This window comes from Phyllobates terribilis, unplaced genomic scaffold (assembly GCF_046119375.1).
Source record: "Phyllobates terribilis strain yellow unplaced genomic scaffold, ASM4611937v1 Scaffold_11__3_contigs__length_659146591, whole genome shotgun sequence".
NCBI lineage: Eukaryota > Metazoa > Chordata > Amphibia > Anura > Dendrobatidae > Phyllobates > Phyllobates terribilis.
The window spans coordinates 212,073,585-212,145,673 of NW_027362771.1; the positions used below are offsets into that span (position 1 = coordinate 212,073,585).

Below are 72,089 nucleotides of genomic sequence, written 5' to 3' on the forward strand. Positions count from 1 at the left end.
TGATAGATAGGTGTATGTAAAAATGTAGTGTACCTGTAATGATGTCAAGAGAGTTGGCTGGATGTGAATATGATGACTGGACAGACCAGCTGATGTTATATAGAGACTGTTAGTAGGTCCTAGATGAATGAAGGGGTTAATGGTATTATAGATGGTCAGGACAGGTCAATTAAGAAGAGATAAATAGAAAGTACCTGAGTCCGGGAGTGGTAACTATAGGTCCCAAGGTGTAGTCATAACAGTTTACCAAGGGGTGATAGAAGAGATCTGTGCATCTGCAGGTGTGAATAGGTCTGTACTGGTCAATGGGTAGAGACTAATCCATTAACCTACTGGAGGGAAAAGGACACAAAAATTAGGTAGTGTAGCAGAGGGTTAATAGCGGTGAGCTCCCTCCGGGTACTGCTCTGCGCAGCGTGACCTGAAGGTGCGTGGAGCTGTAACAGATACTCTCTGATAGCTTGTTACTGTTGGTACATGCGGAGGTGTAGAGCTTACCTCCGTTCTGAAGTCCGATGATCAGTGTGGTAAAGAGGGCTCTCTTACTTCTTTGTATATCCTCCGTCTGTGTGGGAGATGTCCTTAGGCTGGAGAGTGCAGGGGCGCGCTAAAGGCGGGGGAGTAGAGTCCCGGCCGGTGACTCTGACTCCACAATACCTGTAGTGGCGGTGCAGGGTCTTGCAGGACCTGACGTGACGTCACGTGTGAGGCACGTGATTAGGCTTGTACGGTGTGGCAGAAGGACCAATTCCTACGCGTTTCGAAAGCTGCGGCTTTCTTCATCAGGGAACCTGTGGATCTACTCCAGATCATTCTACCAACAGGTAACTATTATCAGCCCTAGTTCACACTAATAGTATCCAACATAGATACTCATCCACCTCCTTCTCTACTCTAACAGAAGAACCTCTACCCGGTGTACCCCGAAAAATCCAAACAGTGGATCCCACCAGGATTCTATTTTTACCTCAGCCTTTCCATTGTCAAATTTTAACTGTGCTCAAAGACCCCATTTGGTTTTACTCCTTCACCCCTAGTTTTTTTAAACTATACCAAATAAAATAATTTTATTGTGACTTTAAATCTGTCCATTTACTCTCTCAGGGGTTTTTATATTAATTTAATGACAGCTGTATTACTTTATATATTTATCCATCTATTTATGTATTTATTTATCTATTAATCCATTTATTTATACCGACATACCATTCTATCTACCTAATTAGCATTGAGCTAGCACATTATCTAACCATATTTTGGTCTAAAGGGAAGCGTGAATTTACTTAATTTTAATCACTTTTCGGTACCAGTCACTGATACTTTTGGACAAGTAGTGGCTCTTGTTCCAAATTTGCTGCAAGCCCAACTGACCACCTACCAGCGCCACTGCCTTTTTGTTAATTAATAAATTTAGCAAGTTTTTTGGACTGTCCGTGTGCCAGTAAATGAAATTATGAGCTAGAGTAGATTTATTTCTATACAATGTATGCCAGCTTTCTTAGAATCTACTGTACCAACTAAATTGTTGGACATGTGGTATTATAATTTATACCAAAAACAGTGATTAATCTGGTTAGTCATATTGGAATGCTATTTTGAACACTACTGTACATGCAGATTTACCCTTGATGAACATGGTTCTTGCTGCAGATGGTGTTACAAACTGTTATTACACAAAAAGTCCCGCTAGGATATGGGTGTTTTCATACTGGAGGCTGTGAAGACTGCAGCTTCTTATAAGCAGGTGCCTGAATTCAGTAGCAGGAGCAGCGACGATGGAGAAAGGAGCCTGTTAATCAAGCTAGGTGGGTGGAGATAGAGTTTCCAGCATGAATACACTTGGACTCATAAAATCTTGCATTATATAGTGTGGCTCATAAAATGCTGAGTGTTCAACATGCTTAGGTAATCTATTCCATGATGTATACAGGTTAAATTGTTTGATCTGATGACAGCTCCTCTCTAAAGAGAAGCTGCCATCAGATTTCTCCCTTCTACAGCGCTGCCACGTTTTTAAGCATTTAAATAGCTTTTTAGCAAAATGCTCACTACACTCCTAGACAAAACTGCTGCAAGTCTCCTAAGCAAGCCCCTCCGGCCTTTGATGTGGATTACTTCCCCCATAATCCACATAACACTGGATATCTTCTGCTCAAGTACAAGATTTTTAACATAATGTGCATGATATAAGGGGATGTTGTCTACATCAATGGCAACATTGACGTTTCCCTTTTTGCACTGGAGGTAAGTTTTATTTAATTCTATAGCATGATTAAAGATGAGGAATAAAATCCAGTCGACACATGACCACTAGAAAATAAATCACATTTGTGGTCACGTGTCTGCCCACTCATGCTGGAAATAGAAAGGAATCCTGACAGTATACACATTACACACTGTCACGATTAGTCATACTGCAGAAATTTAAAGGGGTTTTCCCACGAACAAAAGTTCATTTTAATCAATAGATCTTGGAATAATAACTTCCACAATTAGATGTTTAAATAAAATGTTCCTGTGCTGAGATAATCTTAGAAATGTGCCCCTGTGTATTGGCTGTGTCTGTCCGTGCAGGAACATAGTCTGATCATACTACAGCTCCTGGGCCGGGGGAGGTTGGGGAGAGAAAGTGTTCAGACATTACAGCACAGGATCGCAAACGATTCTTTGAAGTAAAACATTGTTTGAAAACAGGCAGGAAAATGTTTTAAGTCACAAAAATAATCAGCTATGATCCCCTGCTGTGCTATATGTATACTCTTTTGTGTCCTCCCCTGCTTAGGAGATGTGGTATGATCAGACCATGTTCCATACATGGTCACACACCACCATTACACAGTACACAGCAGGGACACATTTATAAGATCTCAGCACAGGAACATTTTATTTAAACACATCCAATTGTGGAAGTTATTATTCCAAGATCTACTGATTAAAATCAACTTTTGTTCGTGGGAAAACCTCTTTAACCCCTTAATAACATCTGACGTACTAATACGCGTCTGTGCCCTGGGTCTTAAGAGCCAGACCCGTATTAGTACGTCATGGCGATCGCGCGCGCACACAGGCTGTGCGGGCGCGATCGCCGCCGGGTGTCAGCTGATTGTCACAGCTGTCACCCGATACTATGTGCAGGGAGTGGTCCTGCACCGCTCCCAGCACATTAACCCCCGCGATGCTGCGATCGAAGTCGATCGAAGTCGATCGCAGCATTGCGGGGGCAAGGGGAGGTGATCGCAGATACTCACCTCCTCTTCCGGCTTCCAGCGCTGTCTGCAAAGGCTTCCCGGGTGTTGCTATGACGACCCAATGTCGTCATGACAACATCCGGGTCACCAGACAGCAGGAAGATTGTTTGGACATGCACAGTGCATCTCCAAACAATCTTCTCCCTGTCCGGCGCTGACAGCCTGCATGGCACAGGGATGGTGCTGCATTCCTGTGCCATGCAGGCGATCAGAGAAAAAAAAGTGAAAGTCCCAGAGTGGGACAAAGTAATAAACTATATAAGCTTCCAGAAAGTGAAAAAAAAAATAAAAAAAAAAATTGCAAAAATATAAAAAAAAAAAATAATAATAATCCACCAAAAATAAAAATATAATGTACCCATCAATAAATATTATTATAAAAAAAAAAAAAAAAAAAAACAATAAAAGTACACATATTTGGTATCGCCGCGTCCGGAACAACCTGACCTATAAAACTGTCCCACTAGTTAACCCCTTCAGTGAATACGGTAAAAAAAAAAAAAACGAAGCAAAAAACAATGCTTTATCACCATAACGCCAAACAAAAAATGGAATAACACGCGATCAAAAAGACAAATATAAATAAAAATGGTACCGCTGAAAACGTCATCTCGTCCCGCAAAAAACAAGCCACCATACAGCTCCATCATCCGAAAAATAAAAAAGATATAGCTCTCAGAATAAAGCTATGCTAAAAAATATTTTTTTCAATAAAATTGCTTTTATTATGTAAAAGTGCAAAACATAGAAAAACGATATAAATGTGGTACCGCTGTAAACGTACTGACCCGAAGAATAAAGCTACCTTATCAATTTTACCACACACAGAACAGAATAAAAAAAAACAATTCCTGAATTGTTGGTTTTTGTTTATTCTGCCTCCCAAAAATCGGAATAGAAAGCGATCAAAAAATGTCACGTGCCTGAAAATGGCACCAATAACAACGTCAAGTCATCCCGCAAAAAACGAGCCGTCACATGACTGTCTGCCAAAATCTGGAAAAATTATAGCTCTCAAAATATGGCGATGCAAAAACTAGATTTTACAAAAAATGCGTCTTTTAGTGTGTGACAGCTGTCAGTCATAAAAACCCCATATGATTCTGGTATTGCTGTAATCACACCGACCCGAAGAATAAAGTCGTCTAATCACTTATACCGCACAAGGAACGGCGTCAAAAATAAACTCTTGGGTTAGGATTGGGCTAGGGTTAGGGCTGGGTTTGGGGCTAGGGTTAGGGTTGTGCTAGGGTTAGGGTTGCGCTACGGTTAGGGCTGGGGTTGTGATGCGGTTGGGATTTTTTTCAAAAGTAAGAAAAAAAGATGACGATATGGCGACTAGTGTTGAGCGCAAGTGCTCGCTACTTGAGTTTGCATCGGGTGCTCTGGTATGCATTGAGTATCGTGGGTATTTGAGTGACATGCTCGAGTCTCTGCCCCATATGCTTCGCGGCCAAAAAAACTTTACGGGGATTGCCTGCCATGCACGAGCGATCCCCGCATGTTTTTTTTGGGGTGTCTAATAACCGTGAAACATGCGGGGCTGGGACTCGAGCATGTCACTAGAGCACACGCTGTACATGGTGCATACCTGAGTACCCGATGCAAACTCAAGTAGCGAGCACCTGCGCTCAAGACTAATGACAACTTATTCAATATGATGACCTAATGTAAACAAATTCTGTGTCATACCTCTGGGTTCAAAATGTTTACTATACATCTTAATAAAATCCTTGGGGGGTATAGTTTCCAAAATGGGGTCACTTGTGGGGGAGCTCCACTGTTTAGGCACATCACGGGCTCTCCAAACGCGACATGGTGTCCGCTAACAAACTGAATGGAAAATCGTCTCAAATTGTTAGCGGACGCCATGTTGGGTTTGGAGAGCCCCTGTGTGCCCAAACATTGGAGCTCCCCCACAAGTGACCCCATTTTGGAAACTAGACCCCCCAGGGCACCTATCTAGATGCATAGTGAGCACTTGGAACCTCCAGGTGCTTCACAAATTGATTCATAAAAATGAAAAAGTGTTTTTTTTTTCACTTTTTCATTTTTATGAATCAATTTGTGAAGCACCTGGGGGTTCCAAGTGCTCACTATGCATCTAGATAGGTGCCTTGGGGGGTCTAGTTTCCAAAATGGGGTCACTTGTGGGGGAGCTCCAATGTTTAGGCACACAGGGGCTCTCCAAACGCAACATGGCGTCCGCTAACAATTTGAGCCGATTTTCCATTCAATTTGTTAGCGGATACCATGATGCATTTGGAGAGTCCCTGTGTGCCCAAACATTGGAGCTCCCCCACAAGTGACCCCATTTTGGAAACTAGACCCCCCAAGGCACCTATCTAGATGCATAGTGAGCACTTGGAACCCCAGGTGCTTCACAAATTGATTCGTAAAAATGAAAAAGTGAAAAAAAAACCACTTTCATTTTTATGAATCTATTTGTGAAGCACCTGGGGTTCCAAGTGCTCACTATGCATCTAGATAGGTGCCTTGGGGGGTCTAGTTTCCAAAATGGGGTCATTTGTGGGGGAGCTCCAATGTTTGGGCACACAGGGGCTCTCCAAACACAACATGGCGTCCGCTAATTATTCAAGCAAATTTTACCATCAAAAAGTAAAATGGCGCTCCTTCCCTTCCGAGCCCTGCCGTGCGCCCAAAGTGTTTTTTCCCCAAATATTGGGTATCTGCGTGCCCAGGGGAAATTGCACAACAAATTTTGGGGTCCATTTTTTCTTGTTACCCCTGTGAAAATAAAAAAAATTGGGTCTAAAGTAACATTTTTGTGAAAAAAGTTAAAATGTTCATTTTTTTCTTCCACATTCAAAAAATTCCTGTGAAGCACCTGAAGGGTTAATAAAGTTCTTTTATGTGGTTTTGAGCACCTTGAGGGGATCAGTTTTTAGAATGGTGTCACTTTTGGGTATTTTCTGTCATAAAGACCTCTCAAAGTGACTTCAAATGTGATGTGGTCCCTAAAAAAATGGTTTTGTAAATTTTGTTGGAAAAATGAGAAATCACTTGTCAACTTTTAACCCTTATAGCTCCCTAACAAATAAAAATTTTGGTTCCAAAATTGTGCTGATGTAAAGTAGACACGTGGGAAATGTTATTTATTAACTCTTTTGTGTGACATATCTCTCTAATTTAAGGGCATAAAAATTCAAATTTTGAAAATTGCAAAATTTTCAAAATTTTCGCCAAATTTCCGTTTTTTTCACAAATAAACGCAAGTGATATCGAAGAAATTTTACCACAATCATGAAGTACAATATGTCATGAAAAAACAGTCTCAGAATCAGGGGGATCCGTTGAAGCGTTCCAGAGTAATTACCTCATAAAGTGACAGTGGTCAGAATTGTAAAAATTGGCCTGGTCATTAACGTGCAAACCACCCTCAGGGCTTAAGGGGTTAAGTATAAGCTACTGCTACACTAAGCGATTCTGATATCTTTGAAATACCACCTTTAAGTGCTACTTTATAATTCAGCCTAACTAATTGGATGGAAAGAGAAATGTAATAACCGTATCAATGGCAGAATGGTAATGAATATGAAGGGGTTAAATATCATGCACATTAAACTCTATTACATTAGTCAGAATCCAAGAAGACAAGTGGTTTATTGTTTCTAGACTGAAAAACAACACAGAAAATAATTTTGAATAATTGACATACTAATCTTGACTGAAGTCAATCAGCAAGTCCATTGGATTACAAAGCTAATTACACCCCGAACAGCTGCATATACTTCTGCGGCATGATTATAGCTAGTCGTGATGTTTTATGGGTAACCACGGACATATAATTTACCAAGTGTACAAGTGATTATGAAGACTTCAGGTGGTTGATTTCACAGTGCGGTATGTAGTACGCCTGGAAAATCTCTCTAAGCTTCTTATTCTTGAAAAAGTTGCACATTGTAGATCAGGGTCTACAACTGGAACCAATTAACTAAGATCCTCAAAATAAAACTTGTTTAAATCTAACATTATAATTTAGGATTTTTTTACTTCACAGGACTATGTGACTCAATTAAATCCAGGCTCAAATGCATAAAGGTGAATGATTAGAAACATTCAGAAATTTTTAATTAACCACTTACCTTCGCAGCCATTTTTCGTTTTTTTACGCTTACATTTTTCCCTCCCCTTTTTCCAAGAGCCATAATTTAATTTTTTTTTAGCTTGTGAATAAGGAAGTTAAATTTCGAATCGCGCTGTCAGATGATTGATAATTTATGTATCATACTTTTGGTTTTTAAGCGCATAGATGAAACAAATAATATACTTCAAGAAAGATGGAGTAACATTTTTTACTACTTTGAATCCTGTTTTTTTTATCACATAGTTTCTGTGTGTGTGTGTGTGTGTGTGTGTGTGTGTGTGTGTGTGTGTGTGTGTGTGTGTGTGTTTGAGAATTTCATAGAATTCTGGGTACCATGTATCAGTAACGTGGAAACTTCCTATTCTTCAATTCTTCCACTGACAAATTATTGACTCGAGTGGAGGGACATGTTTTCATTGTTAGCATTTTATGGTGCATAACATTTTTTTTTTTTATTGCATTTAAGGCTAGGTTCACATTTATCCTGTGCTCTCCGCTGAGCTCTTTCAACTGGATTTCCATAAATCTGAGATAACCATAATTCAGACAGCACCACTAACCAAAATATTCACTAATTGGTTAAAACAGTGTTCGTCAATTGCAGTACTCAAGGCCAGACAACAGATCATGTTTTCAGTATTTACTCAGTATTACACAGGTGAATTATGCAATACTAAGGAAATGCGGAAAACATGGTCTGTTGGTGGGCCTTGAGGAAAGGAGTTGGGAAACACTGGATTAAACAGCCAGGATCAGGTTGGCACCATCCTTGGCTGTTACAAGAGCTTGGCTGTCAATTACGCCAAGAGATTGCACTGGCACTGTACCTATACATCAAGTTTTGTACATTAAATCTCGGTAGGAGGTTCACAACTCGGGAGGAGGGGAGGGTTATACAGCTTTTTCAAGTTCTGAAATTTTCACACCCCCCATTTATGATTCCAAAGAAATGTTTCTTATTTTCATATTTGTCTCCCTACAGAGAGATTTTAAATTTCTTAGAATAAGGATAACCAACAGAGGATTTATATATTTATTGAATATTTTCATAAACATGAGCAACATTTTTCATTCCAGAAAACCCAGGAAAAACAATTAAGTAAACCTGAGAGGCAGATACGGTGAAATTGCAATTCAGCTATGACAACACAACAAGCAAAGAACTAAACAAAGGAACATACAGTATGTATATGTTTGTCAGGCAAAAAAAAAAAAACACAGAAAATTGATTAATTTTAATTAGTAATGATTGTCAAGACTCACATACACACAAAATACAACAGCAAAATAAAGTAAGGCACAGAATTGCTAAAAGTATCAGAAAATAATGTAAACTGATCTTTTCACATTTAATAAAAGTAATAAAAAAGGGGGATGCATTATATCAACACGTAGAAGAAATTGTTGCAGAAATATTAGCAAATAGATTTATTCTTGGGGGGATATAAGCCCAGTCTGATGATCAGTTGAAGAATTTCAAGCAACAAAACATACGTGCACATACATTTACTCCCAACTTTGGTCGATCTTTTTTCTACTTTATATTTAGCACGACTGCTGACACCAGTATTCTGGTGTAAAAAGTTACAAGTTATGGTAAACACCATATTTATTCCACAATTTGGAACTTTTTGCTTTTCAGATTAAAACTTAGTGCAATTTTATTAACTAAAGGTAACCACTAACATGTAAAAACAATTTTTATCATGTCAAAGGTGTCCTTAATCTTTATTGTCTAAGGCTACGCTCACACGACCATACTTTCGGAAAAACGGAGAGCACTTGGACCAATGTTACTCAATTGGGCTCTTCAGATGACCATTTTTTTTATGCGTAAAGAAAATTACATCATGCACTAGCCTCTTCTGTATTTCGCCTATTCAGGTCTATAAGTGCACACACAAAAAAAAACGGAACCGTATAGATCAACCTAGCATCTGATTTTTACGGACACATTGCCATTATTAAAAGAAGAAATTGTTTTTGGACTTGTAAATTTTATGCATTGCTGATGTATGAAAATAAATGCCAATGCAGATGAAAAATTGTCTGTTTTTTCTGGATGAAAAATCAGACAATTTTTTATACAGTTGTGTAAACTTAGCCTAAAACGGAGATCAGCATTGACATCTTCTACCTAAAATAAACAGCCATTGGCTTCTGCTGCTCAAGACATCCAATGGATGAACGAGGCTACTTACTCTAAAAAAGCTTTTAGGCTCCCGTATTATACAGGAATACTTAAGATGTGTTCGTATCGTTCGAACACTGTTAGGAGATACGGTCACAGATTTTATTAAAAATCCTAGACAAAATGACACGATTGGCTGATCTGTGCTGCCTCCTAAATAATGACCACCATTACAGAAACCGGACAGACCCCATTATAATTAATAGGATCAGTGTTGAATGCGGTTTATGTTTTTCATTTGCAGGTACCATCACTGCTTATATTTTCTTAGTTCTGTTCTTGGAGCAGAAGTAAAAAATTCACAGCGCAGAAGTTAATGAAGCCTTATTTGTGAGTATACCCTAGTTTCCTAGCTTTTGATGCAGATTTACGATTTGCTGAGGAACTAAGGACAACTTGTGAGACCAAACAATTGCATCTATGGGAAGATCTAAAGGTTTAAAATTATTCCCAGTGGAATTTTACAAAACTGCAGCTTGACCATCTCAACCATAAGAGACAATGAAGAGTCCAAACACAAGTGCACTCCAGCAGAATTGAATATAATACTTTTAGCACATGAGTGCTTGGTTGCCGGATCTCAATTGCCTGGGGAGAGAAGGGCAAGTATATTTTGTCATTTTACCGCCGTTGCTGCAGTACTTTTTTTTTCTATAGCAGGATAAGCACTTTAACTTTAGATTTCATCAAAAGAAAAAAAGTATGTAGATATGAAAAGCAGGTTAAAGAATATGCCCAAAGTGACAAAACATGTGAAAGCAGAAATATACTTATACTAATATAAATTAGATGTACAGCCTTAGATGATCAAGTCATCTGTAAAATTGTAGCAATAAAAACACTACTTATTACTAGGCATATTCAGTCAATAACACAAGGAGGAATGGACATAGTTCAACAGGTTTAACACTGCTGGCCAGAAAGCTTGATTTATGCATCATCACGTCACAGCTACTGAAGGGGAACACTAAAGCTAATAAAATATCCATTCTGTAATCTTTACAAAGGGAAAGAATTCACAAACCTTCCTCAATTTATAAATGTCCCCGCAATTATACCCTTTATAGCTAGAAGTAGGGTAATAAGGATGAGTAGTGTTGGAAAAAAAGTTATCCAAAGAGTCCCTAGTGCAATAGAATACAGGCCTCACTAACCTATTAGTGGTGGGTAAGCAGAGGGACTGAAGGGATAACCCATCAGTGGTGGGTAAGCAGAGGGACTGAAGGGATAACCCGTTGGTGGTGGGTAAGCAGAGGGACTGAAGGGATAACCTGTTGGTGGTGGGTAAGCAGAGGGACTGAAGGGATAACCTGTTGGTGGTGGGTAAGCAGAGGGACTGAAGGGATAACCTGTTAGTGGTGGGTAAGCAGAGGGACTGAAGGGATAACCTGTTAGTGGTGGGTAAGCAAAGGGACTGAAGGGATAACCTGTTAGTGGTGGGTAAGCAGAGGGACTAAAGGAATAACCTGTTAGTGGTGGGTAAGCAGAGGGACTGAAGGGATAACCTGTTAGTGGTGGGTAAGCAAAGGGACTGAAGGGATAACCTGTTAGTGGTGGGTAAGCAGAGGGACTAAAGGGATAACCTGTTAGTGGTGGGTAAGCAGAGGGCCTGAAGGGATAACCTGTTAGTGGTGGGTAAGCAGAGGGATTGAAGGTATATGCCGATTGCCAACAAAGCAGCCTTTTCTTTAAATGTAAACCTGCTAGTGTTCCTCCCCGTTTAAAGTGGTTGTTCAGGACTAAACTACTGATGACCTATCCATAGTATAGGTTATAAATATGAGACTGGTTGAGATCAGCTGCTGCAGCTAATTTATCCTATGTATAGGTTATCAATAGTTCAGTCTTGGACAACTTCTTTAATACTGGTTTTTTTGTGCTTCTATAGTTATTTAGCTACCCCAGCATTCCTTTGCAAATCTTAAAATGACCACAAAATACAAACGATGATGAACATACATGCTGTGCTACTGTGTCCTGTAGCGTCTCCGGACTTGTCTTCTATCGAGCACATCTTGGACGTAATTGGTTGTGAAATATAAAGAGCTGCCAGCGGATCTTGATGATTTGCGTGCCAAAGTGTATTCAGAGCGGCAGAACATTCCTCAGACAATAGTTAATAACTCACTGATCGCATGCCAAGCGCATGAATTTCTGCACGTGACATTCATTCTCAATAATGAATAAATTGAAAGGTTTTGAAAATTATGCTTCAATTTTTTCATCATTTGCATATCATTAACATGTGTATCAATCCTTTGATTATCATAATACCACAAATTTTCCTTCTTGGTGTTGCAATTTCAATTTTGAAGTGTGTATATAGATATCCATATAGCTATATCTATATAGATAGATACACAGATATACATACACACTAGAGATATATGACCATCTATATACACATTGGATATAAATACATGGCTAGCTTTCCTTGCTCCTACACTACCCTCAGTTTAGCAGCAATTCTACCATTTGATGAAAACTTCATCTAAGATGGAGATGGGCTGTCTAAAAACAGATGGAAAAGAAGTCTCTCTGTGCTACTGTCACATCTGGAGTATTGCCCACAGTATCTGATTTATATTTACTTTAAGGATTACAAAAATAAGTGGCACTAAAGTCCCTGTCCTATTCCTCTGAGGAAAGGTTATTTGCATATTTAAATTGCCAAAAAAAACATTGACTGGCCTAGAAGCCTCCATACATTGGCATGGTACTCTAGAAGGAGAAATGTTACCCCTTAGATTCACTGTCAGAAGCCTCTCCCCAGGTAAATTAGGCTTCCTGCTTTGCACTAAAAAGTGGAAAACACACCTAAACACGTGTCTGCAAATGGAGTGCTTGGTTTGTCTACTTATCCAAAATCATGTGGCAAGGTTTGTTCAACGATCGATATTGACTTTAAAGGGATATTCTCAATTTCTTTAATTGCTTTAATTAGACAGCATGAAAATAAACAATTTGCAACAGACTTGCTTTTTCTATCTGCTGTCATTCTCCTGCAATGAGAGATTTTTTTTTTTATAGTGTACAGCTGGTTTCCATGGAACCCAGCCTCTAGTGCCTGGCAGAGAGTGCGCAGTAGTTACATTCCAGGACTGGGTTATCGCTTGGCATGCCAGCGAGTTCTCTCCAGTCCATTGATTTCTATACAGCAGTAGCTGTCTCACCTTCTGAAAAGATCCAGTTATAAAACACCAGGACAGCAGCTTTCACAGTAGGTCTCCTAATCATAATCTGCTCTGGGAGTTTGGAGCCATTTGCTTATTCAAATGCCCTGCTATTTCTATGTGGAAATACAGGGATAACAGTGTAGATTCAGAACACACCACTGATGAGCTGGATCCTGGGTAAGTGGGGGGCACGTGATTAATACACTCACACTACACACATTTAATGAAAAAAATATATATATTCATGGGAGTGCTTCTTTAAGGATTGGTACATCCAATAGGTGGCACTAAAGTCCAAGTCCTTTTCCTCTCTGAATTTGCATATTTATGCAAATTTACATATTAATTAGATAGTGTAGGCAACACTCTATAAAGATGACAATAGCATGGAGTGACTGCTTTTTCATCTGCTGTTAGCACATCACAGTCAGTCTTAGATTTTGATCAAGAGGTAGTACTGTAAATTGAGGTTAGCAAGGGATAGCAAATATTTGGGGGTCTGAGAACAGGTAGTGGTCTCACCAACCAATGGTACTGATGACACATATAAGATTAAGTTCAGTCAACTGATCGGCTAGGTCATACAGAATATGATACAGTATTCCAACTGTTACTCCTCAGTAACATAGCAAGCATATCCTTCATTTGACTTGAATACACGCTACGCAACATTGTCTAAAAAAAGCATTTAAATTGTATAAAACCTACAACAAACTCTGATCCTTGTGCGGTTTTATGTAAGCACAGCGGGAGATTTTGAAAGCATTTGCTCATTTCTGACAAATGGCCACAAAGGTTTCCAGTAAAAGTACACAGCATGTAGTGCTTCCTATGAACAGAAGCGTATGATCAACTGTGGTTCGGTTCTTTGTACGTTTCCATTTAGCTCACATGTAATGCGGCTCAGCCGACACCATCACCTTACGTTTAATTGCCTTGTCGAAAAGTCATCAATGCTTTTAGTAAGCTGTTTTGTGAACAGTTTATGTATCCTGCCACAGTAGGTGTGTTCGGTTTTCTGCAATTCCAGTTCTAAAGGATGCAACAAAGAATGAATGATGTCGTCTTCAAATGAGAACTGTGGGGATAAAAAAAAAAAAGGATTACTATTTTGAATCATGATAACATAGAAAATCTTGACTGCTTCCAGAAGAGACAGGTGAGAAGGACATAATGACAAATATCTACCGCCAGCGCCTGGAAATGACATTTCTACCAGGCTCCCGCTCTTCAAATGTAAAAGATAATCTCCAATTTGATCTGCCACATCTGCAGCTTATTATGGAGAGCAAATAACCGGTCAGATTCTAATGCGATCAAGCTTAATCCATATAGATAATGACACTGAATGATTAGCAGTAAAATGCTGGTAGATTGTGTGAATGATCGCTTATGTCAACGGAAACATTCACCGATTGTGACGAGATCGTGGACTGTCAACATGAATTGGTTGATAAAAACCAATACGTGATATTACCTAAATAGGCAAACAATTTCAAAAGACCATTCGATCACTATGTAAATGCTGGTCGAGGATTGTTAGTAGGTCACTCTTAGCTCTCATTTTGGCTGAGTACAATCATCTGCTTGTATAAATGCCGCTTTAAGCTGTTATCCTCAAACTAAATTTCGCATTAAGCACTTGAAAAACTAAATACATAATTCGGGTACGTTCACTAAGTGTTTTTTCATGCTCGTATATGGTGTATGAAAATCTATTATTTTTAATGAGAGATCTATGCTGTCATTAACAGGACAATGGATTTTTCCACCACAGATACAAAAACTGCTTTTAAGGGTTTTTCTTATTGTTGATATTCTGGAGCACATCGCTTCCCGGCTTTCTTTTTACCAGGTAATAGCGAGTTGTTGATGACTGACAGTGTAGACCAGTGGCAATGTCGGGCTGCTGCCACTGATGACGCTAGCAGATCCAGCTTTGCCTATCCGTTCACATGCTCAGTATTTTACTTCAGTATTTGTAAGCCAAAACCAGGAGTGGGTGATAAATACAGAAGTGGTGACTTGTTTCTATTATACTTTTCCTCTGATTGTTACACTCCTGGTTTTGGCTTACAAATACTGATGTAAATAATTCACCAAATACTGAATGTGGAATTAAGCATCGGATTACTGCAAGGGCGCTGAAGCCGGCCAGATACCACGATCCAGCCACTTTTAGTGCAGCATGGAAAAGCTCTAAAACAAAGACAGGCCATTTCTGACACACTACAGAGGTGGCCAGTAACCGAATCAACAAGCAGAAAATTATAGATGAAAAATTCCTCCGCTCTTGAGAAAAAGATTTGAAAGGGAATCTGTCAGTAGGATCATCCCTCCTAAGCCGTCTATATGGGCATAAAGGTCATAGGAAGCTGAATAAAATTATACCTTGATATCTGTGATCCAAGCTCTTATACCAGAGAAATCCACAATTTTCTCAATATGTAAATGATCTGTTAAGATCTCCCTAACAATCGGCCTCCAAGGTTTAGTTTAAACAAAAAGGGGCGTTACCAGTGTGGGCCTTGTAGAGCAGGAGATCAGACTGTCAGCCATTACATGTCTCACACTGGTATTTCATATAAAATAAGCTCTGGCGGTAGATTCTCATGCAGATCAGTGTCCGGTCTTAACAGCTCAATTACACATTAAGAAATAAGAGGATTTGACTGGAATAAGACATCAGATCACAGCTATCAGGGTATCATCATATTCAGTTTCATATGACCTGCATGCCCATACAGACTGCTTAGGAGGGTTGATCCTACTGACTGATTCCCTTTATATAAGAGGTAAATTGCAAAGTTGCTTATTTTTACGAGCAGTTTGCAATTTTATCCATTGTTGATGATGAGAAAACCCCTTAAATAAGTGACACTTAGTCACCATGGCAAACTTCAAAACAGTGGATTTTTCTGCTATGGGCAGCTGAAATATTGAGGTTGGCTGCTACAGGTTTTCAACCAAAACAGAATTTGTGTGAAGAAACACTTGTTTGTAACTGCTCATTACGCATACAGTTTATCACAAGATGCAGGTAAATTGTTATTGTATTGGCTGAAAAATCACTACGTATGCCAATACCAATCAGCATTAAAAATTAATTTTCTACAAGTCAACATCATGCTATATCAATTACGACGACCTTAACGCTTGCAAAATGTAAGTGAGTATTGACTACAATGCTACATTAACAAAAAGCCTTAATGACCGTATGGAAAAGCTTTAGCTGAAATAGAGAGGTCATGTTCCAAGAAAAAAGGGCAAATTCCGCTAACCATTAAGAAAAGAATTTCATGGAAACCGTTTTAGTGAAAGCAGAACAACCTCACATCCCCAAAAGTACACTTTTTCATTTTTACATCCACATGACAGAAGTTATATAGCACCATTAAAATATAGTATTGATTTTTGAAGGTTATATACAAGGCAGTCTCTTAAACTACAATGAGTGCCAACCAATTTTACAACTCATCAGTGGGTTTATAAGTAATAAATTGTTTATTAGAAGGCTTATTTGTAGCTTGAAAGAAAAGAAATTAGATCTGCTTGGCTGAAAACCATGCATACATTTAACGTAATAACCTCGGAAAAGTTGGCAAATAACCAGGCCAAGGTCTAACGGTTTTCTTACACTGAAGCATTACATTAAGTGACAGAGGTAGTTCTTCTTGAGGGCACGATTACACTAGACTCTATAGAGTTATAAAAGTAACAAAAAAGAATAGCAGGCATCATTACTCCCAGAGAGACTACATCCGCCGGCATCATTACTCCCAGAGAGACTACATCCGCCGGCATCATTACTCCCAGAGACTCTACATCCGCCGGCATCATTACTCCCAGAGACTCTACATCCGCCGGCATCATTACTCCCAGAGACTCTACATCCGCCGGCATCATTACTCCCAGAGACTCTACATCCGCCGGCATCATTACTCCCAGAGACTCTACATCCGCCGGCATCATTACTCCCAGAGACTCTACATCCGCCGGCATCATTACTCCCAGAGACTCTACATCCGCCGGCATCATTACTCCCAGAGACTCTACATCCGCCGGCATCATTACTCCCAGAGACTCTACATCCGCCGGCATCATTACTCCCAGAGACTCTACATCCGCCGGCATCATTACTCCCAGAGACTCTACATCCGCCGGCATCATTACTCCCAGAGACTCTACATCCGCCGGCATCATTACTCCCAGAGACTCTACATCCGCCGGCATCATTACTCCCAGAGACTCTACATCCGCCGGCATCATTACTCCCAGAGACTCTACATCCGCCGGCATCATTACTCCCAGAGACTCTACATCCGCCGGCATCATTACTCCCAGAGACTCTACATCCGCCGGCATCATTACTCCCAGAGACTCTACATCCGCCGGCATCATTACTCCCAGAGACTCTACATCCGCCGGCATCATTACTCCCAGAGACTCTACATCCGCCGGCATCATTACTCCCAGAGACTCTACATCCGCCGGCATCATTACTCCCAGAGACTCTACATCCGCCGGCATCATTACTCCCAGAGACTCTACATCCGCCGGCATCATTACTCCCAGAGACTCTACATCCGCCGGCATCATTACTCCCAGAGAGACTACATCCGCCGGCATCATTACTCCCAGGGAGACTACAGCCACCGGCATCATTACTCCCAGGGAGACTACAGCCACCGGCATCATTACTCCCAGGGAGACTACATCCGCCGGCATCATTACTCCCAGAGAGACTACAGCCACCGGCATCATTACTCCCAGGGAGACTACAGCCACCGGCATCATTACTCCCAGGGAGACTACAGCCACCGGCATCATTACTCCCAGGGAGACTACATCCACCGGCACCATTACCCCCAGAGGGACTACATCCACAGGCATCACTACTCCCAGAGAGACTACATCCACCGGCATCATTACTCCCAGAGAGACTACATCCACCGGCATCATTACTCCCAGAGACTCTACATTCACCGGCATCATTACTGCAATAACCAGCCTGTCAATTCTCAGGCAGCCTAAGGACTCAGTGTTTTTTTAAACGGTACGAGTGTCATCAATGTTTTCCATCGGAGTTTAGCTAGTGTGTCAGTTTTTATCATCTGTGTTTCATCAGGGATTTTTCACCTAGGAAAAGCCTTAGTTACTTACCGGTAACGGGATTTTTCGGAGCCCATGACAGCACCACGAGAGAGAGGATCCGCCCATCAAGGACAGGAAACATACAGGTTAAAAAGGGCAGCACCTCTCTCCCGCCTCAGTTTAAGTTAACAGAGCATGAGAGGACCGCCAAGGTTAATTACAACAAGATAAAACACAACATTCAATTTAAGCCAAAGACTTTAACTAACTTCCCCCGTGGGTGTAAAAAGAAGGAAACAACCTTATGGGGGTGCAAAACACCAGTTTAGGGAGGGAATATAAGGGTGCTGTCATGGGCTCCGAAAAATCCCGTTACCGGTAAGTAACTAAGGCTTTATTCGTACTCCCATGACAGCACCACGAGAGAATTACAGAGATGAAGGAGATTAGGGAGGGACCACAGCCTGAAGCACCCTTCTCCCAAAGGTGAGATCAGAGGAGTCACCCAAATCTAACCTATAATGCCTATAGAAGGTGGAGGGAGAAGACCAGGTGGCAGCCTTACATATGTCTTCGATGGAAACCCCCGTCTTCTCGGCCCAGGAAGTTGCTACTGCTGTGGTGGAGTGTGCCCTCAACCCTTCCGGTATTTCCTTATCTCCCGAGGAGTAGGCGAAGGTGATGGCTTCTCTAATCCACCTCGCAATTGTAGATTTTGAAGCTTTACAACCCTTCCTAGCCCCCTGATGGCATATAAATAGGGAACCATCTTTCCTAAAACTCTGTGAAGCCTCCATATATTTAAGCACGCACCCTTTAACATCTAATGTATGTAGTTTCTCCTCTTTCTGACTTTTAGGGGGGAAACAAAGTTGGAAGATTTACCTCTTGAGTTCTATGAAAACGCGAGACTACTTTTGGAAGAAAAGCCGGGTCAGGTTTTAGTACAATTCTATCATCCATAATTTGAGTATATGGTGGGGATATAGAAAAAGCCTGTATGTCACTTACTCTTCTGGCCAAAGTTAGGGCAATTAACAGGGCTGTTTTAAGAAGAATAATTTTATGGGTGGCTGAATCTAGAGGTTCGAAGGTGGGGTTAGTCAAGGCATTTAAGACCAGGTTTAAATCCCAGGGAGAGGGTCTGGATTTAATAATAGGTCTACACCTGAAAGAGGCTTTTATAAACCGTGCTACCCAATAATTAGCTGCTATATCAAAAGAAAATAAGGCTCCTAAAGCCGAAACTTGTACCTTCAACGTACTAGTGGTTAGGCCCTGTTATAAACCCCACTGTAGAAATTCTAGTATCTTCCCAATAGGGATCCCATCCTGTAATCTGAACTCTGCAAAGGACAGGAACTTTCTCCAAGTTCTAGCATAAATGCGGGTGGTAACGGGCTTTCTGCTACATAGGAGAATGTTTACTAAATTTGTGGAAAAACCTTTGCTGGTTAACAGTGACCTTTCAAATTCCATGCCGTTAAATGGAGATTTGAGGCTGGAGGATGGGAAACCGGACCCTGAGTAAGAAGGTCCGGAATCTCCGGAAGGACTCTGGGGTCTGATATTAACATTCTGTGGAGACAAGAAAACCATGGCCTCTTGGGCCAAAAGGGGCATATGAGGATCATTCTGGCCTTGTCCGCCCTGATCTTCCTTAGGACTGAAGGAAGCAGGACCATAGGAGGGAATGCATACGCCAAAGGAAACTCCCAGGGAATCATGAAGGCGTCCACTGCCAGGGGCTTTTCCCTGGGGTTTAGAGAACAAAATGTTGCCACCTTCCGATTGGATTTTGTCACGAACAAGTCCACTGCTGGAAGACCCCACATTGCCACAATCTTGGAGAATATTTGAGGGTTCAAGGACCATTCTCCTTCTTTTAGGGAATTACGGCTGAGAAAATCTGCTCTGATGTTTTCTTTCCTCTTAGATGAACAGCAGAAAGGGAGAGAAAATGATCTTCTGCTTTCTGAAGAAGTCTGTCTGCTACTCTCATTAAGTCTTTTGAACAGGTTTCCCCTTGATGATTTATATAGGCTACTGAGTCTTGATTGTCCGAGAGTATACGGACATCCTGGCCCTGTAAATATACAAGGAACCCATTGAGCGCATAATCAACCGCCAAAAGTTCCTTAACATTCGAGGAAAACTGTACCTCATTCTCTGACCAGGTTCCCTGAAATAAGTTATCTTCAAAATGAGCTCCCCAACCTGTAGCACTTGCATCTGCAGTCAAGACTGCAGTAGGTTTACTTTCCCAAGGGACTCCCCTAGAAAGATTAGTGTATACCAACCACCAACAAAGGGATTGTAAGGAGCGAGGGGCCAAGGTAAACTCCTGGTCTAGATATCCATCTAGAATTGAGTCGTTCTATAATATATCCCATTGAAGAGCCCTTGAGTGAAATTGGGACCAAAGCACCGCAGTAAAACTTGAGGTCAGGGTTCCTAATAATGACAAGGCTTTACGGAGTGTCATAGAGGGTCAATCCATACAATGTCTCACTAGTTCCTGGATTTTTGCAATCTTCTCATCTGATAGATGGCATAACTGTCTTTCTGAATCTAAAATTACCCCCAGGAACTGTTGGGCTTTCTGTGGGGTCAACCTAGATTTTTCCAGATTTAGAAACCAACCTAGGCCCTCTAGGACAGAAATTGTTACCTGAAGGTGGGCCTTGCATTGTACAAAGGAGTTCCCCACTATCAGGAAATCATCAAGGTAAGGGATTATTAAGATATCTTTTTCTCATATATGGGCCATAATTTATGCCACTAGTTTGGTAAAAACCCTCGGGGCTATAGCCAACCCAAAGGGAAGGGCGGTATACTGGAAGTGTTTTACTACCCCTTTTATTTTGATGGCCAATCTTAAATACTTTTGATAATCCCTATGAATGGGAACATGGTAAAAGTGTCTTTAAGATCCAGGACTACCATATAACAGTGGGGAAAAAGTAATTTTATTATTGTTTTTAATGATTCTATTTCAAGAAAGCTATTTAAGGATTTTAAATTTATGATTGTCCTGAAACACCCATCTGGTTTGGGGACCAGGAAGAGCGTGGAGTAGAATCTGTGTCACTCTTCTGCTTTCGGAACCTCAATCAGGACGTTTTTCTTTGTTAGGTCTTGAATTTCCGATATGAGGGCAGTCTGCCGCTCTGGGGAGGAACTAGAGGGAATGATCACGAATCTTCTGTAAGGAAGGGCTTGAAATTGAAATTTAAGACCAAATCTAAAGCAGGCTCAAAATCCAATTGCTATGTGAAATACGTTCCCAAGCTGGAAAAAACAAACGACAATCTCCCTCCCACCTGGGCCGATTGTGATTCCCCTGGTTTCTGCTCATCTCTGGAAGAAGGACCAAAGAGTAGGCCTCTACCTTTGCGACCTCTTTCCTCGAATTTCTCCTGTTCTCTAAAAAAATCTTCTTCGGACAAACTTCTTTTTCCGAAATGATTTCTTAAAAGAGGGTAGAGATACAGATGGAAACCCCCTCTTCGGATCTCCAGCTTTCTCCAACAGATCATCCATGGTTTGGCCGAAAAGATATTCCCCCTCACAAGGAATTGTACAAAGTCTAGATTTCGTTTGTACATCTCCAGGCCAGCACTTAAGCCATAGGGCTCGCCGAGCAGCATTTGAAAGAGCTGATTATTTCGCTGCTAGTCTAACTGAGTCTGCAGACACGTCAGCAAGAAAGGCCGCTGCACCCTGGACTAGGGGGAGGGAAGAAATAATCTCCTTCGTGGAGACACCCTCCTTCAGTTGGTTGTCTAGCTGTTCTAGACAAACCATCAGGGCTCTGGATGTGCAGGTGGCAGCCACTGCTGGTTTCAGGACTCCTGTAACTGTCTCCCATGCACCTTTCAAAAAGGTATCTGCTCGTCTGTCCAGGGGGTCTCCTAAAGCTCAGCTCCCATGTCGTCGAAGGGGAGGGAAGCCTTTTTTGATGCCTTAGCAATGGCAACATCAAGCCTTGGTGCCTTTGACCAAGAGTAACATGCGGTATCATCAAACGGATACCTCCTTTTGAAGAAGGGAGGGATGCTGCCCTTTCTGTCTGGCTTTTGCCACTCTCTATCAATGAGATCCTTAATTTTTGTATTCATGGGGAAGCATCTTTTCTTTTTTTTGACCTCCAAACATTACATCTTCTAAAGACTTCTCTGGTCTAGTGTCCACAATGCCCATGGTAGAACGGACAGCTTTCACCAAGGCATCCACCTCATTTAGAGGGAAACACTGTCTATCAGATTCGCTATCAGAGGAAGAGAGGGAAGAGGAAGAAATGTCTGAGATATCAGAGTCTGAGCCTGGTCGAGGGTTGTGAGGAGAATGCCTGGCCTCAGAATTCCCTCGCAAAGCCTTGCCTATTTCTTCTTTAATTAGAGTTTTTAGACCCAAGGAAAACCCTGGGGTTTCTTCCGTCATCACCTTGTCAATACAAGGCTGGCATAATTTCTTAATATATGCATCAGGGAGCAGACTGTTGCATAGGGCACATTCCTTATGTTTTGATTTAAATGGAAATTTCTTGCTCTGAAAAATTTATAGACAGAGAAGTAGAAGAAAACAAAGTTCGTAGAACTTTCACAAATATTCCACTTACCCCCTGGAATATGTGGTACCGTAGAAGCAGAGGAATCCTTCTTAACCGGCGGAGGATCACGCCGAACGACAGGACCTTCCTTCCTGCTTTTTGCGGTGAATTTCCTGGTTGAACGATTGGACCCGGACTGGGAACGACGTTGCACCGCCTGTTGTGAGGGCTCCCCAGAGGGCTGCTCCTGCAGCAGTTGTTCTTGCTGAGGTGATAGCTCCTGAGTATCTCCCACATTGCCAAGGAAAAAACAAGGGGCTGGGAAGCACCTCTATATGCAACCAGGCCTTTTAATATACTGGCCATACAGGTACATGTGTGGAAAGGACCTGCCTTCCAGCAGCACTGGCAGGACGCCCTATCTCCTCGTCCGGCAGAGCTCCGGTGTCCCCACTTTGCTCGCATGCGGTCCTGCACTTCCTGGCTGCGCGAGCTGAGCCCACTTCCGGTGAAGGCCGGCGCCCGGAAACACGTCAAAGGGCCGCGCCTGACACGTTCCCCACCGGAGCGGCCCAGATATCTTGTGTAGTGTAGCGGGGGGGTTGCCCACATGCGGTCCCACACATATTGGACTATCCAGCTCCACCGAGGGGATGTCACGCTGAGCGCAACGCACACGGAGGTGCCCCAATGAGCCCTGCCGTGGCGTCTCCAGAAGTACAGGACCGACTAGGGCAGGAACATCACCGCTCCAGGCACCCTGTCTATCCATCTGGGCAAGAGACCAATCTTCATCCTGCAGGTACCTGATAGGTCTCCTATCAAGGGCAGGAAACCTAAACTGAGGCGGGAGAGAGGTGCCGCCCTTTTTAACCTGTAGGTTTCCTGTCCTTGATGGGTGGATCCTCTCTTTCTCGTGGTGCTGTCATGGGAGTACAAATAAAAATAAATAAAATTGCAAATTATCTATCCATTGCACTGTTAATCACAGACAGCACATGCACTGCACACAGATGCTGTCCACGATTTTCACAGACCCATATACTTGTATTGGTCCGTGACACAGATCAAAATCGGACATGTATCCATCTTTTTTTTCCCGCAGAAACACGGTCTGCAAAAACAACACAGACATGTGAATAGCTCAATAGACTATAATGGGTATGTGTTCTATTCGTGAAAACCATAGATAGAACACGTACATAAAAAAAGGACGTCTGAATGATCTATGGCAAACTCGAAAGCCAATGTTAGGCTCCAATTTCCATAGCAACCTTCAGCTTCCTGTGATTGCGTTGCAGGGAGCTTATTGAGTGAAGTGACAGAGGGAGCGATCTCCTGCAGTCAAACTCATAACATGTCATGGTTGCCATTAAACGTGTAAGACCTCAAAGCAGAATCTGAGTGCTGACATTGCTCACTTTCCCAGCTGCTGTGTCTGTGGTAGCAGCAAGGAGCGTGCGCTGAGGAAACTATGGGGTCATGATCCCAGAGTGAGGATGCCATGCCTTTTCACATCTTTATGTAAACTGGCACGTTCCACACTGTGATAATGGGAATTGGGTAAACTAAACATGCACAGAGGTAAACTTGGCTTTGTACTGAAATGATCAAAAACACAATTAAATGCTAAACCTTACCTTGCGTAGTGCTTCATATACAGCTCTAAAAGCTGGCTGCTTATTGTCATGGTATACACCTCTATTCCCATGAAGAATAAAAATTCCATCTTCAGCGTCATTACAATTGCTTCCATATATGCAGTGATCAGGACGATAATTCCACTGGCAAGGGAAGACATATAGACTTTCTGTTGTAAAGGAGTAACAAAACAATGTTATTTCTACATGGATACCAATGACAAAAGAAAAACATATTCATTTCTAAAAGTTTATAGAAAACTACCATGAAATCACAAGGCATGATCTGGTATGTGTCACTTCTATACACACCGGAATAATCTATAATATTGTTTGTCATTCTCAATGCTGCTGGTATCTATGATAGCACCCCCTGTTGGTGCAGTGTCTGTACAGAGCATGCATTTTAGATGGTATGGTTTTATATAGCCCACTGTACTAATCTTCCAGAATTTAGCAGAGGTTAGTGCACTGTATTTGACTAGGTCATCCATGATCAGTGGATATCACATTTTCTGGGTGTCAGATTTATGCAACTGGTGTCTATACAGTTGCACACGTGAGACATTCACCTATGGCTCCTTTCAATGTGCTGCCTAAATAGGATTATTTCCAGAGCCCAAGATGGATAACGTACACCACACGCATTCTGAACTTATCTCACTGCTTTCTGTAGATCTGGATATCCTTCACAGCTAGGAAACTGCCTTCTGCAGAATTGAATATCCTCCTCAAGTTATGATCTCATTACAACCTGGTTGTGGAAGAGTGTACTGAATTGTGGGGTTATAATCCCCTGCACATATACTGTGCAGGAGAAAGCAGCTCAATAATATCTTCACATGGTGAAGGATAAAATTGTCATTTTTTTTACTGGATGCAACTGTAAACTGTGGGGCTTTCATTGTAAAGCCATGTAAAGACATGGATAGTCTTGAGAAGAGTGCCCCAAATGGACTGAACAAATACCCTTTAAATGACCGAATCAAAGTGGCAACTTTTCTAATAACTCTAGTAGCACTACAAATGTGCACATACATTCACAAAATGTAATGAAAAACAAAGTGGGTTTTTCATGTGTGTGCAAAGAGGTCTACTCTTTCTTTGCCTATGAAAAATTCACAGAAATTTCTTTTAAATGGAATCGGTCAGCAGGTTTTTGCTTTGCAATCTGAGAGCATCATGATGTAAGGGAAGAGAGCCTGATTACAGCAATGTATCACTTACTGGGCTATGATTTGCTTTTTAAAACACAATTAGTATTTTATCAGCAGGAGATTACCACTAGAGGACTAGGTGCCTTGTAGACCAACCACCAATTGTCAGTTTTCTGTGTACAATGTATATTAACAGAAAGCTGCTAATCAGGGGTGTGGGTCAGGTTATACACATCTCAACATCTGAACTCTGCTATACCTGCAACAGAGAAAACTGTGACTCTATCATAACTGCTGCAGCCAGTAAACTAAGTGATACATTGATGGAATCAGGGTCTATGTCCCTACCTCATGCTGCTGTCAGATTACATTGCAAAAGACTGCTGACAGGTTCCCTTTAAAAAAAAAACTGTCACTAGATCAAAAGTGACCGGTATTTGATCAGTCCTGTTGCTTTACTCAGTTTTTCTATTTTTTTTCTTTTCAGCTGCACGGTTCCAGAGTTGTGGACCTTCTTATTTAGCGCTAATATTGATATTTTTTACAAGGGGGTTTTTCTCAAAGGATTCTTTGGAGAGTGTCTTTAAGATGCTCTACACTATCTTTTGAGCCATGACCCCTTAATAAAGATCATACAAATCAGCACTAAATGAAAAGGCTCATAACTCTAGAACCGTATGGCGGATTTAAAACAAAAAAAAACAAGAAGGGAATAAAATAAGAGCAGAGACTGGCCACTTTTGCCCTGGTGACAGGTCTACTTTAAGACTTACCTGGGTTGTGAGAAAATATGATATTCAATAGATCTTGGTCCCCCCAAGTTATGTTTAGCTTGTACTTTTTCAGCAATGGCATAAGGATTTCCCCCCAGTGCAGGCGAACAGTGGTCATGTCATTCTAGGTGAAAAACAAAACAATTTATACTAAGTTATTCTCATATTCTAATTTTGATTTGTATTCTAAATGACAATACACTGAAATCTTTAAGAACACATTGTCAAACCAGCAAAATACCCAACATGATTATAGGAGACCAATTATTGAGAGGGCAAGGGCACAACACAATAATCTAAGTTTAAAGACACATTGAGACATGTCTAAACAATTGTGAATGTTACAAGACGCAAGGCAGAAGCTTGAAAATTTTGAAAATCTTATAGCACCACCTTGTGGACACCTTAGTGAACTACTGGAAGTGCAGTAATACAAGCCTACATATACAGAAGAGAATATGGCACATGCATCAGTGTCTTTGGAACAAACTATCAGTGTTAGAAAGAGGACATAGCCATCATTAACAGGAATGAATGATCAAAGTGTAATTTTAAGCCTTTTATGTCCATTTTTTTGCTTTTTTACTTTTTCATTTTCTATGTAATTATTTACAATGAAGAAAAAAAATCCCATTTTCACATTGACCACTGGCCCTGACAAACAGACGGCTCACGTTTTCTACAGATCACTGTTCATAGTTCTCGCTTAACACACAAGGGTACTCCTCTATCGGGGTGACTATACAGTCTACAGATTGTGGAGGGCAAGGAGACCACACAATGGTACTAACCTACTATTAAATCGTAGGTTGGGTCCACTTCTTTGATGCAGGCTCATGTCCTGAGCCTGCACCATTGACGATAGACACTGTATTACAGACATCATCCGCCTCTATCAGCAGTGAGTAGAGATGAGCTTCACCCGCTGTCGTTAACCTCTTCAATGCTGCTCAAAGTCCCTGTGCCTAAGACAACGGTACTCCTGTGACGATCAGCCTGAGGCTGGCGTTCATAGAAGACCATGATTTTCATTATATACCGCAATAGCTTGGTACTGCAGTATGTTTTATCAGCGATCAGACAATCGCAGGTTCAAGTCCCATTTAAAAACTATAAAAAAGTTTAATAAAAACAAAACTTTTCTTTTTTTTTTTTTTTTTAAAGTATAGAAAAATAATTAAAGAATTTAAGTAATATCCTTTTTCCCTAATTAAAAATAAAAAAAATGCATCGGTAAGTATCCGATCAAAATATAAAATTATTAAATCTTACCATAAAAAGAAAGAAAAAAATCAAAATGGCAGAATTTTTTTTTTTGGTCGCTGCAACACTGCCAAAAAAATGCAATAAGAAGTGAACAAAACAGTGCATCTATTAATAAAAATGTCAACTTGCCACGCATAAAAACAAGCCTTCACACCGCTCCAGTCACAGAAAAATGAAAAGGCGGAATTTTTTTTTACGAGTTTCCCCAAAACAATTTTACAGCACAAAATAAAATTCAATAATGATATTGTCATAATTGTACTGATCTGGAGGATTACATTTACATCGCAATGACCCACACATACAAACAACACCGCACTTAAATTTCTAGTACATTGTATGGTTTCAAAACTACAGATCTTCCTGCAAAAAAACAAGCCCACATAAGGCTGTGTGGACAAAAAAATAAAAAAGTTAGAAGACAGCTGCCTTTGTATGAAGCAGTCATTCCTTACCTTAAAGTGTTTTCTTCTTATACGTGTCATGTTCATTAACATGACTCCAGAATTAATGCCAGTCTTTCCATAAAAAGGGTGGCGTGCAAATCTGTTATACCAGCCTATACGTGGCTCTTCATGCTCTGGAGCCATAGCAGCAATCTGAGTAGCATTAAACTCATGTAAAAAGGACCAAATATCATCCACAGGACGCAAGAAAAGAATGTCTGTGTCAACATACAGCAAGGAGTCCACATCTTTGAGTATCAGCTGGAAAGAAAAACAGACCATTATGCCACCATTAAAGTAATAGCCATCCGTCTGCGTCACCCACTGTGAACCAACTTACCTACAAATAACATTTCAGAAAATGACCCATTGTTTGAATCAGGTCGTTGTGTTAATGAACTAATGAGATATATATAGATATAGATATAGATATAGATATATATATATATATATATATACACACACAATAAATTTTTTAAAATAAATGTTGACATTTTTTTTTTATATGACAGTCTTTCTTTTTAAATAAAAAAACTAATTTTAATTTTTTTACAATAGTGACTGGGGATTTTAAATAGGTATGTCTGCAGCACATTAGGTATACGGGAGTGTCATAGTCAAAATATACCAAAGGGATCCACTCAATGTAAAATTCACTGAACCAATTGAAGACAGCACTCCTTAGGAAGTTTCATATATAAGATCCTTATTGCTCCACATAATGACAGCAGCAATGTTTCGACCTGTCATATATGGAACTTATGTATGTCTTATATATGAAGCTTCCCAAGCACACTGACTTCAGTTGGTTCTGGGGCTTTTAGACTCTTATTTCTGGATCTTTACAGAAGACTTTTCAGAAGTCTCATTATCATCACAGGCATGATTACAATGACAGATGACACCTCTATGCACAGCTAATAACAATGAAGTTTGCACATGCTTATTAGACGTTTCAGTACAAAGATTGGGTGTGAAGCAGACTACTGCTGTTAATTCACATGTGGATTTCCTAAAAGAACAAAAAAATATGAGTCTAGAATAGACCAATAACCAGTGTGAAAACTGGAAGGTTTTAACAATTTTTCTTAATACATATTGCGAAGTGAAAAGTATTAAAAAATGTTACCAACATTTTTTAAAAATACCTCCAACTTAAAAGCCTGATTTGAACAGCAAATCATTTTCTGACATGTTCCCTTTCTTCATTTAGTGCACAACCACATACATGTCATAGATGGGGGGTGACAGAGTGGAGAGGGTTCAGGCGAGGAGTTCTTTCACACGTGGTTGATATTGATTATGCTACAAAGCCAGCATTTGGGACTAATGGCAGCGGTCAGAGCTGAGCTCCAATCACTTCTGTTAGTCATTTAAGCACCGCGGTTAATCTCGGAATGATCGCTGGCGCTCTCACACACTGACTCCCATCAGCCCCTCGAAAAGTACAATACACCAACAGGTTACCATGGCAGCCAGAGGCCTGCTAAAGCCCCCATCACTGCTATCTTGCTCAGGCTGAGCTCCATAGGAGTCTGAGATTATAGCTATATTCTGCAATTGAGTGGTATTGCAATATATAGTATAAGTGATTGCAGGTTAAAGTCACCTAAATAAGTCACCTCCCTTTTACCTTATTAAAACGAAAAAAAAAAAAAAATAAATAGACATATTTGGCATTGCTAAACTGCAATACATCCATAAAAGTCTGGTCTAGCAAAAAATAAAATGAAACCGATTGGTAAATGTTAGAAAGAAGAAAAAGAATAAAAAAAAAACAATAAAAACTGCATTTTTTTCAGTCACCATGACTCTCTAAACAAAAAAAAAATGCAATAAATACACTCGAAATGTCATATTTATCCCAAATTGGTATCAATAAAACAATCAGTTCACCATGTAAAAAAAACAAGCCTTCAGACAGCTCAAACGATGGAAAATGATAATTTTTTTCTCAACTAAAATAATAATTAAAAAAAAAAATCTACAAAAGTTTGGCATCACCAGAATTATACTAATCTGGAGAACTGTGCCATCAGGTAATTTTTACCACTGAATAAATGCCGTTAAAAACAAAACCCCAAAAAACATAGCAGAATTGCTTATTTTCACCATTTCAACCCGCTTGCAAATTTTTGCCCATTTTCCAGTGCATTGTATGGCAAAATGGGAGTCATTCAAAAGTAAGCCTAACCCTGCAAAAAACAATCCATCATATGGCTATGTCTGTGGGAAATTAAAAAAGTTATTGCTTTTGGAAGGAGGGGTGAAAAAAATGAAAGCACAAAAAACTGAAATTGTTGGTCTTTAAGGGATTAAAAAGGGAAGGTCCAGGTCCACAACTGGTTTTCTGTTCACAGCTCCCATGGCTACAGGCCATGACGTTATATCATATACCTGCTCCCGACTCGTTACCGTACAGATGGAGGGCACTGGCCGAGGAGGACTACTGATCTGCCTTTTATAGTCCCTTCCTCCTAGAAGACAAGGAGCAGGGTAGGCACATGAAGGGAGGGGGCATGGGTTTCTGGTATGTGAGGGCACTGTACCCGTCACATTTAGGAGGTGCTGCGGTTGGTTCTGCCAGGACCATAACACATAATCCACCTAATACATATGCAGAATACAAGAGCAGACCTTGCCATGGGCAGTAGACAACCATTTTCCCCAACCCCTCTGCTGGCTACTTATGCAGTGTTTGGCATAACATTTATATGGATAGATGTCAAAGCATTTTATATATAAAAACACAGTAGATATAGGACATAATAAATCTTACCGGCAAGAACAATCTCTGTGATGCACACGGCTTAAAAAGTTTCCTCCACTCTGCTGCATTTTTTGACGGAAAGGATATAGGGTATACTGTATACTTAAACCTTTCAGGAAATCCCCAACTGTTGAGCTGTAAAACATGGCGGCATTACTGTCGGTCCCCACAAGTAATGTCCGCATATAAAATCAGCTTTTTATCTTAACTGCTATGTACTTTATTAATAATCACGCTATTCTGGCAGTAGGCTGTGCCCAATGCGAAGTATTTATTCTTAAGACACATGATTATTCACTTGATTTTTGTTAGATCCGATGGGATGGGACTGTCCATGAAATGACATTCAGTCAGGAAGAAAGCACAACCTGCCACATGTCCCTTCTAGCAGCTGCTGCTGGAGAAATGTAGTATTTAATCGTGGCTAATCAAATGAAAACTGATAATGCAAGAATGGCTCAAGTCGGCCACGGTGGCCTTCATTCATCGAGAAGGGTCCAAATGGGGAGGGAATGCCTTCCTACTTCCATATGTCCCAAAATAAGCATAAAAGAAAGGGTACAAAAGCATCCCCTATACTCCCTACTGGCTGAACATGCTCACATCGCTTTTGACCAGGCAGGAAGACATGGGCCACCTTTAGTGGGAAGACGTTAATTTACTTGCTTACATATCACCATTATATTCCACAGGCGTCATCATCGCTGTCCCCATTGGGGCTCATAATCTAAAATCTCTATCAGTATGTATTTGAAGTGTGGGAGGAAACCCAAGCAAACACGGCGAGAACATACAAACTGGTGTAGTTTACTAGATGGTGTAGTTCAAGAGATTTGTTCCATCAATTATTCTAAATCCTGCTTTTGGCTTACAAAGTCCATTAAAGTAGCCTATAGATTTCTGTTCTGGATCAAGATGGAAGGAAACTACCATGGCTTTCCTCCAATGGCAATTCTTAATGAGTTGAAAATCATCAGCTGAAGGCCAAAAGTAGTCCTTTAAGAGTGCCTCAGCAAGCTACACATACACAGCTGATCTTGCCCAGAGGAACGTTGATGCTCTGAATGAGAGTTCTGCCAACACTAAAAATAACAAAACCACCATCTTAGGAAATGCTAGATCGTCAAAGCCAAACTGGGCTCTAGCGAATTACTCACAATTGTGCTGAAGTCATTGTGCAGCTGGTCTTCAGCAAAGATATGAAACTCAAGAGGCTTTATACTGAAAAGAACTGCAGACTTAAGCATCGTAATGGTCTCCTCCAACCGATCCCCACAAGCCACCACTGCCAAGTGCATGGGACCCAGATCCAGTTCTTGTTTCTTAAGAGGGTTGTAACTGCAAGAAAAAAAAAAATTAAATCACACATCTAGAAGCAGGTATATTACAGTGTCAGTGTGGAATTCATGCGATGTGTAGGCTGGCATGTTCTAATGGCTTTCGATACACTCCTTTCTAGGAAAAACATTAAGAAAAAAAGCAATTTGTTACAGATACAAATGGATAAAACAACATCAAGTAGCAGATTTGCTGCTGAAATGTTTGTGACTAATATTGTCCTCCCTATGTGCATGGATTCCCGACAGCTCCGTATGCGCATGTAACCTTGCTGTTAGGTGTGAAGCCGAGCTTAGGAGTCTGGAACATGCCTTAGTACACAGCGTATTGGCAGATTTAAGACCCCCATACACATTAGATAGCTGCCTGCCCAACCGCTAACTTTCAAACTCCCCCATACACAAGGATGCTTGGCTCAGTCGAGCACACGTGTTCTCTGTGGAACAACCCCTTGAAAGCTTTTCTCAAAAACAAAATATATTTAAGCAATAGCTCTTGGAATAATAAGTTCCACAATTGGATGTGTTGCTGTGTACTGTATAATGGCTGTGTCTGACCGTGCAGGAACATGATCTGATCATACCACATCTCCTGGGCAGGGGAGGACACAAAAGAGTATACAGACATTACAGCACGGGATCACAGCTGATTCTTTGTGAGGTAAACATTTCCCTGTTTTAATCACATGAGCGAGCGTTTCTGCTGCATCTCCAGCACTCGGAGCTCATCATACATCAAGTCAGTGACACATGAGCTCAGTGGCAGCCAGAGCGTCTACCTTACAGATATGATTTATGCTGAGCTCAGGGGACTGGAGACACGGGACAAACACTTGCTCCTGTGATAAAACAAGCAGAGTAAAGTTTTCTCTCACAGAAAGTAGCATCTGCAAGCCACTGCTATGTTGCCTGTACTATCATTTATTCTATCTTCCCTGATCAGGAATTGTGGTATATGCACACCATGTTCCTGCACTGTCAGACACCGGCATTAAACAGTACATACGTGGGGCACATTTGTAGGACTCTCTCAGCGCAGGACCTTTTTTTTCTTAAACACATCCAATTGTGGAACTTACTTTTTTTCCAAGATCTATTGATTAAATGTACATTGTTCATGGGACAACCCCTTTAAAGTATGTGCACCTAACCTCTTTTTCAGGCAGCCAAAAACAAGCATTTCAAAGTGAAAGACGCTTCAGGAAATTCTCCCTTCCTCTGAAGCTTTGTAAATCTGAAGAATCTTATTTTTAGCGTTTTGTGAGAGCTTTTTCAATGTTTTTGACATTCTGACATTTTTTGAGCATTTTGCTAATATTTTTGAGGCATCTTATGTATTTACAGAGGTCTGCATAATGTTTCCTGTCTGCCTCTGTCTGTTCCCTTACCTTACCTGCTGCTCACTCCTCCTCACCCTTTCCCTCTCCATAGAGGATAATGGGCTGTTTCACAGTGGATGGTGAGTTCAGGAGACAGGGAGGGGGTAAGAAGTGGCTGGTTAAGTGGGAGAAGGAAGCCAATTTTTCTGATAAGTAGAAAATTTGTAATTTTATCTTATCACCTATACTATTGATTTAAGCCAGGGATGTCAAACTCAAAACACAGAAGGCCAAAATGAAAAATTTGGACAAAGTCGCGGGCCAACCAGTATACAGTATTGCGGGCCCCGCATAGTCCTCCATACAGTATTGCGGGCCCCGCATAGTCCTCCATACAGTATTGCGGGCCCCGCATAGTCCTCCATACAGTATTGCGGGCGCCGCATAGTCCTCCATACAGTATTGCGGGCCCCGCATAGTCCTCCATACAGTATTGCGGGCCCCGCATAGTCCTCCATACAGTATTGCGGGCCCCGCATAGTCCTCCATACAGTATTGCGGGCCCCGCATAGTCCTCCACACCGTATTGCGGGCCCCGCATAGTCCTCCACACCGTATTGCGGGCCCCGCATAGTCCTCCACACCGTATTGCGGGCCCCGCATAGTCCTCCACACCGTATTGCGGGCCCCGCATAGTCCTCCACACCGTATTGCGGGCCCCGCATAGTCCTCCACACCGTATTGCGGGCCCCGCATAGTCCTCCACACCGTATTGCGGGCCCCGCATAGTCCTCCACACCGTATTGCGGGCCCCGCATAGTCCTCCACACCGTATTGCGGGCCCCGCATAGTCCTCCACACCGTATTGCGGGCCCCGCATAGTCCTCCACACCGTATTGCGGGCCCCGCATAGTCCTCCACACCGTATTGCGGGCCCCGCATAGTCCTCCACACCGTATTGCGGGCCCCGCATAGTCCTCCACACCGTATTGCGGGCCCCGCATAGTCCTCCACACCGTATTGCGGGCCCCGCATAGTCCTCCACACCGTATTGCGGGCCCCGCATAGTCCTCCACACCGTATTGCGGGCCCCGCATAGTCCTCCACACCGTATTGCGGGCCCCGCATAGTCCTCCACACCGTATTGCGGGCCCCGCATAGTCCTCCACACCGTATTGCGGGCCCCACATAGTCCTCCACACAGTATTGCGGGCCCCACATAGTCCTCCACACAGTATTGCGGGCCCCACATAGTCCTCCACACAGTATTGCGGGCCCCACATAGTCCTCCACACAGTATTGCGGGCCCCACATAGTCCTCCACACAGTATTGCGGGCCCCACATAGTCCTCCACACAGTATTGCGGGCCCCACATAGTCCTCCACACAGTATTGCGGGCCCCACATAGTCCTCCACACAGTATTGCGGGCCCCACATAGTCCTCCACACAGTATTGCGGGCCCCACATAGTCCTCCACACAGTATTGCGGGCCCCACATAGTCCTCCATACAGTATTGCGGGCCCCACATAGTCCTCCATACAGTATTGCGGGCCCCACATAGTCCTCCATACAGTATTGCGGGCCCCACATAGTCCTCCATACAGTATTGCGGGCCCCACATAGTCCTCCATACAGTATTGCGGGCCCCACATAGTCCTCCATACAGTATTGCGGGCCCCACATAGTCCTCCATACAGTATTGCGGGCCCCACATAGTCCTCCATACAGTATTGCGGGCCCCACATAGTCCTCCATACAGTATTGCGGGCCCCACATAGTCCTCCATACAGTATTGCGGGCCCCACATAGTCCTCCATACAGTATTGCGGGCCCCACATAGTCCTCCATACAGTATTGCGGGCCCCACATAGTCCTCCATACAGTATTGCGGGCCCCACATAGTCCTCCATACAGTATTGCGGGCCCCACATAGTCCTCCATACAGTATTGCGGGCCCCACATAGTCCTCCATACAGTATTGCGGGCCCCACATAGTCCTCCATACAGTATTGCGGGCCCCACATAGTCCTCCATACAGTATTGCGGGCCCCACATAGTCCTCCATACAGTATTGCAGGCCCCACATAGTCCTCCATACAGTATTGCGGGCCCCACATAGTCCTCCATACAGTATTGTGGGCCCCACATAGTCCTCCATACAGTATTGTGGGCCCCACATAGTCCTCCATACAGTATTGTGGGCCCCACATAGTCCTCCATACAGTATTGTGGGCCCCACATAGTCCTCCATACAGTATTGTGGGCCCCACATAGTCCTCCATACAGTATTGTGGGCCCCACATAGTCCTCCATACAGTATTGTGGGCCCCACATAGTCCTCCATACAGTATTGTGGGCCCCACATAGTCCTCCATACAGTATTGTGGGCCCCACATAGTCCTCCATACAGTATTGTGGGCCCCACATAGGGGTGGTGGTTCTGGCTTTGCAAGCCAAATAAAATCATCTTGCGTGCCAGAGTTTGATGCGTAAGATTTAAGCAAAGTTTGTTAAAAGAACAATTTTATGAGTCTTTCATTTAAATTTCTTTATTTTTTAATAGTACAGGCTGCAGCGGTGATGTCATGATCACCAAGTGCACATGACCGCTGCAGCCAACCACTGGGCCAGTGGTTGTAAATATCTAAGGTTGGACCTGCAGAGGTTTATTACTTTTCTCTACTGCAAGCCTATAGGCATTGAAAAATAAAATAAAGATCCATATAATATGACAGTAAAGATATAGATAAACTGGTGCCCATTACTCATCAGGTTAATAAACTGATTACATCATTTACAAAGCCCAAAAAAAATTGAAAACCTGTATAAAATGCATTATAGACAAATCTTATGTATTACCTAAAGGAGCCCCCCCCCCACACACACACACACAAGGTACAATTATAGAGGTGATCAAGTCCTCCTTATGAAATAAATGGGGAAAAAAAAACTCTTAGAAAAAAAATCTATGGTTTACATAAAAACTTGATTTCAACTGACCAACCTCATAACTCAAGTTCCCCAAATATAAATCAGTTATGTAATATTCAAAAACTACCACAAGATGGCAATATATGCTAGCATAATGTAGTGAACACACTCAACCTATGAATAGACAAACTCTCACTATATGTAAAAAACTGTTAAAATGCTAAGTCCACATGTATACAAATTATTCAATGTAAAAAATATCACTGTGACATCAAAGAAAATTACATGAGTAAGAACTTGGGTGCAGGGACCATCTCTGATCGGCTCATACAGACCTGGCCCGCATCTTGTTGCCGTCTCCTAATTCTTGGAACAAGCTGACATTTATCAAGCACAAATATATATAGTTTCATTGAAATGCTGAGGATTTCATATCCTCACGTCAGTCAGTAACGTTAAGGATATTCTCAGAGTGAGTCCATAATATTTATTAATATCTCAGGCATATCACTGATATTGTAAAATATAGAAGATTTTTCATCTGGAACATCTCCTGCGTTTGCGCCTTGTGGGAATACACCTTATATCTCACCCACAAAACAGAATCCATTAAGATGAAAGATTATCTTAGCAGAAAAGATCCTAGTAAAGGAAATCTTTCACCAGGTTTAGGCAGCCCTATATGCAAGTAATACAGCCCTAGAATCAGGGGCTCTGTCACTACTTCATCATTTTGTTGCATATTGCTGGTATTCCTGAGCAGCGGCCCCCCATACCCCAATGATTGATGAGTCTTCACATACTGTACAAAGGAGAAAGCCGTCAATCAGTGACAAGTCGGTGGGGGGAGCGGCAGCTCATGACCACTGAAGACTCGGCAGAAAGAACACTTATGAACACTTGGGCGACACAAAAAAAAAAAAAAAGAGAACACGTGTTACAACCATTTTCTGTGTCAATGGAGCTGTGTGACTTTTTAAGTGATGAATTGAAGGTGCAATTGTCAATATTTTTGGCGCCCTGACATTTTGTTCTTTTTTGCTTCTGGAGCGCTGTGGAGCTGGAGTCTGCACTATAAAGAACAGTCATTTTGGTACGGCTTTTCATTACATTTTTTTTCCATTACTATAATGGAATTCATTACAAAAAAATTAAAAAAATGAAAAAAAAATGCATAATTTGTAACATAATAAAGCATTTTTGGGCAGCATGGTGGCTCAATTGTTAGCACAGTAGCCTTGCAGCACTGGGGTCCTGGGTTCAAATCCAACCAAGGACCACATGAGTAAGGATTTTGTATGTTCTCCCCGTGTTTTTGCGGGTTTCCTCACATACTCCAAAGACCTACTTCTAGGGAACAGTGATGACAATGTCTGTGGAATTAATGATATGTAAGATAAAAGAATAAAATAATGTAAAAAAAAGATTTATTCCTTGATATTTTCAAACACTTAGCATGCAATCACTTCTACACTGCAATACTTTGGATTTTCAGTGTATTGTGCCTGTCAGCATGATGCCTTATCAGCCACTTTGATGCCACGGTCTACATTGACTATGACTATGGTAAGGGGCCAGGTATGGATTATCTCGGATACCTGTCATTGCAAAGGGAGCGGATTCCTGTCTGTGCCAACATTTGAATTTACTTATTGTTGTTCTAAGATGGCAAATAGTCAATAGTGTTGTGTGAAGAAGTTAAAGGGGCTTTCCTATCATAGTATAATGTTAAGGGTAACGTGAGCATGAGGTGTAAAGATTACTTTTATTGCACAATAATAAAATGGTTGTCAGCGTCTGATGACATAGGACCAAATTAGGGCTTATTGATCCAAAACTGGAGAGTTCACAGGCAAGAATCTTTCTCTATACAATCTAGAGACTAGATACACTGCTAAAAAACAGCAATAAATCAAACTACAAAAATGTCACACTCTCCTTCCAAATAGTCATTTTTGGCAGCACCTAAGCAGACTAAGCTCTATCCCCTTATCCAGAGATTGAAAAGATTGTTTTAAAACAAGACAATACCCTCAATTTAATTCATTCCTTTCATTAAAGATTACAGATATTGAAAAAGAAAACTGAGGTTAGACTCCAGTAAATAACTAAAAAGAAACCCAGAAGAAGGCATCTATTCCTTTAAGAAATCCATAAAGACAAGTCCTACCGAAAAGCAGCTTCCCAAAAGCAGTCTTTTCCACAAACACCAGTGGGCAGCATCCAATAGGGATTCCAGAAAGAGACAGAGAAATCTTTACACCTGACAGAATAAGATACAAAAGTTTCCAGCTATTAGAGAAACAGTGAGAACTCAGAAACGTACAATTACACAGATACAGAACTTCTCCACAATTAAAAGACTTGTTCATCCTTATATTATAAAGGACAGGCACTACACTAAACATGGAACTCGAGGCTTGGGGCTACACGGAGGGACACAGAATTACTATGTCTGACCTTATCCTGGCCTGCTTACTCCAGTTAATAATCCCAATTCCACCCCCAGATCACTTTAATGAGGCGAACATCAGATTTGATTTCAGCTCTGGTAAAAGCTCCAGATTCCTCCGCAGACAAGTAATGGGTTTGCCAATCAACTTATTTTCACTAATCTTACCTTTACTTGATTTTATTTATTTCTTTTACTTACTAATACAGCACCATCATATTCCACATCACTTTACAGACATTATTGGCGCTGTCCCCATTGGGGCTCACAATCTAATTTCCCTATCAGTATGTCTTTGGAATGTGGAAGGCAATCTGAGAACCCGGAGGAAACCCACGCAAACACGGGGAGAACATACAAACTCTTTGCAGATGTTGTCCTTGGTGGGATTTGAACCCAGGACCCCAGCGCTGCAAGGCTGCAAAGCAACAGTGCTAACCACTGAGCCACCGTGCCGCCCATTTCTTCATTTACATGCAGTACGTTTTAGATTGGAGTCCTAAATCTTCCTTTTTCCTAGAGGCTTACGTTTATAACTTTTTGTTTTAGCTCTCCCGTATACACCACGGCTAGTTACTTTATACTTGGACTGTAGGGCTAATTGGATACTGCCATAGTCCTGGTTTATTCTGGATTTCAGATGCTCTGACATGTTTTATATCATAATTGGTGTTGATATCAATTTTTAATAAAGTTTATGTACATTTTTCATCATCGCTTGCATAGAAATATTTCCACTTTTTTAGCTTCAGTCGCATTCATCTGGGCCCTTGCCTCAGGGGCACAGTAATTTTATGGGAACTCGTAAAAATGAATTGGGCCTTACTGCAGCACAGACAAAAAAATAATCCAAATTGTGCCACGCTTCAGAGCTCCACTATCATACAAGGGTCTGTTCACACTAGCATCATGGTTTCAATTTTTAACTAATTGAAACCCAGCAGATGCCGATAAGACGTTTGGTCAGAGTTTCCTTGAAGCTTTTGTCATTTTGATGCTAAGAATAGTGGGGTGGATTGTGTTACTCTTGTGGTCATGAGAGACCGAAACCTCTATGGAAATCCCAACAATTTTGAGTGGGTCCCTGCAAGCCTCTGTGAAAAGTATTTGAAGGGGTTTGTCATTTCCTATAGAGGTTTGAAGAGTGTTTTTACTGGACGGGAGGCAGATTCTCAGGCAGATCAATGTTCGGCCCATAGATCTTACAGCTCATTTACATATAAGAAAAACATGGATTTCTCTGGAATAAGACATCGGATCACAGATATCAAGGTATCATTTTATTCATCTTCCTATGACCTGCATGCACATATAGACAGCTTAGGAGAGTTGATCCTACTGTCAGATTCCCTTTAAATATTGCTGAATATTTTTTCACATACGATTTTTCGAAAGTGTTTTATTGATGAGCTCTCTGCTTACCAACAGATGTATTTTCTATTGTCCCTGTATACAGGAACCTTTGGTCTCGGTTAGGGTATATACAATCTGCTGTGTTACAGAACGAGCGCTGTGAATTTTAAGAAATCTCAAACACATGCTGTGGAGAAATTCTACAGCATAAATTTAGCTGCACAATACACTCAAGATGTACAGAATGACAATTTATTCTGCAGATGCCAACATGGATTTCCCCCCTTGCAAAGCAGTGAGAAGTTCACCCTGTATTATCATCATGAGCATAGAACAGCATATATGGTGATGGTATATGTGGTTCACCACAACCACTTTGTAGTCCACTTCAGTTCCCACAGCCCAGGGAAATGGAGAATATTTGAACACCGTAGTAGGACAGTAGAGGCACAGAATGAACAGAAATGAAACCTTCTAAACCAGATTACCTGTGGAAAGCTCAACTAAACTCCTGAAACCCATCAGGACCACATACTTTTATAGCATCTGTTCCTTGTAACACACAATTTTTGCCATTTTTTTCCAGAATGTATAATACAAACCCTATTGTTTCGGCAGTAACAAAGCATTAGATACTGTATAGGTGTACATTAATTACAGTTACAAGGATATTAAATCTTATTTGTGGCATTACTGGACAGCCCCTTAACGGCTAAAGTGGCCACAAGATAGATAGACAGATATGTCAGAGAAATATTGAAAATATTCTCTTTCTTTCCCTGAAGCCCCCCACACCCCTCCCTTCCAAGTTTTGTCCCAGGAAAAGAGCTAGCAATCGACCACTTGCAGTACAAGAGCTATCTCCATGTAAATCTCAGCACAAACCCCCAATTAGCACACTTATGAGTAAGGCCTTGTACACAAGGGCTGGCAAGATAGTTGCCACCAGCATAATTAAAATGCGAGCATCATTCTCCCTAGCAGACGCAGAGGGTGAGTAGACACAGGCTTGCAGTAGTTTGCGTGTAGCTGTTCAGGCTGCTTCCCGAGCTTCAAAGGGAAACCTCTGGTCTCACCGGCACTGATACGAAATATGGAATAACTGAAGTTCCATAATTCTGATCATAATGGGACCTATATTTTTAGTGGCAGGGTCAGCCGAGCAGCGATATGCTCATTATTTTTTCGTAGCCGAAAACCCCACCGTGGAGCTGTAATGCAAAAGCACCAGAACAGCAGACTGCAATTATGCGATGTGTAGTCTCTAAATGAAGGTAAAATCATAATAGAAATTATGGTACCACTTTTGGGCTTCTGGGTTCAACCAGCGATAAGTTATCCCAAAAACAAGATTTTTAATACAAACATGAAGACTGGAGCAGAGCCCACATGATGTCGGCACGGGGGGTGGGGAGGGGTGTAGGCAGATCTCTCGCTTCAGCATAAAATGGTTTGCTGAGGTTGGAGATTCATTCATTCATTGCCAGAGGGATTTAAGGATTATAAGCACAGGATCCTGTTCGATAACAGTCTAATCAAATCGGGGAGCCTCCCCTCCACCTATATTGAATCGTCTCAGCGATCGTATAGTAAGTTTCTTCCTTAATCCTTATTATTTTGTGTAACTGCTTATGTATTTTAATGTCTCCTTTGTAAAATCCTTGTATATATTTTTCCTAAACACTGCCTCCCTTTTGGATTAAATATAAAATTTAATAGTTCTGTTTCTTTTGTCCTGTAATCGTTCCCTTCCCTAAAGCCTTATAGGCTACCAGAATGCAGACGCCCGCTCAGGTCTGTATTATATTTCAAATCTGGACGGTGTTGGCAGAGAATAATAACAATAGGGCTATTGTGAATCTGACAGTGACCATACGGAGGACATAAACACGTATTCCATGCGTCGGAATCCAGAAGTGTGACGCCATATGCTCACTGGTCGCTTGCCGATACCCAAGAAGTGAGTAGTCTGGAGAGTGTGCTCGCGATTCCGGACGAAATCCGTAACACAGTGACGGCACGCGTGATCTCCGCGGTGTCGTCGCAGTGGAATACGTGAAAATATATATACACACATACACAGCTGGTGATATAAGTATTGAACAAGTCACCAATTCTCTAAGTACATATATACCTAAAGGTGCTATTGATATGAAATTCTCACCAGTTGTCGATAACAACCCATCCAATCCACAGAGGCAAAGAAATCAAACCATAGATGTCCATAAATTAAATTGTGTGTAATATTGAGAATTGGCACAGGGAAAAAGTATTTAACACATGACGAAAAAGAGGTGCAAAAAGCCATGGCACAAAACTAAAGTCATTTCAAATGGCAACTTTAGGGCTTTAAGAAACACTAAAAGAAATCAAGATTAAAAATGTGGTACTCGGCAAGGGTAATTTTTTTCAGACCAAGCAGAGGGAAAAAACTATGGAATAACTAAATTCTGGGGAAAAAATTATGGAATCACCCTGTAAATTTTCATTTCCAAAACTAACACCTGCATCAGATTAGATCTGCTCGTTAGTCTGCATCTAAAAAGGAGTGATCAAACCTTGGAGAGCTGTTGCACCAAGTGGACTGACATGAATCATGGCTCCAACACGAGAGATTTCAACTGAAACAAAGGAGAGGATTATCAAACTCTTAAAAGAAGGTAAATCATCACGCAATGTTGCAAAAGATGTTGGTTGCTCACAGTCAGCTGTGTCTAAAATCTGGACCAAATACAAACAACATGGGAAGGTTGTTGAGGGCAAACATACTGGTAGACCAAGTAAGACATCAAAGCATCAAGACTGGAAACTTAAAGCAATATGTCTCCAAAACAGGAAATGCACAACAAAACAAATGAGGAACGAATGGGAGGAAACTGGAGTCAATGCCTGTGACCGAACTGTAAGAAACCGCCTAAAGGAAATGGGATTTACATACAGAAAAGCTAAACAAAAGCCATCATTAAGACATAAACAGAAAAAAACAAGGTTCCAATGGGTTAAGGAAAAGCAATCGTGGACTGTGGATGACTGGATGAAAGTCATATTCAGTGATGAATTGCGAATCTGCATTGGGCAAGGTGATGATGCTGGGTCTTTTGTTTGGTGCCGTTCCAATGAGATTTATAAAGATGACTGCATGAAGAGAACATGCAAATTTCCACAGTCATTGATGATATGGGGCTGCATGTCAGGTAAAGGCACTGGGGAGATGGCTGTCATTACATCTTCAATAAATGCCCAAGTTTACATTGATATTTTTGAGTTTTCTTATCCCATCAATTGAAAGGATGTTTGGGGATGATGACATTTTTCAAGATGATAATGCATCCTGCCATAGAGCAAAAACTGTGAAAACATTCCTTGAAAGAAGACACATAAGGTCAATGTCATGGCCTGCAAATAGTCCGGATCTCAATCCAATTGAAAATCTTTGGTGGAAGTTGAAGAAAATGGTCCATGACAGGGCTCCAACCTGCAAAGCTGATCTGGCAACAGCAATCAGAGAAAGCTGGGAGCCAGATTGATGAAGAGTACTGTTTGTCAATCATTAAGTCCATGCCTCAGAGACTGCAAGCTGTTATTAAAGCCAGAGGTGGCGCAACAAAATACTAGTGATGTATTGGAGTGTTCTTTTGTGTGTTTGTGTTTCATGATTCCATAATTTTTTCTCAGAATTGGAGTGATTCCATAGTATTTTCACTCTGCTTAGTCTGAAAAAAACTACCTTTACTGAGTACCACATTTTTTATCTTGATTTCTTTTAGTGTTTCTTAAAATGGGACCCGGGTGTGGAGGACAGGAGACTCTCCTCAGGACCCGGGTACCATAGAACCTGTAAAAAAAAAAGAATAAAATAAAAAATAAATGTTATATTTACCTTCTGACGGTCCCCGCTGCGCCCGTCCTCCCATGCTGGCAGATCGCGGTTGACTGAAGGACCTGTGCTGACGTCATAGTCATGTGACGGGTCACGCGATGCTGACGTCGGCAGGTCCTTCAGTGTACCGCGATCTGCCGGCAGCCAGGACGGAGCAAAGCAAGACTGCGGGGGCCATCGGAAGGCAAGTATGATATTTATTTTTTACCATTCTTTTACGGTCACACTATATAAATCCATGCTGTTTGCATGGATTTATATAGTGTGACCAAGTTGACAAGCACTTTCCAAGTGATGCTAAAAATCGCTTGGAAAGCGCTTGTCAACCCGCATGCGGAAATGCATATGAAGAACGCTTCACATCCGCATGTCCCTGGCAGGAAAAACGCATGTACAATCCGCATGTGTTTTTTACTGCCAGGGAGATGCAGAAACGCTCAGGAAAAATCCGGAGCATTTCTGCATCGTGGGCACATAGCCATACAGCCTCCGATGTGCAGGTCCTGCACTGTCCCTGATCTTAATTGACAGTCCTGACTTTCTTAGAGCAAGTGGTCCCTAAACTCAAGTCCCTGTGTGTGGGTAGAGACACTGGAGGAGCACAATGGTGTGGTGCGGGCACACTCTGATCTCCGCCTTCTGCCAATCTGGGCCCCCCTACTCACTCCACCATGAAGTGTAGTGAGCAAGCAGCTTCAAGAGGAGCCAGAGATGAGAGAATACCAGCACCGACACTGCAGGAGCAGGGATCTGAGTTTAGTGCATGCTCACTGTTATGACGCATTCAGACATCTGTACGAATCTGTCCGAGATCGCACCACAATGCACGGACTAGTCGCGGGTCTCCCAACCCGAACGTGACACATTCATAGAAGTATATGACTACTGTCAATCAAGATCAAGGACAGTGCAGGATATGAAATGATTTTCTTTTGAGCAAAGAAAAAAAAAATTTAAAAAAACTTTTCCTACCATTTGCATTGTTAAAAACTAAGGTAAAAAAAAATACAGACATGTTAAAAAGAGTAACTGTCGTTTTAAGTAATCAATAGTACACGTGAAAATAAGCAACTTTGTAATATATCTTATCATAGAAGTCTGCTTCTTTCTCCTCCTGGTTTGATCTTTCCCTCTCAATTTATGTGTAATATCTGTATACAGTGATGATAGATTTTTCCATTTACGGAGATAGGAGAGGACAGTTGGTGCTTATACAATTCTATGAAACGGGTGAGGAAGAGAAGGCGGGAGGAGCTAGAAGCAGGCACAGGCATTCTGTGCTGCAACTGGCAAGCACTAAAGTGGCGCATTCTGCCTGGCACAACGCATGCCAGGCACACTGCAAAGAGGTGCATTCCGCCCGGCACACCGCACACCCAGCACACTATAAGGAGGTGCACTCTGCCCGGCACACCCAGCACACTATAAGGAGGTGCACTCTGCCCGGCACACCCAGCACACTATAAGGAGGTGCATTCCGCCCGGCACACCGCACACCCAGCACACTATAAGGAGGTGCACTCTGCCCGGCACACTATATGCCCGGACAATGTATATTTAGCGCACACCGTAGGGCGGTGCACATACTCTGCCCGGCACACCGTAGGGCGGTGCACATACTCTGCCCGGCACACCGTAGGGCGGTGCACATACTCTGCCCGGCACACCGTAGGGCGGTGCACATACTCTGCCCGGCACACCGTAGGGCGGTGCACATACTCTGCCCGGCACACCGTAGGGCGGTGCACATACTCTGCCCTGCACACCGTAGGGCGGTGCACATACTCTGCCCGGCACACCGTAGGGCGGTGCACATACTCTGCCCGGCACACCGTAGGGCGGTGCACATACTCTGCCCGGCACACCGTAGGGCGGTGCACATACTCTGCCCGGCACACCGTAGGGCGGTGCACATACTCTGCCCGGCACACCGTAGGGCGGTGCACATACTCTGCCCGGCACACCGTAGGGCGGTGCACATACTCTGCCCGGCACACCGTAGGGCGGTGCACATACTCTGCCCGGCACACCGTAGGGCGGTGCACATACTCTGCCCGGCACACCGTAGGGCGGTATACATACTCTGCCCGGCACACCGTAGGGCGGTATACATACTCTGCCCGGCACACCGTAGGGCGGTATATATACTCTGCCCGGCACACCGTATGGCGGTATATATACTCTGCCCGGCACACCGTATGGCGGTATATATACTCTGCCCGGCACATCGTATGGCGGTATATATACTCTGCCCGGCACACCGTATGGCGGTATATATACTCTGCCCGGCACACCGTAGGGCGGTATATATACTCTGCCGGTGGCTCACGTTACACGGGCTATGACTACACTATTAACAATGTCCCCGCCCATACTCGGTCATGTGACTCCTGGACGTACCTGTGCTGCTGGTCCGCCGCCCCCCGTCCCCACACTGAGGAGGTGGCTGCCGGCTCCTGCACCTCTGTGTTCCCGCTGCCTCTCTGAATTATGGCGTACAGCAGAGAGCAGAAGCCGCAGGCCAGGCACAGCAGCACCAGCCGCCATGCCGGCCGCCTCATCACACTGTCCCCCGGCCAGGGCCAGCTCGTCGGCTGCTGCTACAGAGCCGCTTCCTTCCGGGACCTTGCTCCGAGCTCTGGATCCGGGGGCGTGGCTGCAAACTGGTGGGCGGAGACGTAAGGAAGAACATAATAATGAGCTATAATAACATTGTGCTGCGCGGTGACACGAGACGTAAGGCTATGTGCCCACGATGCAGAAATGCTCCGGATTTTTCCAGAGCGTTTTCTGCATCTCCTTGGCAGAAAAAACGCATGCGGATTGTACATGCGTTTTTCCTGCCAGGGACATGCGGAAGTGAAGCGTTTTGCACATACGATTTCGCATGCGGGTTGACGCTTTCCAAGCGATTTTAGCATCACTTGGAAAGTGCTTGACAACTTGGTCACACTATATAAATCCATGCAAACAGCATAGATTTATATAGTGTGACCCGAGAGAATGGTAAAAAATAAATATCAGGCTATGTGCCCACAATGCAGAAATGAAGCAGAAAATTTCCGCAGCTTTTCTGCATGTTCTTGGCTGTAAAAACGCTTGCAGATTTTACACGTGTTTTGCAGCTTTTTTACATGCGGATTTGACTTGCGTTTTTCAAATGCATTGTGACCTCAAATCTGCATGCAGAAACGCACAAATAATGGACATGCTGCAGAAAATTCCGCAGTATGGGCACAGAACATGCAGATTTTCATTGGGGATCATGGGGCACGGATTACCAAGTGTTTTGCAAGCTTTTACGCTGCAGAAATTCGGCGTCAAAAACGCTTGAAAAACGCATAGTGGGCACACAGCCATATACTTACCTTCTGATGGCACCCTGTGTCTTTATCCGATGCTTCCGGTCTTCCCGGGGTCTCGCGGTTGTGTAAAAGGACCTGCAGTGACGTCATTTAGTCATGTGACGGGTCACGCGACCGCCGATGTCAGCGGTCGCGTGACCTGTCACATGACTGAATGACATCATGGCAGGTCCTTTTAGACCATCGCGAGTTGCCAGGGAGCCAGGACGCATCGCTATGGAGACCGGGGGCTATCAGAAGGTGAGTATAATATTTATTTTTTATTTTAAATTCTTTTTTTAACAGGTACTATGGTACCCGAGTCTGGATGCAGTACAGATGCAGTGATGCGGATATTATGCGATTCAATGCAAGTCAATGGCGGCGAAAGCGCCGCGATTACGCAAAATAATTGGTAGTGCGGCGGATTTTTCCACAATGATAATCCGCAGCGGAAATTTCCGCAGCATGTGCACAGCACATGCGGATTATCATTGGAGAACATGGCAGGCCTTCTACCATGCATTTTTTAAGCATTTCTGCAGCGGAATTGCCACCTCGGAAACGCTTAAAAAACGCTTTGTAGAAGGCCTGCCATGTTCCCCAATGATAATCCGCATGTGCTGTGCACATGCTGCGGAAATTTTCGCTGCGGATTATCATTGTGGAAAAATCCGCAGCACGTCCATTAATTTTGCAGACACGCAGCGTAATTTCCGCCATTGACTTGCATTGAATCGCATAATATCCGCATGACTACATGTGCACATGCAGATATTAAGTGATTCAATGTGCTTATGGTACCCGGGTCTCTAGAAGAGGAGACTCTCCTCCAGACCCGGGTACCATAGTACCTGTTAAAAAAAAAGAATTAAAATAAAAAAAAACATTATACTCACCTTCCAATGGCCCCCAGTCTCCATAGTGATGCGTCCAGTGTCTTCGGCGGCTTACGATGGTATAAAAGGACCTGCGGTGACGTCATTTAGTCATGTGACAGGTCATGCAACCGCTTCGGTGACGGTGGTGGAACATCAGCTGCGGTGAGTATACGTGTTATTATTTTATTAGGGGGAAAGATAGGTTTTGAGGAAGGGGTTGTCAAGCAGTGGACAACACCCATCACATGCTCTGCGGTCTGGATAGATTCCAGGGTATCAGAAATGTAAGATGTAGAAAAAACCTCACTACTCCGTGTCACCCGTACGGTCCTTGGCACCTCATTTTACCGCTGCCGCATGCTGACACCCCGGGCATCCACCCACTAGTCTGGTACTTCTAGCCATGACATGAACATGTGCAGGGACATCCCAGGCCTAGCTTTGGTTGGTAGTGCTGACCTACAGAGCCAGTCATAAGGTTGTGGCGCTCGTCACAAGGTTGCCTGCCCTGGTTGCGTCTGGAATTCCCACCATAGCATGAAGAGGCCTTGGGTTTTGCATTCTCCTAAATATGGATTTTTGTAAAATGTGCAGACTTTATCTAAATCTGGGCAACCCATTTAAACACAAAAGAAGAGTAAGCAAATATTGGGGTCACACACTTTTTGATGGCCATCAATGTTTGATCAATGTAAGTCCTAGAGGTAGAACCCTAATATACTTTCAGAATGGAAGGTCCTCTGTGGTTAAGCCATTTGGGTCGGTTATCACAGAGGGTAAATTTGCCATAAGGTGAATTCCAATCCCATACATTTCTGACACGTCCGCAAGGTATTTCATAAATGTAGAGTATATACGGGTCTCAAAAATGAGTCCCTGATGTGGAGCAATCAGAAGTCCCATTCGTTTGTATGGAGACTGTGACCCTCTCTCCTGTGACAAAAATGCATAATGTCCCCATGGGTCCCATTGTTGGATATGCTATAAATGTACAGGATGGAATACTCCTCTAAGGCCTCATTCACACCAAATTTTCTATATTAAAGAATGACTCCATGGCAAATACTGAAGTCCTGAAGTGTGAATGTTAGAAAGTTAGATATTAGATCTTTGAAAGGGTTAAACAAGCACACTCACTCATCAGTAATCACAACCCAATTCACATTACACATCGCCCTCACAATAACGCATGACATTATACACATTACACTTTACATTGTACACAGCACTGATGGGTGTGAGATAGAGGAGTGCGAGGCGGTACAGGGTGTGTGAGATACAGGGTTGCAAGTTGCATGAGATAAAGGGGTGCAGGGTGTGTAAAATTGGTTGGAAGAGGAGCAGGGTACATGAGATAGAAGGAGTGCAATGTGCGTGAGATAGAAGGAGTGCAAGGTGCTTGAGATAGTGGGGTGCAGAGTGTGAACTAGAGGGGTACAGAGTGCATGAGATAGATGCGAGGGGGTGCAGGGTGGAGATAGATGAGTGCGAGGGGGTGCAGGGTGCGTGAGACAGAGGAGTCCAAAGTGCGTGGGATGGACAGGTGCGTGAAAGGTGTCCACGGGGGTGCATCTTGTGTGAGGTAGAAGGGTGCATGAGAGAGTCGGGTGCAATGGGTTGCCGGGTGTGCGAGATATACGGATGTTGGGGTGTAGGATGCGTGATAGAGGGGTATGTGGGGGTGCAGGGTGCTTGAGTTAGTGAGATAGAGTGGTGCAGACTGTGAGGGGTGCGTGGGGGTACAGGTTGTGAGATAGAAGGGTGCAAGGTTTGTGGGATAGAGGGGTACATGAGGGTGCATGGTGTGTGTAATATAAAGGAACAGGATGTGTGAGAGGGGTGCGAGGAAGTGAAGGGTGCGTGAGAGCGGAAGGGGCAGGGTGCGTGAGATAGTCTGGTGCGTGGGGTTGCAGGGTTCCTGAGATAGAAGGGTGCGTGGGGGTGCAGGGTGCCTGAGCTAGAAGGGTGCGTGGGGGTGCAGGGTGCCTGAGATACAGGGGTCAGAGGGGGTGTAGGGTGCGTGAGATAGAGGGGGTGCAGGGTACGTGAGATAGAGGTGTCAGAGGTGGTGTAAAGTGCATGAGATAGAGGGGTGCTGTAGCATCGGCGTCCCTGCCATCTGCTAGGCAGGGACGCCGTCCCTCTCACCTCCGCGCTCCTCGCATGGGTCCCTCCAGCGCCCCTGTCTCTGTCGGCGCAGCGGCGTCCCTGCCCCATGTCAGACAGGGACACCGTCTCTCCCGCCCCCCGGCTCCTGGCGCGGCTTCTCCCTGCGCTCCATTCCCTGCTGTGGCCGGCGCGCGTTCCTCCTCCAGCAAAGTGCTTAGGGCGCGCGCGCGCGCGCACCCCCCCCCTCTTAAAGGGACAGCGCGCGTCTTCCTAAAGAGTCCCTGGCCAACGGCCAGAGGACTTCCCACATTTAAGGCACCTCCTCCAAAATGGAGGTGCCCGAGCAAAGTTGTTTGCACTGTGTCTTACTTGTGCTTCAGCCCTCAGGTTCCGCTGCTAGCCTGACTTTTTGTCCTGCCTGCCAGCCTGTTATTCGTCCGTTACATGCCGAGCCTGCCAGCCTGCTCACCTGGAGCGCTCACCTGTTACCTGCCTGTTACTTGCCTTGGCTATCTGCCCGCTCACCTGGGAGCATCCACCTGCCCAGTCTATCAGACCGCTCACCTGGGAGCGTCCACCAGTTACCTGCCTGTTACCTGTCTCGTCTGTCAGACCGCTCACCTGGGAGCGTCCACCAGTTACCTGCCTGTTACCTGTCTCGCCTGTCAGACCGCTCACCTGGGAGCGTCCATCAGTTACCTGCCTGTTACCTGTCTCGTCTGTCTGCCTGCTCACCTGGGAGCGTCCACCAGTTACCTGCCTGTTACCTGCTGTGTCTGTCAGCCCGCTCACCTGGGAGCACCTGCTTGCTTTCTGCCAGCCTGCCTGGAGACCCTGCCGCCACTTGCTGTGAACACCTTCCGGGTAAACCTATAGACTGCTACTTGCCCTGCTTTCTCGAACTGTGACCTCCTGTCAGCTACCAGAGACTTCCGCCTGCTTGCCGTGTCCATCCACCATACCGGTCAGTCCCAGCCCTCTGACCCGTGGGAGCCACCTGCTCTCTTACAAGGTCGTCCCCAGAGTAGCACCTGGTCCCTCTGCCCGGATCCTCCCTGGTCACGGTGTCGTTAGCTGCCGTACGACCAGGGTCGGTTTGGGTGGATACTTAGTCACGCCCCTCTGGGTCCCTCCTTGCACCTCGGCACAGAGGTTCCACCACCCGGACCCGTAACAGGTGCAAGACACGGGAGATAGACGGGTGCGTGAGATAGATGAGTGCGAGGGGTTGCCGGGTGTGCGAGATATATGGATGTTGGGGTGTAGGATGCGTGATAGAGAGGTGTGTGGGGGTGCAGGGTGCATGAGATAGAGGGGGTGCAAGGTGCTTGAGTTAATGAGATAGAGGGGTGCAGACTGTGAGAGGGGTGCGTGGGGGTACAGGTTGTGAGATAGAAGGGTGCAGGCAATGTGAGATATGGGGGAGCAAGGTTTGTGGATAGAGGGTACATGAGGGTGCAGAGTGTGTGGGATATAGGGGTACAGGGTGTGTAAGATATAGGGATGCGTGAGATAGATGAGTGCAAGAGGGTGCGTGAGATAGAGAGCTGTGAGGGGGTGTAGGGTGCGTAAGACAAGCGAGGAAGTGATGGGTACATGAGATAGAGGGGTACTAGGGTGTGCAGGATTTGTGAGATAGAGGGCTGTGCGTGGGTGCAGGGTGCTTAAGATAGAAGAGTGCAGGGTGCGTGAAATAGAGGGGTGCAGACTGAGAGGGGTGCATGGGGGGTACAGGTTCTGAGATAGAACGGTGCAAGCTATGTGCGATATGGGGGTGCAGGTTGTTAGGGATAGAGGGGTGCAGGGTGTGTGGGATATGAGGGTGCAGGGTGTGTGATAGAGGAGTGCGAGGGGGGTGCAGGGAGCGTGAGATAGAGAAGTGCAATGAGGGGAAAATGGGGGTGCAGGATGCTTGAGGTAGATGAGTGTGAGGAGGTGCAGGGTGCGTGAGATAGAGGAGTGCAAAAGGGTGCATAGGGGTGCAGGATGTGCAAGGCACATGAGATAGAGGGGTGCAGGGTGTGTGGGATAGAGGGGTGCAGGGTGTGTGATAGAGGAGTGTGATGGGGGGCAGGGTGCGTGAGATAGAGAAGTGCATAGGGGTGCAACATGCATGAGATAGATGGGTGCAGGGTATGTGAGATAAAGGGGTGCGAGGGTGTGCAAGGAGCATGAGATAGAGGGGTGCAGACTGAGAGGGGTGCGTGGGGGGTACAGGTTCTGAGATTGAGGCGCAGGCTATGTGAGATGTGGGGTTGCAGGGTGTGTGAGATGTGGGGGTGCAGGGTGTGTGATAGAGGAGTGCGAGGGGGTGCAGGGTGCATGAAATAAGAGTGCAAGGGGGTGCATAGGAGTGCAGGATGCATGAGATAAATGGGTGCGAGGGGGTGTGTGAGATAGAAATGTGTGAGGGTGTGCAAGGTGCATGAGGTAGAGGGGTGCAGGGTGTGCAAGGTGCGTGAGATAGAGGGGTGCAGGGTGTGAAAGGTGCGTGAGATGTGGGGGTGCAAGGTGTGTGATAGAGGAGTGCGAGGGGGTGCAGGGTGCGTGAGAGAGGAGTGCGAGGGGGTGCAGGGTGCATGAGATAGAGGAGTGCAAGGGGGTGCATAGGAGTGCAGGATACATGAGATAGATGCATGCGAGGGTGTGCAAGGTGCATGAGATAGAGGAGTGCAGGCTGTGTGAGATAGAGGAGATTCAGTGTGCATGAGTTAGTAAGATATAGGGTTGCAGATTATGAGAGGGGTGTGTGGGGGTACAGGCTGGGAGATAGAAAGGTGCAGGCTATGTGGGATATGGGGGTGCAGGATGTGTGAGATAAAGGGGTGCGCCGGGGTCCAGATTGTGTGGGATATGGGGGTGCAAGGTGTTTGAGTTAGTGAGATAGAGGGGTGCAGACTGTGAGAGGGGTGCATGAGGGTACAAGCTGTGAGATAGAAGGATGCAGGTTATGGGGGTGCAGGATGTGTGGGATATGGGGGGTCTTATCAGTAGCAAACATCTTATCTAATGCATCTCTTATAAAACCTTTTTCATAATGATACAGTGGCATGAAAAAGTTTAGGCACCCCTGGTCAAAATTACTGTTATCGTGAACAGTTAAGCAAGTTGATGACACATTTACTTTGTATTTTAGGCAAAAAAAATATATTGTCATTTTTTACATTTTAAAAATTACAAAAAGGAAAATGGGTCAATAACTATGACAGCCCAGGGGCAATACACCATAACAACAGTTCCCTGAAGTGATTTACGATGTAAGGACCCATTCACACTACATCCAGCGGTGCATTCATGTCTTTACTTAAGGCTTCCAACTGAATCCCTGAAATATAGGATTGTGCCTTCTGAAATGAGATACCCGAAACGTAGAGCAAATGGAGCCCAAAGATTCTGGGCTCTGTTTGCCTTTGTTCAGTTCAATGGCTACATCAAGGGCACATATGAATGCCATTTTGGGGGGATTTAGATGGAAGCCCCGAATGGGGACATAATGCATTTATTCTGTGTGAATAGGACCTTATATCAAGAGCATTGATATTGGTGCAACATTCATATTACTTGTTTTTAATTTTAAAAATGATATTTAATATATATTATTATTATAGAGCCATTTATTCCATGGCACTTTACATGAGGAAAGGGGTATACATAATAAAAAACAAGTACAACAATCTTTAACAATACAAGTCACCGACTGGTACAGGAGAAGAGAGGACCCCGCCTGCGTGGGTTCACAGTCTACAAGGGATGGGTGAGAATACAGTAGGTGAGGGTAGAGGTGGCCGTGCAGCGGTATGGTGGAATGAGGTTTACTGCATATATGTATATATATATATATATATATATATATATATATATATATATATATATATATATATATATATATATATATATATACACTGTGTTCCAAATTATTATGCAAATAATATTTTCTCAGATTTTCCCAAATTACCTATATGAATTGCAGTCATTGTAATTTTCCAGTCAAATAACTATTAGAGTACAATTGAAAGGTTTTTGTACAAACTGCCTATGATAACAGTATATTTTTAAAAAAATAAAAAACTCAAACTGCACTCAAAATGCATGTTCCAAATTATTATGCACAGCAGAGTTTTCAACCTTTTCATTTTAGTTACGAACAAAAAAAATGGTCATTTTTGAAATTATAAGCATTAGCAGGTTATTACAAACTGAAATCAAACAGTTTTCAACTCAAAACTTTATTCTAGGTGATGTTACATTTGCACATAGGACCCTTTGTTCGAAAGGAGCTTCTGAACTCTCTCGTCCATTGAATTTGTCAGGTTTTGGATGGTTTCTGCTTCAATTGTTTTGCATGAGGACAGAATACCCTCCCAGAGCTGTTGCTTAGATGTGAACTGCCTCCCGCCATCATAGACACTCCTTTTGATGATGCTCCAGAGGTTCTCAATGGGGTTGAGGTCAGGGGAGCATGGGTGCCACACCATAAGTTTGTCCCCTTTTATGCCCATAGCAGCCAGAGATGCAGATGTGTTATGTGCAGCATGAGACAGGGCATTATCATGCATGAATATGTACCGGTAATTCCTCTTTTTCCACAGCCGCAATGCTACCATTACAACATTTATCATAGCACTTCGTATTCCAAGACTTAATCACATTAGTAGACCAGTCCAGTAAAGGATTGTGCAGTTTTAACCAAGGCAATCCTAGAACAACTGGAGAGGGTAAATTATCTAATACAACCAAGTCCAAAATTTCTTTGTGAACTCCATTGATAGTGAGGGAAAATGCAGCAACCTTGTGAGTAATACATTTCAAGGGAGTGTTATCAATTGCAATCACAGAAATAGGTGATGACAAAGGTTTGCATTTCAAGTTAAGTTTTTCCAAAAAACCTTTATCAATCACATTAAGTGTTGAACCACAATCCACAAATACCTGAAATTCAATCAAATCTCCCTGCAAAGTAGTACTCCCAGAAAGAAATACTCCTGCAGAGCGTAAACAAACAATATGGGCGTAACTGACCTTTTTTTTTTTCTTTACTTAAACGACGCTCACAATACTTAATCAAATGGTCAGCTTTACCACAATAAAGACACAATCCCTCAGCAAACCTCCGGTCTCTTTCCTGAGAGCGGAGTGACATCGCCCCAACCTCCATCGGTTCTCTGCCGTCTGAGCAGATTTTCTGGGGACTAGGACCTGACATTACAGGAGTCTTTACCTCATTCAGCCTGAACCTCAGCATCCTGTCCACACGAACAGCTAATTGCATGGCATCCTGCAGAGTCTCAGGTGCAGGGAATGCAATTAGCAAATCCTTAAGCCTTTCACTCAGACCAGCAAGAAATAAACATTTCAGAGCAGGATCATTCCATAAGACTTCTGAAGCCCATCTTCTGAAGTGTGTGCAATAATTTTCAACATCACCTGACCCCTGATTCAAACGCCTGAGTTCTGCCTCAGCAGATGAGATTCTATCAGGATCGTTATATAATAGACCCATAGCAGAAAAAAATTCTTCTACAGACCTTAAGCATGGATCATTAGGTTGGAGAGAAAAAGCCCACCCCTGTGGTTCATTGCGCAGAAGTGATATAATAAAACCAATGCACTGTGATTCATTCCCAGAGGACCTTGGTCTCAAATGAAAATATAACAAACAAGCATTTTTAAAGGAAAAAAAATCTTGCTGTTTGCCATAAAAAAACAACAGGCAGTCCTACCTTGGGTTCCACAAAATGTGCTCCAGAACAGCCACTCACGTGTTGCTGTAGCTCGGCCACCTCCAAAGACAATCCCTGCAAACGTTGAGCCAAATCCTGGACGGAAACCATACTGATCTCCGAATTTCTTTCCTTTAGTTTTTTGGGCTGGACTTACTGTTATGATCTGCAACAAGTACTAAGGAAAGATAGGGGAAATCTGTCCCTACAGTAAGACTAAGCTGAATCCCTACGATGTAGCGGGCTGCCTGTTCCTAGCGAACAGACCCGCCTTTGTCCTCGGCTAGTCTGAACGAAGACCTATAGCATAAGAGGAGGGGTCCCTAAAAGAACTAAGGACTGGAACAAAAATGGGACACCAAAACAAAGAAGTTGTTGCAGAACACAAAAAGACAAACTGACAAAAAGGTACTAGAGGTCCCAGAAGGACCAAGCGACCTGACAGAGAAAGGCACCGAAGCACCTGGCTAGAGAAACATTCAAACACTGAAGTCCAGCACAGCCAAAAGGACTGTGAAGACCACAAAACACAAGATGGAAAAAAAACAAACAGGAGGGTTCTAACAACCTGGTCCCATGGATATGTTCTGAGATGCCAGGTTGGGACCATCCAGTTGGTCCCATGGAGACATTTAGGGAAAGCCAGGATTGTGACCCTACGGTCACCTGGTACCATGGATATGTTTTTGGTTAGCCAGGTTGGGACCATCCGGTCACCTGGAACCCATGAATACACTCAGAGAAATCCAGGTTGGGACCATCCGGTCACCTGGATCCATGGATATGTTCAGAGAAGCTAGGGTTGGATCTTCGGGTCTCCTGGCCATGTACCTCAGTGGACTGTCAGTTTCCTAAGCTTGCCGCTACCTCCTCTCTGTGGGTGCCTTTTTGGCCACTGGTTGAAGTAGTTGGCCCTGGAAGTCCCAAAGTCGCAGTTGCTCTATTCCCGGTGGGCTAGCAAAAGGGTGAGACTGTGTAATTTTGCACCATCTTGGGTATTTGCTGGGATTGTTCTATATGTTATTGTCTGTTTGGTGGTTTAATAAAGTATTGCCACACTTTAACCCTCACCCTGTGTTGTCTGAGTAGTATTATGCCCTCGGAAGACCACGTGTCATCACATACAGTACAGACCAAAAGTTTGGACACACCTTCTCATTTAAAGATTTTTCTGTATTTTCATGACTATGAAAATTGTACATTCACACTGAAGGCATCAAAACTATGAATTAACACATGTGGAATTATATACTTAACAAAAAAGTGTGAAACAACTGAAAATATGTCTTATATTCTAGGTTCTTCAAAGTAGCCACCTTTTGCTTTGATGACTGCTTTGCACACTCTTGGCATTCTCTTGATGAGCTTCAAGAGGTAGTCACCAGAAATGGTCTTCCAACAATCTTGAAGGAGTTCCCAGAGATGCTTAGCACTTGTTGGCCCTTTTGCCTTCACTCTGCGGTCCAGCTCACCCCAAACCATCTCGATTGGGTTCAGGTCTGGTGACCATGGAGGCCAGGTCATCTGGCGTAGCACGCCAACACTCTCCTTCTTGGTTAAATAGCCCTTACGCAGCCTGGAGGTGTGTTTGTGGTCATTGTCCTGTTGAAAAATAAATGATGGTCCAACTAAATGCAAACCAGATGGAATAGCATGCCGCTGCAAGATGATGTGGTAGCCATGCTGGTTCAGTATGCCTTCAATTTTGAATAAATCCCCAACAGTGTCACTAGCAAAGCACCCCCACACCATCACACCTCCTCCTCCATGCTTCACGGTGGGAACCAGGCATGTAGAGTCCATCCGTTTACCTTTTCTGCGTTGCACAAAGACAGGGTGGTTGGAACCAAAGATCTCAAATTTGGACTCATCCGACCAAAGCACAGATTTCCACTGGTCTAATGTCCATTCCTTGTGTTCTTTAGCCCAAACAAGTCTCTTCTGCTTGTTGCCTGTCCTTAGCAGTGGTTTCCTAGCAGCTATTTTACCATGAAGGCCTGCTGCACAAAGTCTCCTCTTAACAGTTGTTGTAGAGATGTGTCTGCTGCTAGAACTCTGTGTGGCATTGACCTGGTCTCTAATCTGAGCTGCTGTTAACCTGCGATTTCTGAGGCTGGTGACTTGGATAAACTTATCCTCAGAAGCAGAGGTGACTTTTGGTCTTCCTTTCCTGGGGCGGTCCTCATGTGAGCCTGTTTCTTTGTAGCGCTTGATGGTTTTTGCAACTGCACTTGGGGACACTTTCAAAGTTTGCCCAATTTTTCGGACTGACTGACCTTCATTTCTTAAAGTAATGATGGCCACTCGTTTTTCTTTACTTAGCTGCTTTTTTCTTGCCATAATACAAATTCTAACAGTCTATTCAGTAGGACTATCAGCTGTGTATCCACTTGACTTCTGCACAACACAACTGATGGTCCCAACCCCATTTATAAGGCAAGAAATACCACTTATTAAACCTGACAGGGCACACCTGTGAAGTGAAAACCATTTCCGGTGACTACCTCTTGAAGCTCATCAATAGAATGTCAAGAGTGTGCAAAGCAGTCATCAAAGCAAAAGGTGGCTACTTTGAAGAACCTAGAATATAAGACATATTTTCAGTTGTTTCACACTTTTTTGTTAAGTATATAATTCCACATGTATTAATTCATAGTTTTGATGCCTTCAGTGTGAATGTACAATTTTCAAAGTCATGAAAATACAGAAAAATCTTTAAATGAGAAGGTGTGTCCAAACTTTTGGTCTGTACTGTATATGTTCCCCCAGTTGACACCAAGTATATTTGCTACACAAGTCCATAGTCAAACTTCAACTAGAGGGTGACTAAGGCAGAGCAGAAGTTTTACATGGACGAAGGTTGTGCTTGGTATAGGACACCTTCAAAGCTGCTCAACTACAACACAGAAAGCATAAAAGCTTCCTGTCCCCAATTGTGTACGATTGGTGCCTATCTCAAAGCCTTAATCTGCTTTGCCCTTTCTCCAAATCGTTTTGAGTGGATTTTATATAAAAACTTTAAAAAAAAACTCCCCAGCAACAACATATTTACAAAATAAAATTTCTGCATTTTGCTCTGGCAGCTCCTATTCTCAGGTGTCTATGGGCCACCAGCACCAGATCCTTCCTGTAGAAGACTCAGGGGACCTCAGCTGTCAGACAGTATCAGGGCTTGCAGGACAATCTGCAATACAGGGTCGGCCATATTGTGGAGGGCTGGCAGATAACATGCTTTGGCTAGTTTGGCTAGTGGCTGACGACTGCTTCTATTGAAAACGGCTTTATTTAGCTTAATAAATTTGTATCTGCTGTCAATGATGCACCTGTCATGGTACGGGACCGATAGGTCTCTGCCAGGTACACCATGCTGCTATAAGCCCCTTTATTTTCCCAATACAGCAGCGTTACATTTTCCAATCTAGCGATCTCTCTTAGAGAACGAGCTGCTCCCAAACAATTATTAATTAGTGTTTGTAAGATTCGGATGATTTTCTCCTGTAGTTACAAAATACATTTGAGAGGATCTACCATTAGATGACTGGTATAGTTAGCTAATGTAGGTATATTTTAGATGACTTTTCTGGCCTTTCCCACCATTTCATTGTTAATTGAACTGTTCATCCTGAACTAACTAGTTCTTAGATATAATGCCAAAACTACAGTGAAGACCGAAATAGATTTGGGGGATATTTATATGCCATTCGGGGTCTGTGTTACCGCCCGTGGTCACTACAATGCCTATCAAGAGTGGATGAGAAACTGTGAGGTTATTCAGAAGTGGATGAACAAATTAAAAGGGGGTTTCCATTTAATATATATTTTTATTTTTTTAAAGGGCTCAGACTGGCTTAACACATAGTGGTATATAAGAAAGTAGTAATAATCACTTTTCATCCATTCTCCCTCCCAAGCTCCATTCTAATGCTAATTAGATCTCTACTTTTCTCTGCTTCATGGTCCCTTCTGAATAGGCCAAAAAAGGACTGGAAGTAGAGGCTCAGCCAATCAATGGCCACAGCTGGGACCCTCCTCAGTCAGTGATTGGGTGAGCAGGCGTTTCCTGCCTTTTTCAGTGTGCCAAGGATAGGATCAAGAAGTAGAGATCTGTATTGTTTGGATAAGGAACAAGAGCTACGGGAGATTGCCGAGAGTGAGTAATGTTTGATTTATCAAGGTTACAACTCGGATATCCCCATGTATTGGAAGAACGAAGGTCCTAAGAGCGGTGGCAACAGTGTTCCCTCCATAAATGTGATTGAATTTAAACACACATAATACAATGGATGGCAAGAAAACCAAACAAATCAAGCAAGACATTTCACTCGAAGGTATTTTTATCTCAGGAATGGCACTTTTAACCCTTTTGTAAGATGGATCCAGAGGTCGGACGATCAACCAGCGCTCCATTCATTTTCTATAGGGCTGCCAGGAAAAAGCAGAGCACAGCGCTTGGCACTCACAGAGGGAATGAATGGACTGGGGATCGAGCAGGTGCACTGCCAAAAAAATTCCATTCAGTGCAGGTCCCAGTATACAAACATCCTTTGGATAGCTAATTTATTTTTGCCTTACAACCTCTTTAAAGAAATTTGAACCATCAATCAAATGCACACTCATAAGCAGATCACCACAATGAGAAAACTTTTTCTACAACCCCTGGCAAAAATTATGGAATCACCGGGCTCGGAGGATGTTCATTCAGTTGTTTAATGTTGTTGAAAAAAAGCAGATCACAGACATGGCACAAAACTAAAGTCATTTCAAATGGAAACTTTAGGGCTTTAAGAAATCAAGATTAAAAATGTTGACATGATTCATGTCAGTCCACTTGGTGCAACAGCTCTCCAAGTGTGATCACTCTTTTTTAGATGTAGACTAACGAGTAGATCTAATTTGATGCAGGTGTTTTGGAAATGAAAATTTACAGGGTGATTCCATAATTTTTTCCTCATAATTGAGTGATTCCATAATTTTTTCCCTCTGCTTGGTCTGAAAAAAATTACCCTTACTGAAAACCACATTTTTAATCTTGATTTCTTTTAGTGTTTCATAAAGCCCTAAAGTTGCCATTTGAAATGACTTTAGTTTTGTGCCATGTCTGTGATCTGCTTTTTTTCAAAAACATTAAACAACTGAATGAACATCCTCTGAGCCCGGTGATTCCATAATTTTTGCCAGGGGTTGTATATGACATGTACACCATCTTGGATGTAGTATTCATCTACAATAGGTAAATGATGCATTAGTGTTAGGCTCAACCAAGTGATTCCAGAAGTAGCGCATAATATTCATCATCTTTGCTTCAATTTTTCTTCTGTTTTTTCACTGAAGAGGTGCTCACTTCCAAGCAAATAAAAAACCTTTGGAAGGTCACATTTTTATTTAAGTTTATCACTAAGCAAGAGATGTAAGAAGTTTCACAGATCCCCATAGACTTGAATGTCCAAATCTAATCCACAAATCGGATCAGAATAGGACATCAGTCTGCTACACTCTGCAAAGATTCACATTGGCAGTTAACCCCCTAAGTCCAGGTAATTTCGCTACTTATATTCTCGTAGACTTCATGGGGGAACTAACAATTTATGAACCACTATAGTAGTGTGCTGATAAGGGCAAACACCAACAATTGGCATAGATATGCACTAGAAAGGTATTACAGTGTACATTGATGGAGCTTTAGCCTTCTCCAATATTGATCCATATAACTGTTATTTACATGCAGGTCTTTGGTGTCCCCGTAGAGGTATTCCTTGTTTGTATAGGTGTTTTTATTTTAAAAATATTTTTTTAATATATATTTTCAATACACTTTAAAGTTTTTACTAACTCATAGACCTCTTCTTTCCTCTGACATCATATAAGATCACAGTACTTTTTTGATTCATATGTAATTTTTGAAGTGCTATATATTATGTAGGACAAATATATATGATTGTGTTATATAGGACCAATACAAAATGAGTGCCCCCCATCACAGAGGCCAACACCCATAACACTAGTGATGTAACTTGGGCAGGAGTTATACAATATGTGACCTGCTCTGTGTATACAGTGCCCCCTATCGTCCCTGGTCAAGAAGAAGCTGCGGCCATATATATAGCAGGTGAGACACTTTTATTATATGCCGGCTCAGCAGTCAAGTCTGGTTCTAGTTCTGGAATTTTGAGTGTCAGTGCTCACTCTCATCATTGTCACTGTGTAGGGTGAAGGGCACACAAATAAAACACATAGCACAATATATCATTTAATTTTTTTTTATTGGAATAGCAATAAGCAACATTGTAATGAAAATATTACTGGCCCTTTAATAAATTAAAGGTCACAATGACTCTCAGGTCAGGCCCCATGGAGACCACAGAACTGCGGACCTGTTGAGAGCCACTGGGCCCAAAAATCCAGAGGAAGGCAAAGAAACCCCCCTAGGGGGGAAAAAAATTCCTTCCTGACCCCAGTTCTGGCAATCGGATATCTCCCTGAATCTCGTTTGTCCTGCTGCATATTGCTGTATATCTGTACGTCAGGGGCGGACACAGTCATAAGAGGGCCCCTGTGCTTATCATAATGCACAGTTCGCCTGATTTGGAGGTGGTAGTGGCCCCTTTACATCTTTGGTCCCTGTGCAACTGCACAGGTTGCATCAATGATATGTCCGCCCCTGCTGTATGTAATTAAAAGCTCAGGAGAACTGACCCTGGAAAGAAAAACATGCAACCTACTGATAGGAGCTCACAATCTAGTACAATGGATACTCTGCTCTTACAAGCTTACAGACTAATATACAGTATACACTCTGCAAGCTAAGGACCCACCCACTGATTTCGGAGGGAACATCCGACCACCTCATATGTATGGGGGGCCTCCCGACTTTCTCTCAACAGATGATGTCAGGAGAGAGAAAGATCTGGCATGTTGAATTTCAACATTTTTGGTGCAAAGATAAGTTGCCGTTGACTCTTATTGGGGTCTGTTGGGTAATTCTAAGATGTCCGCTGCATTGCATACAGTGCCATTTTTATTTTCGGCAAATATAATGAAGTCTATAATAGAGGCTCGTAATGGCCTCCAAAGAAGAAGTGAACTGTGTCTGAGGACTTTGTAGTAGAAGAAAAAAAGCCTTCAGGAAGATTTTGCAGGATGTGTCAAAGATGAGGAGAGATTGCCATCTGCTGGTCAGACACAATCAAACGGAAGCAAGATGTGTTAGGAAAGTTGAAGGGGGAGCAGATTTAGACGCTGGACCCGGTCAGATGACTTCCAGGAAGGATTTCCTGAATATAAAAGTCCAGCGCGCCAAGCCTGAGGCAGGATTGGCCCCAAGCTGCAGAGAGGAGCAGACGCGCTCCCCACGTGCTGAGAAGCCCAGCATGGCCTGAGCCAGAGGCCTGCGACACATAACAGTCGGACACCGGTGGTTGAACTCCGGATTCCCCACAGTGGTGCCTCGAGTGCTGCGGCTGCTGAGGAGGGTCGGGACCTGTTTGCGGTGCTGAGTGAGTTCGCAGGACCCGACATCACCCGCCAACAGATGAGGTCTGGATCCCCCTACCCAAGGCTTTAGAGACTGCCTCCAACAGCCAAGCAGAGACAAGCTGGGAGAAGGCTGCGCCAGGAGAGCCACACCAGTGGAAGCAGAGGAGCTGCACAAGTGAACAGGGCCGTCATTTCCACTGTTCACCTACGGTACCAGGGGCAGTTGGGTTTAGCATCCAAGGTTGGGAGGGGACCGGTTGGGGTGGGAGAAGCTAAACTTGATTTGATTGACTTTGTCCGGAAAAGACTTGCGGCCTAGCGGGAATAACCGGTGACCCCCGCTAGGGCCATATACAGAGTTAAAGAACTAACGTGGTGACTCCCACGATTGGGTGCATCACACTACCTTGAGAGACTTTGCATTATTACTTCAAATTACCGTTTGTTATCCCTGTTACTATTCCCTTGTTTAGAACACCTGTTACATATATATATATATATATATATATATATATATATATATATATACTGCTCAAAAAAATAAAGGGAACACTTAAACAACAGAGTATAACTCCAAGTAAATCAAACTTCTGTGAAAATCAAACTGTCCACTTAGGAAGCAACACTGATTGACAATCAATTTCACATGCTGTTGTGCAAATGGAATAGACAATAGATGGAAATTATTGCCAATTATCAAGACACCCTCAATAAAGGAGGGGTTCTGCAGGAGGGGACCGCAGACCACATCTCAGTACCAATGCTTTCTGGCTGATGTTTTGGTCACTTATGAATGTTGGTTGTGCTTTCACACTCGTGGTAGCATGAGACGGACTCTCCACCCACAGAAGTTGCTCAGGTAGTGCAGCTCATCCAGGATGGCACATCAATGCGAGCTGTGGCAAGAAGGTTTGCTGTGTCTGTCAGCGTAGTGTCCAGAGGCTGGAGGTGCTACCAGGAGACAGGCCAGTACACAAGGAGACGTGGAGGGGGCCGTGGGAGAGCAACAACCCAGCAGCAGGACCACTACCTCCGCCTTTGTGCAAGGAGGAGCACTGCCAGAGCCCTGCAAAATGACCTCCAGCAGGCCACAAATGTGCATGTGTCTGCACAAACTGTTAAAAAAAAACTCCATGAGGGTGATGTGAGGGCCCGACGTCCAGAGATAGGGGTTGTGCTCACAGCCCAACACCGTGCAGGACCCTTGGCATTTGCCACAGAACACCAGGATTGGCAAAGTCACCACTGGCGCCCTGTGCTCTTCACAGATGAAAGCAGGTTCACACTGAGCAGATGTGACAGAGTCTGGAGACGCCGAGGAGAGCGATCTGCTGTTTGCAACATCCTTCAGCATGACCGGTTTGGCAGTGGGTTAGTAATGGCCTGTGGTGGCATTTCTTTGGAGGGTCGCACAGCCCTCCGTGTGCTCGCCAGAGGTAGCCTGACTGCCATTAGGTACCGGGATGAGATCCTCAGACCCCTTGTGAGACCATATGCTGGTGCGGTTGGCCCTGGGTTCCTCCTAAGGCAGGACAATGCCAGACCTCATGTGGCTGGAGTGTGTCAGCAGTTCCTGCAAGATGAAGGCTTTGAAGCTATGGACTGGCCCGCCCGTTCCCCAGACCTGAATCCAATTGAGGACATCTGGGACATCATGTCTCGCTCCATACACCTATGTCACGTTGCACCACAGACTGTCCAGGAGTTGGTGGATGCTTTAGTCCAGGTCTGGGAGGAGATCCCACAGGAGACCATCCGCAACCTCATCAGGAGCATGTCCAGGCATTGTAGGGAGGTCATACAGGCACGTGGAGGCCACACACAATACTGTCCCTCATTTTGACTTGTTTTAAGGACATTACATCAAAGTTGGATCAGCCTGTAGTGTGTTTTTCCACTTTAATTTTGGGGGTGACTCCAAATCCAGGCCTCCATTGGTTAATAAATTTGATTTCCATTGATGATTTTTGTGTGATTTTGTTGTCGGCACATTCAACCTTGTACAGAACAAAGTATTCAATGAGAATATTTCATTCATTCAGATCTAGGATGAGTTATTTGAGTGTTCCCTTTATTTTTTGAGTAGTGTATGTGTATATATATATATATATATATATATATGTGTATATATATATATATATATATATATATATATATATATATATATAAACTGTTTATATCCATCCCTAACTGTCCACACCTTGTGTCTCTGTACGTTGCATTCCGGCACCTGCATTACATTTGGTGTAGTAGGCAGGATGTAATGCCGATGGCTGATCAGTCTGTGACTGGGTCCGGCAGGGAACATATACCCTTGGGGGCTATACTCAGCCACCTTCCCAAGTTCACGGGGGATGAGATGTCACTGTGGGAATGGGTAGAAAGACTGAAAAGTATGCTACGCATGTATCCCTTCAATCCCTTAGCAAACTGCGATGTACCGCCCATCTGGGGACCGTGACACCGTGGACAAAGTGATAAAAATTCTGGAGGACATGCTCGGCGACACCACGGATCTGGGGCAGTTGAGCCTGCGGTTATTTCAGCAGGTCCAAGGGGAAAATGAGACCATGAACCTATATGTTAATGCATTACAGGAAGTGACGGCCCATATCGTTAAGAAGACTCGAGATGAGAGCCAAGGACTGGGACCATGGGATGAAGTGTTGCGTGACCAACTGATTGCTGACTTGAATGACCCTTCCGTGAGGCAGATCTTAAAGGAGCGGCTGCGTTTGATTCCCGATCTAGGCTTCCTGGAGGTTGGGGCTGAAGCTAGAGTCCTGGAAAAAGAAGTTCCTGTTTTCAAGGCCACAGTCAGAAGCCATGAAGCAACTATTCCTGAATTCACCCACAAAGAGCCCGACTGGGCACGGCAGATAAGTCAGGAAACTCAAGATATTCGAGGTGAGCTGAGAACTATTAGGAAGACCCCTGCGGCCCCTTGCCAAAGGACCGCACCGCCCCACGTGGATGGAGGCCAGAGCGAGAAAGACGTTCCTACCAAGCTCCATCACGTCATGAACCGAGGGCCAGAGTGTTGGACCTGCGGCGGTAGGGGGCATATCTCCAAAGACTGTCCGAACCGAGAAAGAAGGAGACGGGCAGCCGTTAAACTAAGACGCTCCACGGTTGTGGAGCATACCGTGGGGTTTCGAACATCAGAGATTGGAAGAGGGAGCTCTGAAGGCATTGTCTTCGAGAGGTCCATCATCTGGGCTGAATTTAATGGGTAGCGGATTCTGTGTCTAATGGACACCAGGTCTCAGGTGACCACTATGCCTGAGACGTATTTCCACAGTCACTTTCCTGAAGTTGCTCGTTCCTGGAGGGAACCCACTGTCAAGCTGGTGGTGGCTAATCAACTACCTATCAGAGTAGCGGGGGTAGTATGGATGTCTGTCCGGGCATGCGGAAAGGACCTCGGTCGGAAAGGAATAGTACTGACCACAGGGCCTGGAGGCGACGGGCCCATTGTTTTCCTGGGCATGAATGTGTTGAAGGAGGTCGGACAGTTCCTGGCTGAGGCCTCTGACAAAAACAACTGGACCCGCGCCACTTGTCACCCAGCCAGCAAGAGAGTATTCTAGCATCTTGTGCGAGTCAGACAAATTCAGGAATTGCCCGCTACCTCTCAGTATCTCGGTAAGGTATCGATACCGCCTGAAGCCACAGTGACACTGCCAGTGGGACAGACTGTACTCACTTTACCAGTACTGGCACATGAGTCCTTAGAGGGCGTGGACGTTCAGATTGAACCAATAGAGGGAGAGGAAGTGCCATCCAGACTTCTGGTTGCTCGCACACTGGCCACTGTGCGGCAGGGCCAGGTGCCCGTGCGTTGCATCAATCTAAGTGGCGCAAGTTTGCAGTTGTTGCCACAACAAGAGGTGGCGCGACTTTGCATAATGCCAGAGGATCTTACCAGAGCTGACGCTATAGGGCTGGCACCTGTGGAAGGAGAACCATGGACCCTTGAGGTGTCCCTCAACAGCCAAGAGAATGGAAGAGAACCATTGGCTGGGCGCCACCTCTTAGAGCAAATGGAGACTAACCTGCCAGGCAGGTCAGACAGATCGAACAACTTCTGCAGCGGTATCAGGGAGTGTTTGCACAGCATGAAGACGATTTAGGGTGCACTTGGGACATTCAGAATGAAATACCCACAGAAAATACTACTCCCATTCGAGAGAGATATCGACAGATCCCACCTCAAATGTACCAGGAGGTGAAAGAACTGTTGGTCTAGATGTTGCGGAATGGCGTGATCCGTGAAAGTCAGAGTCCTAGGGCAGCCCCTATCATGCTGGTTCGGAAGAAGGATGGTACCCTGAGGTTTTATGTAGACTATCGGAAGTTGAATGCATGACTCCTATCCGCTACCCCGAATTGAAGAGTCTCTATCTGCACTAGGAAGCGCCAAGTTCTTCTCTTCTCTTGACCTGGCCAGTGGCTATTGGCAGGTCCCAGTAGCTGAGAAGGATCATCCGAAGACAGCCTTTCTCCTTCCTATGGGCTTGTTTTAGTTCAACCGGATGCCGTTCGGGCTAACAAATGCACCAGGGACCTTGCAAAGACTGATGGAGAGATGCTTGGCGGACCTCAACTTCGAAGCCACTTTAATATATCTAGATGATATAATTATCTATTCCGCTACGTTTGAAGATCATCTCTGCTGACTGGAACAAGTGTTAGAATGAATTCAGAAGCACGGACTAAAAATCAAGCCTCGTAAGTGTCATCTCTTCAAGCGGGAAATTGAATATCTGGGGCACACTGTGTCCAGTGCGGGAGTGCACCCCACCGCGGAGAAAGTAGCTGCAGTGCAGAAATGGCCCACACCCGCCAACCTAAGGGAACTGAGGGCATTCCTGGGGTTCGCTGGATACTAATGCAGATTCATAAAAGACTTCGCTAAGATTGCAATCGCGCTCAATGAATTACTGAGAGGAATGGCTGGGGGAGCCAAGCGGCTGCCCATTCAGTGGGGCCCACGACAAGAAGAGGCATTCCGAGCATTGAAAATGGCACTAACAGATGCCCCAATTCTGGCCTACACTGATTTTTTACAGCCTTTCGTGTTGTACATTGATGGAAGCTTGCATGGGCCTCGGGTGTTATGATCTGCAACATAAACTAAGGAAAGAATGGGAAAAGCTGTCCCTACAGTAAGACTAAGCTGAATCCCTACGATGTAGTGGGCAGCCTGTTCCTTGTGAACAGACCCGCCTTCGGCTAGTCTGAACGGAGACCTATAGAATAAAGGGAGGGGTCCCTAAAAGAACTAAGGACTGGGGCAAAAATGGGACACCTCCTAACAGAAGTTGTTGCAGAGCAAAAGGACAAACTGACAAAAAGTACTAGAGGACCCAGAGGACCAAGCAAACTAGACAGAGATAGGCACCGAAGCACCTGGCTAGAGAGACAGGCAAAAAACACTGAAGTCCAGCAAAGCCAGAAGGGCGGAGCTGGAATATATAGGCAGCTGGTCACGTGACCGCAAAACACAAGATAGCAAAACTAACAGGAGGGTTCTAAAAGTACCCCCTCTTCTATGAGGATCCTCCGGATCCTCCAGGCTCAGGCCTATCAGGAAACCTCCTGTGGAAAGCTTTAACAAGCCTAGGAGCGGAGACATCATCCATCCTTACCCAGGAGTTGTCTTCGGGACCGAAACCCTTCCAGGAGACAAGATACTGTAATTTCCCTCTATGCCATCTTGAATTCAAAATACGAGAAATTTCATATTCACCGTCTTCCACCACAGGAGGAACTGTGACAGTGGCGTCCCTATTAGAAACGTCAGCCTTTTTCAACAAGGACACATGAAACACAGGATTAATCTTCCAGGAAGTAGGGACATCCAACCTGACAGCAGATGGGATAACAACCTGAAGCACCTTAAATAGACCCACAAACTTAGGACCCAGTTTTTTAGAGGGAATCCTCAACCGCAGGTTCTTCGAGGACAACCAAACCATGTCACCCACAGTAAACAAAACCTCTTTACGTTTTCTGTCAAAATACTTCTTGGACTTCTTGTTAGCCTCTTGCAGGTTACAACGTACATTAGTCCAAACTCTCTCCAAATCACCGGAAAAATTCTCCTCCTCTGGCACCGCCGACCCCAATTTGGAGAACGAACCAAAAGATGGATGTCTCCCAGTGCAACAAAAAAAAGGAGAACACCCAGCAGAGGAGGATGTATGATTGTTAAGAGCAAATTCTGCGAGAGGCAGAAACTCAGACCACACCTCTTGATTGTCTGCCACAAAACAACGCAAAAACTGTTCAACATCCTGGTTCTTTCTTTCAGTCTGTCCATTAGACTCAGGATGATAACCAGATGAAAATGACAAATGAACTCCCAACTTGTCACAAAAAGCACGCCAAAAGCGAGCCACAAACTGAGGTTCTCTATCAGAAACAATATCCGTGGGAATGCCATGGAGCTTGACAATCTCCTTAACAAACCCCTTAGCGAGTGTCTTAGCGCAGGGCAACTTAATGAATGGAACCAAATGACACATCTTACTAAAACGGTCTACGACCACCCAGATGACAGTAAAACCCTCAGTAACAGGAAGATCAGTAATAAAATCCATAGTGAGATGCGTCCAAGGCGCACTAGGAACCTCCAGAGGGCAAAGCAACCCCGCAGCAGGAGTATGTGAAGCCTTTGACCTAGCACACACAGTACACTGACGCACCCACTTGATGACTTCCTTCTGCCATCCAGGCCACCAAAAACTGCGACAGATAAGTCTCTTAGTCTCCGAAACTAATGGATGACCTGCCAACCGAGACTCATGACACTCCACAAACAAATCTCTCCTAAAGGCTCTAGGCACGAACAACCTCCCATGGGGAGTGTTAGATGGAGCATCATCTTGAGCATTCAGAATCCCATTCTCCAAATCGGAGTCCAATGCCACCACCACAACTCCTTTCTGCAAAATGCTCTCCTCCTCCTCGGCACCGAGCGTAGGAGAGAAGCTGCGAGATAAAGCATCGGCTTTAACGTTCTTAGTACCAGGGATATAGGTAAAAGAAAAATGAAACCGAGAAAAAAAAAGTGCCCACCTAGCTTGACGGGCCTTCAAGCGCTTGGCAGCATCCAGATAGATCAAATTCTTATGATCTGTGAAAACCTGAATAGGAAATCTAGCGCCTTCCAAAAAATGACGCCAGTGTTCAAACGCAAGTTTAATAGCCAGCAACTCCCGATTTCCAACATCATAATTCAGTTTGGTTTCTGAAAATTTTTTCGAAAAGAAGGCACAAGGTTGTACTCCACCCTTGTTCTCCTGAGACAAAACTGCTCCGACTCCCACCGATGAAGCATCGACCTCGACCAAAAAAGGTTTGCTCTCATCAGGCTGTATAAGGATAGGGGCAGAACTGAACCTCTCTTTGAGATACTCAAACGCTTCAATAGCTTCAGTAGTCCACTGGGTCGTATTCGCACCTTTCCTGGTGAGATCGGTTAGAGGTTTAACAATTACAGAAAAATTCTTAATGAATTTCCTGTAATAACTGGCAAAACCCAAAAACCTCTGTATAGATTTCAAACCAATAGGCCTAGGCCATTCCTGCACAGCCTGAACCTTCACAGGGTCCATCTCAAAGCCCTCGCTGGAGACAATGTAGCCCAAAAAACTAATTTTCTGCACACGAACTCACATTTCTCCAGCTTAGCAAAGAGTGAATTATCACTCAATAACTGCAAAACTTCACATACACTCTGCCAATGGGACTCTAAATCTGGTGAATAAATCAAAATGTCATCCAAATACACAACCACATTCTCACCAATCAAAGGTCTCAGGATGTCATTAATAAGGTCTAAAAAAATGCAGGTGCATTGGTAAGACCGAAGGGCATCACCAGATTCTCAAAATGACCTACCGGAGTGTTAAAAGCAGTTTTCCATTCAACACCCTCTTTCACACGTAACAAATTGAATGCCCCTCGGAGATCAATTTTTGAGAACCACTTGGCTCCTACTAACTGGTTAACAAGTCAGGAATTAACTGCAATGGGTAGGAATTGCGTACGGTAATCTTATTAATTTCACGAAAATCCAGACATGGATGTAACAATGAAGAATCCGACTGCCACAGGCGACTTAGAAGGTCTAATGTGACCAGCAGCCAGGCTAGTCTCTATGTACTCCTCCAAGGCCTTTCTTTCAGGGATAGTCAGATTAAACAAGCGACTTTTGGGAAGAGTAGCACCTGGAACAGACTAAATGGCGCAATCATAATCCCTATGAGGAGGTAAAACTTGTGACTCCTCCTCCGAAAAAAAACTTCAAAAATCTTGAATAGGTACTGGTAATTCCCCTTTTTCCACAGCCGCAATGCGACCATTACAACATTTATCATAGCACTTCGGACTCCAAGACTTAATCACATTAGTAGACCAGTCCAACAAAGGATTGTGCAGTTTTAACCAAGGCAATCCTAGAACAACTGGAGAGGGCAAATTATCCAAAACAACCAAGTCCAAAATTTCTTGGTGAACACCATTGATAGTGAGAGGAAATGCAGCAGTCTTGTGAGTAATACATTTCAAAGGAGTGTTATCAATTGCAACCACAGAAATAGGAGATGACAAAGGTTTGGATTTCAATTTAAGTTTTTCCAAAAACCCTTTATCAATCACATTAAGTGTTGAACCACAATCCACAAATACGTGAAATTCAATCAAATCTCCCTGCAGAGTAGTACACCCAGAAAGGAACACTCCTGCAGAGCATAAACAAGCTATATGGGCGTAACTGACCTTTTTTTTTTCTTTACTTAAACAACGCTCACAATACTTAATCAAATGATCAGCTTTACCACAATAAAGACACAAACCT

At 43.5% G+C, this 72,089-nt stretch overlaps 1 protein-coding gene across 2 annotated transcripts; it reads right to left on the reverse strand.

The window, feature by feature from the left end:
• Positions 1–11,155: 11,155 nt before the first annotated feature.
• On the reverse strand, positions 11,156–46,362 carry GXYLT1 (glucoside xylosyltransferase 1). 2 transcript variants are annotated; one of them, XM_073652015.1, is made up of 8 exons: positions 46,097–46,362; positions 38,182–38,274; positions 31,579–31,759; positions 30,431–30,556; positions 27,661–27,912; positions 25,940–26,063; positions 24,010–24,179; positions 11,156–13,801 (listed from the first exon to the last, which is right to left on the reverse strand). In XM_073652015.1, the coding sequence occupies exons 1-8, from the start codon at positions 46,255–46,257 to the stop codon at positions 13,640–13,642; spliced, it is 1,269 nt and encodes a 422-aa protein (XP_073508116.1). In that variant the 5' UTR covers positions 46,258–46,362; the 3' UTR covers positions 11,156–13,639. The 2 variants fall into 2 exon arrangements, with proteins under 2 accessions (XP_073508116.1, XP_073508117.1); XM_073652016.1 differs by lacking the exon at positions 38,182–38,274.
• Between the last annotated feature and the right edge of the window lie 25,727 nt (positions 46,363–72,089).

Bases quoted from the DNA above. Each gene is read 5' to 3' on its own strand.
- GXYLT1 (XM_073652015.1), bottom strand. From the start codon at position 46,257: ATGAGGCGGCCGGCATGGCGGCTGGTGCTGCTGTGCCTGGCCTGCGGC. The intron at 38,275-46,096 runs GTACGTCCAGGA...TTATTCTGTCAG, and splicing joins GCGGCGGACCAGCAGCACAG to GTGTAAAGATTTCTCTGTCT. The intron at 31,760-38,181 runs GTAGGACTTGTC...TTTTTCTTGCAG, and splicing joins TTTTGGGAAGCTGCTTTTCG to TTACAACCCTCTTAAGAAAC.